At 41.0% G+C, this 71292-nt stretch overlaps 4 protein-coding genes across 4 annotated transcripts in view; 2 read left to right on the top strand and 2 right to left on the bottom strand.

Annotated features, from left to right (window-relative positions):
- The window catches only part of RNF19A (ring finger protein 19A, RBR E3 ubiquitin protein ligase), a 28948-nt gene extending 9128 nt beyond the window's left edge, over positions 1-19820 (top strand). The window contains exons 3-10 of the mRNA XM_081116603.1: positions 3502-3710; positions 8121-8265; positions 8950-9112; positions 12316-12430; positions 12942-13103; positions 15466-15679; positions 16965-17108; positions 17639-19820. Of these exons, the coding sequence (XP_080972729.1) occupies positions 3502-3710; positions 8121-8265; positions 8950-9112; positions 12316-12430; positions 12942-13103; positions 15466-15679; positions 16965-17108; positions 17639-18329 (1843 nt within the window). The 3' untranslated portion in view covers positions 18330-19820. The remainder of the gene's footprint in view (positions 1-3501; positions 3711-8120; positions 8266-8949; positions 9113-12315; positions 12431-12941; positions 13104-15465; positions 15680-16964; positions 17109-17638) is intronic.
- Positions 19821-23580: 3760 nt separating this feature from the next.
- On the bottom strand, positions 23581-51900 carry SPAG1 (sperm associated antigen 1). Its single transcript, XM_081116328.1, has 19 exons — positions 51794-51900; positions 48633-48774; positions 47490-47649; positions 47050-47175; positions 46486-46550; positions 45427-45536; positions 44719-44824; positions 42372-42502; positions 41361-41467; positions 39828-39984; positions 38245-38658; positions 37899-37998; positions 34356-34508; positions 30134-30300; positions 29634-29766; positions 27999-28125; positions 25834-25998; positions 24378-24746; positions 23581-24275 (listed from the first exon to the last, which is right to left on the bottom strand). Exons 2-19 carry the CDS (start codon positions 48770-48772, stop codon positions 24144-24146), a joined length of 2862 nt encoding a protein of 953 aa, XP_080972454.1. The 5' UTR covers positions 48773-48774; positions 51794-51900; the 3' UTR covers positions 23581-24143.
- A 2124-nt stretch (positions 51901-54024) lies between these two features.
- On the bottom strand, positions 54025-56263 carry POLR2K (RNA polymerase II, I and III subunit K). Its single transcript, XM_081116762.1, has 4 exons — positions 56180-56263; positions 55491-55560; positions 54882-54974; positions 54025-54228 (listed from the first exon to the last, which is right to left on the bottom strand). Exons 2-4 carry the CDS (start codon positions 55549-55551, stop codon positions 54206-54208), a joined length of 177 nt encoding a protein of 58 aa, XP_080972888.1. The 5' UTR covers positions 55552-55560; positions 56180-56263; the 3' UTR covers positions 54025-54205.
- A 2467-nt stretch (positions 56264-58730) lies between these two features.
- Positions 58731-71061, top strand: FBXO43 (F-box protein 43). The gene is given in 6 exon segments (XM_081116327.1): positions 58731-59545; positions 61314-61317; positions 61319-62800; positions 65703-65805; positions 70050-70253; positions 70351-71061. Coding segments are annotated over 6 exon segments (2124 nt in total). The 5' UTR covers positions 58731-59463; the 3' UTR covers positions 70600-71061.
- The last annotated feature ends 231 nt before the right edge of the window (positions 71062-71292 follow it).

Below are 71292 nucleotides of genomic sequence, written 5' to 3'. Positions count from 1 at the left end.
CATTTGGAGAAGCATGTCAAACCAACTGGGAAAGGATTGATTATTCAACATGTAGAATTGTGAAAATTATCTATTTGAAGGGAAAAAATTAGATTTTCACCACACATAACACATTAAAACAAAATCAAAATAGATAACAGAGGTAAGTTACAAATAAAAGGAAAAACACAGAAAACGTAAATGAATATAGCTTATCTACTGCCATATTTATTAAAATCGAACACACATTTACCCTGTAACTTAGATGATCCATTCCCAGTCATATACCTTAGAGAAACTCGTTACTTGTGTGCCAGGAAATATCTAGTTAGGAGACACGTTTAAGAATGTTCATAATAGCACACAAGAGAAACATCACTGTGATAGCGAAACATCAGTTGGTTGCCTTCCATATACACCCTGACTAGGGATCAAACCCAAAACCTAGGTTATGTGCCTTGACCAGGAATCGAACCCGTGACCCTTTGGTGCACAACCAGCTGAGCAGCACTGGCCAGGGCTGGTGTAATTCTTAATAGCATTACCTTTCTTTCTCAAGTATTCCAGTTTAGGTTGTGAATTATGATCACCCTATTGATACTGTTCTTAACTTGTGGGGCAGATATAGGGATATTGGTTTTATTATTTATAAATCCTTTTGCATGTATGATTAAAATTTTAAAAATTTTTATAAACTCCTAGTTTGGGATATTTTTATATTTTACCCCCTTGAGCCACACTGGCCGGGCAATGTTAGGTACATTTAATTCCTTGATATATTATAGAATGTGCCTAACCAGTTATTATTGAGATTGAATGAGATCAACACAGAACACTTACATAGTAAGCACTTAATAATTCTTAGCATTAGAAAAACTGTTAGGCAAACTATCCTTTTACAGTCATCAAAATATACATTCACTGAAATATTTGGTTAGTATTATTAAAGATAATCCTAGATTGAATGGGATGGGAATGTGTAGTTCTAGGGTAGAGCATTTTACTTTTCCATTAAAAAAAAATACAAGTAGCATAAAACAAGATTGATGTACTTTATCTCTAACACTTGAATATGTATGAAATGCTGTGAACTAATTCTCTCCTCCCTACTTTCCCTACTTCTCTTCCTACCACTTTGAATAATTAATATCTGAATATAAATTTTAAATCTAAATGGTATACATTATTGGCATATGTACTGATGTAGAAATGATAGTAACTCATATGATCACATTGTCATAAATCAAGCACAAGTTCAGAGGTACTAGAAATGTCCCTGAAGCAGTCATTTGTTTATTTGGCCTTCTCATGGTCAGGGCCGAAGCTGAAGTTGATTTGGGCTGAATAAACTTCAGTGAATCCCTGTTTTATGTTAGGGAAAACTTAGTTGTAGGGAGATTATGTAAGTTTCATAAAACTATACAGGAATAAGTGGTGGAACTTGAATTTGGACCAAGAAGCCTAAACTTTTCTTCCACCTTAATAAACTGTTACTGACTTAAAAAAAATGGTTGGTCTTAGCATTGTCCCCTGCACACACACAGTTCCCTGTGCTGTCCTTTTCTCTCCTCCCTTCAAGAAAAGGTAGGATAGAGAAGAGGTTTGAAAAGAATGCCCTTTCCTTTTCACTGATACTACTATTTTGAAGGCTGCTTTAGATTATAACTTGATAGAAGAAAAAGTGGAGAGTCTTCGACATTTTTTTCTTTTTATTAAGAGTGCAATGAATAAGCCTTTGGGGAAATCTTAAAACTCAGGGAAATGAAACATTGCTAAGTTACCCCACGTTGATTTAAATTGCCCTTAATTCATTCGTGTTTGAACATATTTATGATAGTGGTAATTATAAAAATGGTCTTTCAGAAGTAAAGTGGAATTTAAGATGTAAAATTTAAGTTTAAAAGGTGAGATAATAAGACAGCAACAGGTCTAAAAATGGAACTTTCTGGCTCTTTACATAATTTTATAGATTATGAAATTTTAATAACTTTAATAAAAATCTCAGTTACAATTATTTAAATGTTATTGCTAATAACAAGAGCAGCCCTGAAAGGTTCCCTGGATTTCCAGGCAAAAGGAAATGGTTGGTATTTATAACTTATATATAGATACCTGTATGTTTACCTTTAAAACCCTAGACATTTTTTAATTGAAAGTTTTATTAAGATAATTGTCAATTCATGTGTAGTTGTAAGAAATATTACCGAGAAATATTTTTGCCCAATGGCACCATTTGGCAAAGCTGTAAAACAGTATCACAACCAGGATATTGGCATTGATAAAACCCACCAATCTTACTCAGATTTCCCCAGTTTTACTTATACTTATTTTGTGTGTGTGTATTTAGTTATATACTATTTTATCACCTGTAGGTTCATGTATTCACCACCATAGTCAAGGTACTAAACAGTTCTATGACAACAAAGATCCTTCATGTTGCTCTTTTATAAACATACTTATCTACCTCTCTCCTTTCCCATCTCCCCACTCCATCCCTAACCTCTGGCAGCCATTAATCTGTTTTCCATTTCTAAAATGTCATCACTTCAAAATGCTATATAAATAGAATTATACAGTATGTAACTTCAGATTAATTTTTTCACTCTAATTCCCGAGATTCATCTTGGGTGTTAAGTGTGCAGTAGTTGATTTCCTTCTGCTCTTGAGTAGTATTCCATGGTGTATATGTAGCACAATTTGTTTAACCATTTACTTCTTGAAGAAGGACATCTGGGCTATTTTCAGTTTGGAGCTCTTACAAATAAAGCTGTTGTAAATATTTGTGTACAGGTTTTTGTGTGAACATAAGTTTTCATTTCTCTGGGATAAATGCCTAGTAGTGCCCAGAATTTATTTTAACTCAGAAATTTTTAAAGTGCCAAAAATATTAAGTCAGATAGTAGGTATTAGGGCTAGTCACAGATCTACTCTCAGTCTTTTATCTGACGCAAAAGAAAAAACCCATCAAACTTTCTGATTGAGAAATTCAAGTGTGTGTACTTTCTTGTAGGAGATTGGCACCAAAGACCACTTTTACCATGCATCTTAGAAGCAAAATATGAGAATTTATGCATAGATACAAGATAATTACCAAATGTATGAATTGGCACAGTTTGTCATTAACTTACAGGTGTAGCTAGTCCATAGTTATTATGGAAAAGTAACAAGTAATTGTAAAACTCAGAAATATATAAAGAAGGAAATTAAAACCCTTTTGGTATATTTCCTTCTGGTCTTTTCTATGTGCACACAGTACTAATTTAATAGAATTTTTATAAAATTCGTACTATATATACAGTTTAGGCTGTGTATATATTTTGGTATCGTACTTAAAATTGAAAGTTAAAAGTTAAGAATGATTTTTAGCCATTTAAATGCCATTTGTGAACTGTTTCCCCCCCCCATTTTTATATTGATGAGAAAACTTTTTTAGGAATAGCATTTAAGTTGGATAATATTTTTCCTTAATGAATATCTCTTGTCTTATGTCACATTTTAAATTGTTTTTCTTGTTCTTTCAAGATATGCTGTGATAGCATTTGGATGTGCTAGCTGTCCAAAATTAACTTGTGGGCGAGAAGGCTGTGGAACAGAGTTTTGCTACCACTGTAAACAGATTTGGCACCCCAATCAGACCTGTGATGCTGCTCGACAAGAGAGAGCCCAGAGTTTACGTCTGAGAACCATACGTTCTTCATCCATTAGTTATAGTCAGGAGTCTGGAGCAGCAGGTACTTATGTCTAACTTTTTCGATAAAATAACTGACACGTACAGAACACTAGTTATTTTAAGTAAAATACAATATTTCTGTTATCACCTGTTGTCCTTTTATTTTTCAAAAGTACTTTCATGTGTTAGCATTTCTGTTCCAGAAGCACTCATTCTTTCCTGTGGAAGGAGGTGGTATTGAGATTGGGAAGATTTTATAACAAAACAAAAAAGGAAAAAAGGAGGTGTTATGATGATTTATGTTAACTTACAGCTAAAGGTGGCCCAAAACTATTGTTTATAAAGGTGTTTTATGCAAAGCTTAGCAAATATTTTTAATAAAATATTAATTTTGAGTATATTATGTGTAGATTATTTCTATTATTAACTATCACAAAGTTACAGATTTAAAAACAGTATTATATTTTGTGAAATACATTTTTTATTTACAGATGTCGCATTCAATTCAGGACCAAGGATTCAAAGGCATATCTTAAGTGGGGATGACACTAGGAACTTTGGGTCTTTGGCCAGCAGTTTAGAAGTTATCTGGGGATCTATTTATATATGAGTAATGTATGCATCTTATTAATATCAAAAATTAAAAACAATTTTTTGAACATATTAATGTTTTTTTAAAATTCCAAAACATTATTTTACATTCATGGAATTTTCATTGTTTATTGGATTTTCAATCATTTTTAGAGAAATTCTTATTTTTCTTACTGATTATAATAGGAAAAAACTTAGAAAATATAGAAATTTATCAAGAAATTAATTTATATTCCTACCAGCAGTGTATTGAGATAGTTATATACTTTGTTACTAAAAAAGTCTTATTCAGCATTTAAAGTTGAATTTAAAATTTAACATTTAAAATTAAATAAACTTTAAATTCAACGTAATACTTTATATAACGTACATGGGTTTTCATGCTTGTTTGCAGATTGACTTGTTTCTATTTCTTTTCCTCAAGATTTGGAGTGGAACTCAAACATTATTAGTAATAATTTGTAGGTATGGGTCCAGAAATAATTCAGAGAAGGGCTGAATATACCTAAACTGTCCCCTGTAGAGTCAGCTGTAGCCATTGAGTGGCCCACTTGGAAATGGTACCCCTCTTGTCTAAGTGGGAATGAGTATTTATTGGTTACAGGACACATAGACATACAGAGTAAGAGAATAGACTCTGGAATTAGACTGTCTGGATTGAAATCCCAGCTTCTCCTCAGTCTCTGTGTGGCCCTGAACAAGTTGCTTGCCTAATCTGTAAAATGAAGATACTAATGATACTTACGTCTGTAAATTTGAAACATTTCCTGGCTATATGAGGTAGGGAAACTTAGGGGGGGGAAACGTAGTCACTTGCTAGAGGTTTACATATGTCTGGATCATCATTAAGGAAAAAAAATGACTTAAGAGATGACTTTTGTTATTAATTTTAAAATAAACTGTGATTCAGTCATCCAGATGAATGTTGGTCTTTCTCACAGTAGTCACCATAAGGGAGTTTATGTTCATTTCAGCAGTGTTATCCTGGAATGCCTTATTGATCATAGCCTATAGGTCCTGATACCTTCACTTAAATTATCTCCTTATTGTCAATTAGACTTCTAAGTATGACCAAAAGTTCCTTTGGAATTAAGACTAGCAACTAGAATATCCTATTAAGTTGAATCACTGGTTTGAGGTGGATTCAAATTCAAAGTAAGATGTAACTATATTTATGATCATGAGACTGATTTTTTTTTTTTTTCAGTATACATAAAGTAGCTTTGAAAGTAATTATGAAAGAAAAACTTTTACAAATGATTTGAGCTAAGTAGTGGCATTGTTGGAATAAATATGGCCTCTCAAGGTGATCATTTAAAAAAACAAAACTTCTGACCTAGCCGGTATGCTCAGTGGTTAGTGCATTGGCCCTCGCACTGAAGGGTCTCGGGTTCGATTTCTGGTCAAGGGCATGAACCTGGGTTGCAGGTTGGATCCCTGGTCCCAGTCAGGGCATGTAAGGGAGGCAACCAGTTGATGTGTGTCTCCTACATTGAAGTGTCTCTCTCTCCCTTCCTCTTTCCTTCCCTCCCTCCCCCCTGCCTCCTTTCTACTCTAAAAACAAAAATCAATGGAAAAAATATCCTTGGGTAAAGATTAAAAAATAATAAACAAGCAACCATCAAACAAAAAATTTTTTTAAAAACTTCATTTGAAATTTTTCCGTTTGTTTAAAAATCTTACCTTGTAGTTCTAAAAATTTAAAGTATGTGTATTTTTACCTATAATGCTCCAAAAATCAAAGCTCTCAGAACAAATGTTTATATGATAGTTTCTTTTGATGTAATCTATAGAAACATTCAAAACTAACTTCTCACTGACTTGTGGAAAGAAAATAATATAGGCATGTACCTCTAAAATGGTTTTATTAATGCCTAATATTCCAGGTATCTTGGTATTTTTTGTCTCCCATTGTCAAGATACACTGAAAAATCTGGCTACACCTTTAATAATAATTGATTGGTATAATAGTAATTAGGTGGCTGTTTCTTTCTAATGGGTCGCCTAGAGATAAATAAGTGTGCTTAATCATAATTTATATTATGATATTTGCGTTTAAACTGTGACAGTATTGCATGTACATGAGACTCTTATAGCTACTAGGGTGTTTATGCACCTTGGAGTTAAAGGAACCACTTTTTTTTTTTTCCCCTTCATAAAAATATATTTAGTTGTCTCCCTATCCCCACCTCTATCCCCTACTACTACCACCTCAAGAGATAACCACCACTGTTAACATTTTATTATAAGTTCTTACAGGTAATGTGGTGGGGGCAGGGGAAGTTTAAAGCTAATTTTGAGAACATAGTGTTTTGTAATCTGTTGGGTTTTTTCTTACTGTAACAATGGCTCATATTTTAATAGTAAATAGAAATATAGTAATCAAAAAAGACAAAAGCTTTGCCAAACACTTTAAATAGAAATAGGAATAGGAAACCTTTTTAAATGTAAAGAACTTGTGGGTTAATTGATGCTTTGGGAATGGGGCATCGTGATCATCTAATCAGTAAAACTGTTTCATTTAGGATATTTGCATTTTGAGAATATTTTGAGAAATATATATATAATGTGCACAGTGAAAATTTTAATACAGACTATGCTCTTTGGATCATTTAAATCATGACTTTGGATACTTTTAATTTTGTTACTCTATTATCATTTGTCTTGATCTGGCTCCATAGAGTTGTCAGTTTGCTCAAAATTGCTTGAATCATTAAAACACTAATTGTGAGCATTGACCAATTCTTAAGTTAAAAAAAGTTTTGGCCCTAAAAGGAACACTAAGAAAACCTGAATTCACTGATAAAGCACAGAAAATAGAGTCTAGCTTAACGCTTACCTTTAAGAAGTTAGAACAGATACTTGAATTCAGTGGCTAGCACTATACAGATGTTTAACTATGTGTAGTTAGAAAATAGAGCTGGCTACTACTAACAGTGAAATATTACTGGTTGCTATTTAAATAGATGCTAAAGTTTAAAATAGTTGTATAATTCGAGATACTCTTACTGTGTGTCAGTGATTCCTAAAGTTAGGCACCCACTTGATTCTAACCTGGCACCTTGGTGTGTCGTAACCATATTACTACACAAGGAGCATACAGCAGCAGCATTTAAATCAATGAAAAGGGCAAAGATACCAAATGAAAAACAGTCTGAGCGTAACCAACAAATGGTGGCTGTAGTTCTGAAACCTTTTCCATTGTTTAAGTATTTATGTATAACTTTTCCTTAACCTCTTACCTTCTCCCCTTTATTCCGATTTCTGATTCTTTGCAAGGTCCATCTGTGTGAACTAAAATATAAGAAAAAGACTGTTTTTCTAAAGACGTATTATTTTTACAGTGCTTATAGTTGATGTTACTCAGAAAAGTAAACTCTTAGTGCTTTATATATAGTACTGCTTCAGATTAATATCAAATTGTCACCTATTAGTGTTCATTCTCTAAAGGAATAGTATCTAGAATATCTAACATTTTAATTAAGTGGATATGGTTGGGAAAGTTGTAGACATAAGTATCACTCAAGAGTAGACTACGCTGTGGGGTAGGGGAAAGATAAAATTTATGTAGTTCATAGTTTGCCTAAGGCTGTCCTTAGTTTTCCTCTCTCTTTTTATCATTTTGTTATTCTTTGTTCTTATTGTACTGCTTCTGTGTTTGAAAATGTTTACAGTTTGAAATTTTAATATAAAATATGTTCCTTTTCTCAGAAGGGAAGAAAAAATACTTTACATACTAAAAATAGTGGGCTAAAGCCATGAGTTAACAAACTATACATAATAAGATATTTTTTGGCAGTGCTACAGTTGATTATTCAATAGAAATTATTTTTTTAGACCAATTTTGTATACTAAGCGCGTCTATTTATTTTCCGAATAGCCGATGATATAAAGCCATGTCCACGATGTGCTGCTTACATAATAAAGATGAATGATGGGAGCTGTAATCACATGACATGTGCTGTCTGTGGTTGTGAGTTTTGTTGGTTGTGTATGAAAGAAATCTCAGATTTACATTATCTAAGGTAAGTATATAGAAGAAGCTATTTCTATCAATATAATTTTACATTATAAGACAGAAGGACTTTTTTTTTTTTAAGTGTTCTAAGCATTTTTAAACTTGGGATTTATGAGATACTTAAAGGGCTCTTTTTTATTCTAGTCACATAAATTTAAAAGAAACCAAACTATTATGTTAGTCATTTGGGATTAATAACTAGTCAAAAACAGGAAACATACTTCTTTCTCTCTCTTTTTTTTTTTTTGTTAAACTAGAAAGCTAGTATTTAATACCCCATGTAATTATTGCTAGGTCATAAATATTTCCATTTAATTTTCATGTATAAATTTCCTCATTTGGGCCGAATATGAGTTTATGATATAATCAGATAACTTTATACCCAAAACAGGGATAAAATAAACATGTTTTGCATTAATAGACTCTTCAGACATTAACCTGAGGTTTTGAGGCTAATGGAGGTCTAGGGATAGATATTTAAACTGAATCCCATTTATTAATATCTTTTTAATATAATTTATGGTGGTTCTTGCCATGATTTTTTGACTTTTAATAAACTCAATTGAAAGAAAGGGAAAATCTCATTTTTAAGTTTGAGAAGTCTTTTATAGTTATTGCATTATTATGTTCTCGTAATTTGTTGTCGTGATGTTTTGCAGCTGTTACTTAACATTACAGTTTTTTCCATTAGTCCATCAGGGTGTACTTTTTGGGGGAAGAAACCCTGGAGCCGAAAGAAAAAAATATTGTGGCAGCTGGGAACACTCGTTGGTGCTCCTGTAGGAATTGCTTTAATAGCTGGCATTGCCATCCCTGCAATGATTATCGGCATTCCTGTATATGTGGGCCGCAAGGTAAATGCGTAATTCCTTCGTAGTTCATTATCTTATTCTGAATCACTAGGCTTAAGGTTGATGATTTTTGCTTTGTTTTTTATTTTTGTTTTGAATGACTAAGGTTATTTTTAGTATCTTCAGTATAAAACAATTATTTTTCATAAGGTAATAAATTTTTAGTCTTTTACAAGCTCGTGTGGATGCATAAAAAGTAGAATTGCTTTATCATTACCTGAATCTGGAAACTCCAAGTGCATTTGCATTGTAAACCGACTTTTAGTATAAAGTACTAATGAACACACACCTGACATTTTTCTCATGGGTATATCCTTGTGTAGTCAGGTCTATAAAAAGTTAAAATAGCTAAATAACACATGCTCTCCAGCAAAGGATAATAAGCCAGTTTTTTAATTATTTTCAACTTCAGTTCAAGGCTTTTTCTCCCCATTTGCTGCTACTAATAAATACGCTTTTTGTAGAGTGTTAATTTTTCAAAAGTCAAAACACCAATACTTACCACTTGTTATGAGTGATGAATTAAACTTGATTAGCTAAGCAAATAATTCTTTTTTGAAAGCTTAAAGGGGTAATTTATGAAGTGGCGAAGAAGTCTGCAGCTATCTAAATTAATAAAATCTCAGAGTTGAGAAGGAACTTTAGAAATTATCTAATCCTAAACAGAACAAAATAAGGATTTTTAAAAAGGGGCCTGGGAGAGACTAGCATTTGTTGAGTCCTTACTGTGTGGTAGGTGTTTTATGTACTTCAACTCATTTTAACCTCACAGCAATTTATGTGTTAGAATATTGAGGTTTAAGAAAGTTTATGTAATTTATCTTGAGTCACACTGAAAGAAGCAGAACTGGGATTTAAACCCAGATGCGTAAATTCTATGTGTAAGGTCCCTGATAAATTTCAGTCTGGCCATTTGGGTGCCTTGGTGATGGGGAAACCACCAGCTCATGAGGCAGCCCATTCTGTTGCCAGGTGGCTATAATTGTTAGAACATTCTTAGGAAACAGGATCTGTTTCTCTTTAAATTGTTTCATTTAATTCTAGTTCTGACTGTTGGGACCAAACTCAAGGCAAGGCTGGGCCTCTTCCATATAACAGCCAATTTTTTTATATTAAACATATATTACTTTAATAACCAGAAAAATAATAACAATACATACTATTTTTAATTAGCTTTGGGTCAAAGGGGAAACATATTTATGAGCCAAATGTCTATTTTAGAAGTTTGATTTAACTTAAATTGTCCCATAGTAGCTGATTGTAATAATTTTTTTTTTATGTAGTTACACAAAGCAAGGTTTTGCTGAAAACAAAACTGTTTATTTGATACTTTGAAGCAGAAGGGAAATAGAGACTGTCGTACTGCACACATCTACAAATAATTTATAGAGGAGAGATTATTTACCTCATTGTCCAAGTCTGAGGTGCAGTTACAAGTCCTTTTTTCAAACATGTACTCAAAGGGTTGCAAGGTGATGAATTAGTTTCCCAGTGAAACAATGTTCTCTGGTGTTCAGGGACACAAACCAGCCCAGGAAAACCTATTAAGGTGATAAAGTACCTAAAAGCTGAGCCTTTATAAATGTGGCACAAAATAGTAAAACAAAAAATTAATTTGGACCAGAACTAGCGGCATGGTATGATCACTGTAATTGAACATTGATGCTTGAGGATGCGACATTTTCTGGGAGCCTCCTTTCCCCTGGCAGCCTGCCTTTCCGCGTCTGCTCTGTCAGACCAGTTTTTAGCTTTGGCTTTTCCCTGCCTCAGTCTGAGTTTTGCAGGAATAGGAGTGAGGAGGAGCAGGAGTTAGCTGCAGAACTGAAGGACGCTGAAAGGTACCTGGGAAGGTCTGCAGTCTCTGTGTACAGGGACTGTTCAGGAAAATGTAGAGACCCCTTCCCTGGGAACGTAGTCAGTGCTGGGGAATAGGATTCTGACTAGGAAATGTAAATATTCTTTGTCCTTTGCATGCTTTGCCCACCTCCCCACCCAGCTTTATCACTGTTTAATATAACTTATGAGACTCATTGTACTTGTAGAGCCTTTAAAATAACCACATAATAGATTTTTTAAAGCTTCATCTGTAACGTTGTTTAGAAGTCAGATTTTATTTTAGAGACTACCTGTACACTTTTGAGGCTGTTTTGAATCTCTTGAAACAAGAGAAAATGTACTTTATTAGCTTTAGCCCTTGTAAACCATGAGAATAAAGATACTGAGCTATTTCCTGAAGTACATATACTATCTCACAAGCCACTTCCATAGTGATATTAAATTCTGTTTATTAATACCTGTACAGTACAAAGATGCTAAGTAGATCCAACACCTGTGTTCTGACAGCATAGTTTAATTGTCTTTTTTTCTCTCTCTACCCTTTACTTTGAGCTATAAATGAAAACCCAGGACCCTGAGTCATTTGGTAATATTTTTCTTCATAAAAAGGGATCTGAGGAAAAATTGATTCTATTTAGTGATGTTTGCTTATTAGTGCTGCTTTTTAAGGTCAATTTTAAAAAAGACTGTTATTATTATTATTATTTTAAGAATTTTATTATTTAGAGATGCTTAATTTTTAAATACATCTTTACTGATTTTAGAGAGAGGAAGGGAGAGGGAGAGAGAAATAGAAACATCAATGATGAGTCATTGATCAGCTGCCTCCTGCATGCCACGCACTGGGGCTCAAGCCCAAAACCCGGGCATGTGCCCTGACCAGGAATCAAACCTTGGTCTCCTGGATCATAGTCGATGCTCAGCCTCTGAGCCACGCCGGCTGAGCTAGGGATGCTTGTTTAGAAGGAAACCTGTGGAATGCTAAATTTCTTAGAAGTAATCCTGTTAGTCAAACATCCAACTCATAGCTATGTTAGAAATAATACTTTTTAATTTCTTCTTTGCTCAAAACATGGTTGTACTGTTCTTGAATAAAATTGTAAAGACTGCTTTTACTTAAGACTGTTTAAAAGTAAACACAAAGTATAAAATCTATCAAATCACTCTTATGTAAGCAAATTAATAAGGAGCAAGTTATGTGTAAGAATATGGTCTAAGAAAAATAATTTTACCTTGAATTGGGACACTTAACTATGATTGCAAGAGATAGCATTTTAAACTTCTAGCAAATGTAGATCTATTTCATTTAAATATGTATGTAATGTATTTTCTCTTTAATCTCCCACCCCCGTATTTATTTTTAATTCAAGATTCACAATCGATATGAAGGCAAAGACATTTCAAAGCACAAACGGAATTTGGCTATAGCAGGTGGTGTAACATTGTCCGTAATCGTATCTCCAGTTGTAGCTGCAGTAACTGTAGGTAAGAAAATGCTTAAAAATACTAATGACCTCAGATTTTATAAAATTAAAGTTTTGTGGAAGGATGTTAAAAACCAAAACATTATATTGTTGAATTTAAAAGAAGTTAGTTTTTTATTTATATTGAGACAGTGTAAGCTGAACCTACCGAGAGCCTCTCATTTATTAACTATGTTTGTTGGTTAAGGTATTATAGACTCAAGAGTCAAGCCTTGGGATACTTGGTAAATTACTAATGGCAGGTACCGCTTCCTCACTCCCTCCAAATACAGTGTAGAACCCTGGCACTTGAAAAGGTGTACATCTCTTTGTTTTTTCCTCATGTGTGTCACCTGAAATGCTAGAACCTTTGAATTTGCTGTGTTCCTCAACAGCTGGGTAAATGCACTTTGGGCAAGGATTGCAGACCCTAGTACTTTCCTCCTGTACACCGTCTCGAAAAGACTTTCTGAAACTCAGCGTTTCTGTGATTTAGTTTTTGCTTCATAATAACTAATATAATTCCTCTTTAGGTATTGGTGTTCCCATCATGTTAGCTTATGTCTACGGCGTTGTTCCAATTTCTCTCTGTCGAAGTGGAGGTTGTGGGGTCTCAGCAGGCAATGGAAAAGGAGTCAGAATTGAATTTGATGATGAAAATGATATAAATGTCGGTGGCAATAACACAGCTGTAGGTAAGTCCTTTAAGGAAAGGAAATTAATGTACTTACTAATAATTTAAGTAGGGGGAGACTGTAGACAACATGCAAGTCAGAATTCCCATTACCCTCCCTTCCCTAGGCCTAGTAGTGTCCATCTAGAAGTACATCATGAAATGAACTGCCAGAGAAAGGTGAGTGGATGAAGGAAGGTGGAATAGCTCTGGATACCTAACCTCTAGTGGAAATAAAATGTTGTAGATATCTTAGAATTTTAATCTTAAATTTTGCCTAAAACATTGCAAATCATTAAGAAGGGTATGAAGAGTAATACAGTTTTCATAAAAGAAGAAATACAGACAGCAGATGAGTATCAACCTATTGTTATTCAACAAACTGTGAATTAGAAGGCCCTTGTGGACTGCCAGTAGGAGCATCAGTTAATGACCCTTAAAGCAGGTGCACATTTTATATTCTAGCAGCTCTCGGTGGAGAAATTTGTTTTAGGGGAATGACCAGACAAACATGCAGAGACAGCGGCCACTTTCTCACCTCCCACTCTCTCGATCTCACTCCGACCAGATTTTAGCCCCTCCCACTCCAGAATTTGATCTCTGCCACTCCACCAAAGCAGAGTCACCACTGGCCTCCATGTGACCAAGGATAGTGGTCAGCTCCTGGTTTTCATCTTGACATAAGATTACACCTCACTTGGGAGACTGTGCCCTCCTTTTCAAAACATTTTTACTTGTCTTCGAAAACCCTTTATCTCATCATATCTTAGCCGCCTTTGCTGGTTCAGTTTTCTCTCCCAACCTCTAAATTTTGGAGTTTCCCAAGACTCGGTTCTCAGACTTCTTTATCCACACTCACTCCCTAGGCATTCTCTTTTAAATAATATGTAGACCGACTGCTCTTAAACTTATGTCTAGGCTAGATCTTGTACATCTCACTCTTCTTTAATCTGCACTTGAATGTTTAATGAGAATTTTAAACTTAAATTGTCTATAATGAAACTCTTTCCTTTAAACCTGTTCGTTCCATTGCCCTCACCTCATTAAGTGGCTTCTCCATTCTTGCTGTTGCTTGGGCTGAAAACTTTCACTTATGATGACTTTTCCCTCCTTACACTGCATCTGATCCGTCAGCAAATTCTGCTACTTCAGTATTGAGCCATAATCCAACCATTCTCACCCTCTCCATTGCTATTCTGTTTGACTAAGCTACTATCCTGTTTCCTGGACTATCGTAATAGCCTCTTAACTGATCCATCAGCTTCTCAGTTTCCACTTAACTATTCCGCAATGCAGTCATAGTGATACTTCTAAAACATAACTCAGATCACGTCTTTCTTATGCTCAGTACGGTTATGCTAACTCCACTGGGAGGAAAAAAATCCCAGGACCTTACTGTGACCCAGAAGACCCCATGGGCTCCGTCCCGGGCTATCGCTCTGAACTCACCTTTCCAGTCTCCTTTTCATACCAGTGCCCTTGATGTTTTCTAGGGCATCCAGCACACTTCCACTTCTAGGCTTTAAAACTTGCAGCTGCCATTTCCTGGCCTACTTGTCCCAAAGACAGTTTTGTGACTCCTTCACTTTCTTTGGGTCTCTCCAAGTGTTACTTGATCAGAGAGGCCTTCTCTGATCACACCATATACAGTAGCACACAGGCATGCACATACACACCTCATCACTCTTGCTGCCTTTTGTTCACTCCCCTTTACTTGGCTTTATTTTTTCTCGTAGCATTTATAATTATATAATTTTATTTATTGCTTTCCCCAACTACTAGACTATAAAATTCTTAAGGGCAGAATGTTTGTCTCTTTGATATCCACTATGTCCCCAGTGCTTAGAACAGTGCTGGGTATGTGTAATAAGAACCCAGATTGGAGCAAATAAATGAATCCTTCAATACAAAGTATGTGAAAAGTACTTTAAGATTGGAATGTAGTGGTATCTGATCTCGTAATACCTTGTAGACAATTGGAACCATGGACTATATCTAGAAATCAACTTTGGCCCTTCTTACTGATCTAGAGAATAGTAAATTCATTATATGACACCCTTATTGAAAACTGCTACATAATTTTCCTCCAAAGTCAGCTAAATTTTTCAGCAGTCAGGTTTTTTATAGAATTCCTAAATCATCTGGATTTTTAAAAAAAAGTGACCATCTAAAACTGAGGGCCAGTCCTTAATTCAGCTTTACTCTCTGAGATATTTCCCTTTACTCTTACCCATAGTTATGTATCCATACCTCAGACATTTTTTTTCTATTCCTGTGTATGTTTTATAATTTATATGATAAAATGCCCTATCTGAAATCCTGGAAGAATTTAAGAAGAGGGACATTAATAATGATACTTAGTTCTTTGAAATATTTGCATTTAGACACAACTTCAGTAGCAGAAGCAAGACACAACCCCAGTATAGGGGAGGGAAGTGTTGGTGGCCTGACTGGCAGTCTGAGTGCAAGTGGAAGCCACATGGATCGAATAGGAGCCATTCGAGACAACCTGAGCGAAACCGCCAGCACCATGGCACTCGCTGGCGCCAGTATCACAGGGAGCCTGTCGGGAAGTGCCATGGTGAACTGCTTCAACAGGTAAGAAAGGGTTTTTGTTCTGCTGTCTGCTTGCCTTCTGTTAACGACAGATTATTTGTTGAGAAGGTTGAACATGATTACATATTGCTCTACTGTGTCAGGGTTGAAAAAAGTAATGTTAAAACAATGAGATTATTGCCCAGCAGACGTGGCTCGGCGGTTGAGCTGACCCAGGAGCCAGGAGACTGCCCGGGCTGCGGGCTTGATCCCTGGTGCAGGGCATGCAGGAGGCAGCTGATCAATGACTCGTTTTCATCATTGATGTTTCTCTCTCCCTCTCCCTCTCTCTGAAATCAATCAAACTTTTTTTAATGAAATTATTGGTAAACAGTGAATGAGATTTCTACTTGTTTGGATTTTATGTGACAATATACCTATGATGAGGTAAAAGCCAAGTCTAAGACAAATTTTGACCTTTTTTTTCACTACATTTGTCAGATTTTACTTTTGAATCAGTGCTTGAGCTTGGGCCTTCCCTCTGGAGGTGGCAGCAGCTGGATGTTAGGAAATGAGACACTGGTTGAGTGCTGGGGAGCGGTAGAGTCAGGGTATCTGGGGATGCTTGAACCGAGGCCAAGGTCATCTTGAGTCCTTTCATTTAATGGTTATTTCATTCTCACCAAGTCTTTTACCAGCAGCCATATAGATAAGTAGGACAGATTAAAGCATTTATATCTTCCCTTGTTTCTTCTTTATTCACTATTCTTTATCTTTGTTTATTAGCTTTTTTTAATATGGGGAGAGTACATGAATTAAAAGACAAATTGGTCATACTTATTTTTAGGTAGTTTGCTTTTAAACACAAACTCAAGTTACAGTGATCTATATTATGTCTTTTTTAAAGACTCGGGTGTTAAATTTATAGAACTATTTTTAATATATAGATGCCCAGGATTTTTTGATTCACTGATCTGTTATGAAGAATGGTTTTTAATGTATTTGGATTTTGTGTTTTGCACTGAACATGCCAAGCAAAGTGCCACATCCTGAGTGAAAATAATAGAGCATATTTCAGTTAAACCCCTTATGTCTTTGTGTTATCCTGTTGCTGCTTTACTTGACACACAGCTGATTTGCTCATTGCATTGGAATGGCTGGTACTCTTCAGTGCACTGCAGTAGAATCTGAATAATCAAATAAAAAGAAACTTTAAAAATGATGTTTATAGTTGTTTCTAAAATAGCTTATTGTTACAAGGGCTCTTAACTGAATTATTTAAAGATACGTTATAGTAGTGCTGATATTATATGTGTTTTCAGGTTTTATCTGATATTTCCCTTTTAAGGTTGGAAGTACAAGCAGATGTACAGAAAGAGCGGTACAGTCTAAGTGGAGAATCTGGCACAGTCAGCTTGGGAACAGTTAGTGACAATGCCAGCACCAAAGCAATGGCAGGATCTATTCTGAATTCCTACATCCCATTGGACAAGTAAGGACAAGTTGTTATAAAATCAGAAGTATTTTTAAAGTTAATTTTAAAAGAAGAATTCCTATCATTAGGCAGAATAATGGTGAATAATGGTTATCAGCTATTAGGTTCTTTGGCAAAAGAAAAGGGTGAGATGTCCAGAGCAGGCTGATCCACAGAGACAGGAAGCGGGTCCGGGGTCGCGGGCTGGGGCAGTGTGGGAGCGCTGCTCGTGGTTAAGGGTTTCTCTGGGGAGTGATGGAAGCATTTGCAGGCAGGGCAGTGGTGGTGGTTGCACAGACCTGAATGTACTGAAATCGCTGCGTTTATGTAACTGCTTCCGTTTTGTTTTTTCTTTTCATTGAAACAGTATTATAGTCCTTTTATTTCAAAGTTTTTTTAGTAGAACGTATCCTGTGTTCATTCTTTCTGACGGCTTTTATGTAGTCTTTGAATTTTTCACACAGAAACCCATCCCCCTTTGATGTTATCTGAGTAAAAATAGAAAGGAAGTTAGAAATTTATTTGTATTTGTTACTCTTATGTTCCAGAGAAGGCAGCAGTATGGAGGTGCAAGTAGACATTGAGTCGAAGCCATCCAAGTTCAGGCACAACAGTGGAAGCAGCAGTGTGGAGGATGGCAGTGCCCCCCGGAGTCATCCTGGTGGTTCATCCAGTGGCTTGTCTGAGGGTAAATCCAGCGCCACCAAGTGGTCCAAAGAAGCAACAACAGGAAAGAAATCCAAAAGTGGTAAATTGAGGAAAAAGAGTAACATGAAGATAAATGAGACCAGAGAAGACATGGATGCACAGTTGTTGGAACAACAAAGCACGAACTCAAGTGAGTTTGAGGCTCCATCCCTCAGTGACAGTATGCCATCTGTAGCGGATTCCCACTCCAGTCATTTTTCTGAATTTAGTTGTTCTGACCTAGAAAGCATGAAAACTTCTTGTAGTCATGGTTCCAATGAGTATCACGCTCGTTTTGCTACTGTTAACATTCTTCCTGAGGTAGAAAACGACCGTTTGGAAAATTCCCCACATCAGTGTAGTATTTCTGTGCTTACCCAAACTGCTTCATGTTCAGAAGTTCCACAGCTGATTCATATTGCTGAAGAACATAGCAACAGCGGAATAAAGCCCAGTGTTGATTTATATTTTGATGATGCACTAAAAGAAACAAATAACAACCACTCACATCAGACAATGGAATTAAAAGTTGCGATTCAGACTGAAATTTAGGCCTATAAATGCTGCAAAATAATTACCACTGAACAACCTTGTTTGGAGCTGGTTGAACTACACGTGACTACTTTAAGTTTCAGGTTACCAGCAAAAGCCAGGTTACATAATCATAATGCAGATATTTTCTGTGTTCAGCAAAGCGTTGTGTTTCATGTGGATCTTAATTACCAAACTATGAAATGAAGGCTTTAAAAGTGCATTATTGTAAGGACAATAATCCTTCAGAGAAGTATGTTTTGTGCATTTGCCACAAAATATTGCTTGAAGCACATACTTGTGTACTTAGAAATTTGGCTTAATTTATAGTCAATATAAAATACTAATGCAGTTCTACAGCATTCTTATGAAGAAAACTTGAGGCTTGGGGTTAAGTGGTTAGTGACATTTTATTGAAACCACTAAGGGATACTGTTTAAAGAACCTTGCAGGTTACTCTCAGTATATGATACTCTTTGTAACATTTCTATTCATAACTGGGCATAAATTTTTTTTCATATGCAATGTGGATATGTAAAGCTTAATGCAGCCCATTTGCTACCATTTGGATACTTAGACACTCTGACCAAGATTGTGGCAGTTTTTTGCACAACTTTGAAATAGAAATACCTGGCACTCTATATATCTTGTATATTGTTGATATGCCATCATAGAAGAAAAGTATAAAGGCAGGTAATTAAGTATACTGACAGCACCAAATAAGATATAAAAAACTGCAAAACAAAATTCCATTAGTTTATAAGTATTACAAAAAAGTCACCTTTCACTAAGTGGGAGTTTATACCCCATTGATTTTTGGTGCCATTGGTATGGACTGGATTTTAAGGGTCTAGTTAGTTGAAGATTTTTCTGTATTATTTTCCATAATGTCCTCTCTAGCCACCTTGGATTGTGTAGAAAAATACAGGCTAGATAAACATAAATATGATTAATAATAACAATGCTGAAAAAGTATTAGCCTACCAAAGACACACTCAGGCTTCACATAACCTCAAGTTTTTAACACATGCGTATCTTTTCCATTCACGAAATCCAGGTACGGTACAGAGCTTGTACCAAGTACTAAGGAGGGATCCACATACGGCTGGCTTTAGTTTTCTTTGCTTTTGCTTTTGTTTATGGAAGATGTTCAGCTGACATAAACAGAAGTTGGCCAAAATACTGCCTCTACTGTTAAATTTCTGTTTAATTCACTTAAATAAAACAGGTTAACCTCAATGATAGCAGTTAAAATGTTCCATCTTATGTGTTTCTTTTAAGTATTACCATTATGGTGCTACTGAGCATTTTCTTTTGATAAAAAGAAAAATGCCGTGGGCTGCAGTCTTCTTACATCACTTTTTCTCACAGGTCCATTAATATGCTTATAACACTAGCGCCAGTTATTTTATTTGATGATGCTTATTATGGTATTTGTATATTTGTTTGCATTCCAATTTTGTTCAATAGTGTGTAAACTGCATACATGAAATAAATGTAAATACTGATGTATTGCTGCTGCCTTATGTTTTCTGCATAGGTGTTTTTATAAGAGTGGAAATATTGCCCTGGCTGGTTTGGCACAGTGGTCAGAGCGTCAGCCTGCGGACAGATGGGGCCGCAGTCGGGGCCGGTGCGGGAGGCAGTCAGTGTGCTGCTCTCACATCGGTGTCTCTCTCCCTCCCTTCTCCTCTCTGAAAGGGAATGGAGAGAATATTCTCAGATGAGGATTTTAAAAAGACAGGAAAATATTTACTTGCGTGTGGCTGTTATTCATAAATACTGCAAACTGTTAATTTAACTGTTCTGGTCTCAGCCCAAAGGGAAGCATTTACTGAACTTCTCAGCAAATGATTGTTAGAAATCTTTCTTCATGTCTAATACCTGCCTTTCTTTCAGAAAGGAGTTGTTTAATTCTTCAAAATAATTTCACTTTTTAAAGTAAACTGGTTGGGCCCGGCTGGTATGGCACAGTGGTTGAGTGTTGACCCATGAACCAAGAGGTCTCGGGTCCATTCCGGGTCAGGGCACAGGCCCGGGTTGTGGGCTCGATCCCGCAGCAGGGGGCGCGCAGGAGGCAGCCGGTCAGTGACTCTCTCATCATCGATGTTTCTCTCCCCCTCTCCCTTCCTCTCTCTGAAATCAGTTTTAAAAATTAATTCAGTCACTCTGTCTTCTGGAGAATTAAGTCCATTTACACTTAGAGTAATTATGGCTATGTAAAGACTTCTTTGCCATCTTGATTGCTGCTTGTTTTATTTCCATTGTTTCCTGATTTCTGTTTTTCCCATTCCTTCTTCCTCCTGTTGGTTTCACCTGTGTAAATTGGTGATTTTCCACAGTGGTATGTGCTCTGTCTGCCCTTTAAAAAAAGTGTTTTGTGAATCTGCTCTAGATTTTTGCTTTGTGGTTACCATGAAGCTTACATTAAACATCTCGATAAAAGTCCATTTTATTCTGACACTTCCTCTTCATTTGCCAATAAAGGCTCCATTCACCCTTTTACTCCCGTCACAATTTACCTCTTCTATGTTGTGTATTTGTTATCAAATTACAGTAGCTATATACTCTTCATTTAAACTTTATACTGTAGTTCAGTGGCTAAGACACCATCCTATTACAGAATTACTTTTCTAAATTTGAGTAGTTTCTCACCTTTGCCAGTGTAAAGGTGTTTTCATGTCACTGATTAGCACCTTTTCATCTTGAACTTTCAGTATTTCTTGCAAGTCAGGTGATAAACTGCCTCAGCTTTTGTCTGGAACAGTCTTTGTCTCCTTCATATATCTGAAGGATAACTGTGCTGGAGAGTATTCTTGGCTGGCAGTTTTTATCTTTTATCACTTTGAATATGTAATTTCACCCTCCTGGCCTGTAGAGTTTTAGCTGAGAAATCTGCTGATGGGCTAATGGGGGTTCCTTTGTATGTTACGCACGCGCGTGCACACTTTTGCTAGTTCCATTATAATGTATCCTGGAAAAGGTGTTTTTGCATTCAGGAAAAAAGGGAAATCTATTAGCTTTGTGAATTTGGATGTCCAGGTCTTTCCCCAGCGCTGAGAAGTTTTCATCTATTGTTTCTTTAAATAAGCTGCCTGCCTTCTCCCTCTTCTCTGGATTCCTAATTATTCTAGTGTTTGTTCTTCTGAGTCCCACAGATCACGCAGACTCTCATTTCTCCTCCTCTAACTGTATTAGGTATTTCAAAATTCCTGTTCTCTAAGTCGTTTATTCTGTCTTCCGCCTGCTCTACTCTAATACCGATGCTCTATATTGTACTCTTAACCTCACTGACTTCTTCTGCTCCAGAATTTGCTTGGTTCTTTTACATGACTTCCCTTTAGTGCATGAACAAAAGGAACTCTTTACTTTTTTCCTTCCTAATATCTGAACTGTCTTGAACAGTCCCTCCTTAAAAGCAGGGTATACATTCCATGACTCCCAGTGGATGCCTGAAGCTGTGGATAATCAAACCCCATACATACCATGTTTTTTTTCCTTATATATACTACCTACAATAAATTGGGCACAGTAAGAGATATGAAATAAAACAATTACAACAATGAACTGTAATAAAGTTACATGAAGGGCTCTGGGACCATTATGAAGTAATAAGGGTTACTTGAACACAGGCACAGCAATGTTACTGGTCTGACAACCATACAGCATGGATGCGTGACCTGGGATGGTTCAGAGCCCCAGGCAGCAGGACGGAGGGATGGCACGAGGTTTCATCGTACTACTCAGAACTGTGAGCAACTGAAAACATATCAATTGGTTATTTCTGGAATTTTCCACTTAATATTTTGTAACTAAAAATGCAAACGGAAACTGGATGGGGGAATACTGTGTTCTGAACTCATCAGCTGGGTTAGTGTTCTGTGGCTTTGGGCTTGGTTGTTGAGTTACCACCTTTTGGGTGACATTTTCTTGACTCGTGCTCCTTGTGTCTTGGTGTTGCTGCTCTCATTTGAGGTGGCAGCGATGGTGCTGCTGCTGTATGAAGGTTCCCTCAGCTCTTGAATGGGAAGACTTGTTGCACTCTGATTGCGCCCTCTTGTGGCAGAATTCCTAATCTTTTATATCTTATAACTCACCAGGCTGGCTCCTAGAAACTCGTTTTCCAGAAAGGGGTGCTGTAGCCCGTTTGTGGTTTCTCTCTTGCCCACAGACCCTGGTCCCTTTTTCTGAGACCACTCTGATTACTAGACCTGCCTTTGCTACCGCACTCAGGAGCATGCACAGAGATCCTGCCCCAGTGTGGGAGGGGGTGTGGGTGGAGCACTCGGGGCTTTGGGGGTACCCAGGGCCCCAGTGGGGAAATTGAGTGGGATTTCCTGATGAAGTCCTGAAAAGGAACCGTGTTCCTCGAATGCGCTTTGGTACTCCGATCTGCATCCTTCACTCCCTCTTCCCTCCCCTTAGTCACGGAAGTGCCACCTCTGCTCCAGGCACTGCTGGAGAGAAAAGGGACCCACAGGCGTAGACGGGGTGGCTCCCTGTCTCCACCCCTGCGGGAGGGTGCCGGCAGTGAGGTGCTGGGTGCGTACAGTCAGTGAGAGGGTGTTTCCTTGCTGCGTCTGCTCTAAAGTTACCAGCACACTCCACCGTTGACTACAAAAATGTAGTGGCATTGAAAAGTAGAACACTATTTGCTCACCTGAAGACTAGAATTAAATAAATACTGTTACAGTAGATTTTCATGTGTGAACAGGGAAACAGTTTAAAAGGAAAAGGGCATGGTTTTAAAGATACCATGTACCCACAGTGGCATTTAAAATACTCTGTAATTATGAAAAATTAGATACAACAAAAGTAACATTCACTTTCATCTTTACTTCTGACGCGCACGGGGAAATGCTCCCGAAAAGAGCGCCGACTACAGACGAGGAGCAGCGGCGGGGCGGCGGGCGGGATACTGGCAGGTGTTCTGTTTCGAGAAACGGCCTTGCTCTGCCTGCCAGCAGAAGAGCCTCCAGGAGAGGAGTTCCTCGCCTTCCCGTTTACTTTAAGGGGGTAAATACGGTCATGCTTAACAGGGATAAAAGGGGGGAAGGCATTTAGAAGCTGGGGAAACATGGGGGTGACAATTCCAACAGAAGTGAAGGCTTAGTTTGCTTCTATATATTTGTTGTTTTGTTACGGCTTATACAAGCAATTTATGAGGGAAGGGAGCTTTTTAAAGTCTAGTATAAAGTGGTAGAAATTTTTGGCAATTTTCTTAATTATTAGGCAGAGCTTCCATATCAGAAAAAAACGTTGCTCTTATAGCTCTAAATTGATAATCACAATTTATTTAATAATCATTTCATATTACGGATTTAAGTATTGCATTTATCTTAGCACACTGTAATATGCAAGTAGTATAAAATGGGACCTAAAATATTTATGTGTGTTAGCAGGAAATAAAGGTGATGTACTAATCACTGGTAATGATTTTCACTTTTAAAAATGCATTTTAAAGAAATGCATTTCTGTCAAACTTAAGGAGTCTGTGGACTCCACAGCCCAAGGAAATATAATTTAACTCAAGTTTTTAACAAGTTATTAAAAGAAAATGTATGATATAAATTAAAATGCATCTGAGTAAGTTCCAAGTATACTTACTATTAAATATAAAGATGTTAGCTCTGGTACATAAGAAAATATTTACAACTAATAAAAAGCAGATTGTAGAATATACATGTTCTACGTATAAAAATAAGTAAAATATTTTATAATCCAGACCCAGGGATCTCTCGTAAGCAAGGTCTTCTCCATGCAACTGTATGACCCCACCACCTCAGTGGTACCGGACGCGTGCATGCGAGGGAGGAATCTAACCGTCGTCTTGATCTAAAGCTCATACTGCCTCTTCAGGGCCTGCACGTCTTCTAAAGTAAAATGTTTGTTTGGTGTGTCTGAGAGGTCATCAAAAAGCTGTTCAATTTGCTCCTTTTGGCCCTTGCTAATTAGTGTCAACATCATCTGAAAAAAGGAGAAACGTTTTATTAGCATAAAAAGGTTAACATGTTGAAGCTGCAGAAAGCCTGGGGAAAGTCTCTTCCAGTAAGAGGCTTGGCCGCTCACCTTAAACCGCTCGGCTCTGCTCAGATGTAAGAGATGCTGATAGACCAGGGAGGGGTCCTGGCGCAGGGGCTCCGTCCCCAGGGCCTGCAGGAGGAGGACGAACAGGTCGCCCTCGAGTTTGTTGCTCAGCAGCGCCGGCAGGGCCCGCGGCTCGGTGCCCGCCAGCAGGCGCGCGCAGGCTGCTGCGTCCTTCCTGGCGCTGATCGCGCTCACCGCCTGCCCGAACTCGTAGGCGTTGCTGGGCTTGGGGGTCGGGAGTTGCTCGGGGTCTTCTGGGGGCCCACGGCGCGTGTCCCCCTGCTCAGAAGCAGGGCAGCCAGTGCAGATGTCCTCGGGGGTCCTGGCGGGCTCTTCGTGGCCGTCGTTCACCTTTGCGAGGAAAAGAAATGACCCGTGACACAGGGCCGCTGCACACGTCCCAAGTTACGGTCATTAGAATGGGAAGGAAGGAAAAACCAGCTGTGCTTTAGTCAGCTTCTCCGTGAAAAATGTGTCATTTGTAATAAATGATAAAATCTGCTTTTTTAGGAAGACAAGCTTTAAAGTATTAGTATTCATAAAAGTATTTTTTGAAGTTTAAAATACTTTTAACGTTGAAAATCAAAATTTTTATAATTTTCTTTTAAAAAAAATAGCTGACTGATTTTTAGAGGGAGAAGGAGAGAGAGAAACATCGATCCGCTGCCTCCTGCTCGCCCCTGACCGGGGATCGAACCCACAACCCGGCACGTGCCCTGACAGGGGATCGAACCGGTGACCTCCTGGTGCACAGGACGACACCCAACCTACTGGGCTACACCAGCCAGGGCTCTTTTCATAATTTTCCATGAAGGACCTATAACAACTTTGTTTCTTTTCATAACTTCTACATTTACCTATTTCTTTACATTTAACAGAGAAGTAAACTTGTATTTTTCAATTATCTTAAAACCGTTTTCTCCCTCCTGGGAGGGAAAACCCCTCTGGGCTCCGCCCTCTCCCTGGGAGCGCGCTGTGACCAGCGAGTGCCCGGGATCTGGCATCCACACGATCCACTCCACTGAAGACAGCCGGAGTCTCAGAGGCGGCCAGTCGATTCCGAGAGCTAACAGGGTCCGAGTCAACCCAGGAAATCCTGGGGGGTGGCTTGTGGGGCCACTGGAACAAAATCGGTCCCGACAGGACTACCCTGAGGCAAAGCTCAGTGGCCAGAGGCCCCAGAGAATCTGGGGAGGAAGCAAAACACGTCACAGGCCAGGGGGGTGCAGAGTGGAAGCCCCTAAAGCAGACTCCCAGGGCCATCCGGGCAGTAGGCGGGCTAATTACCACAGCACGGGAAAAGTCTGTCTACAGCTGGCTAAAATCTCTTCTTCGAGCATCAGAAAAAGTTAAAAACATTTTTTGTAGAACTCATAGGAATATGACCTTAGAATCCGATCCCCAGAAAGTACTTTCAAAGACAGTCAGATACAAATACCTCCTGAATCTCAATTCTCCTCCTCTCCTTTTCTCTGCTGACTGACGCTGCTCCCTCCTTCACGTTAAGGATTCTGGTTACCTCTTCCAGTTCCACCTTTGCCTCAACGATACTTGAGTCTAGTAGGAGAACTTCGTTGAGATCACTTAAACTCTTCTGATAATCCTGAAAGTAGAAAGGCAGAGAAAATAACTGTCATAGGTAACAGGACAAGGTCGCAGGTTGGCCCCGGGGGAGTGACAGCCATGAGCCAAGCAGGGCACAGTGAGCAGTGGGCTCCCGGCAGCACCACGGCTAGAAAGCTGGGCCTTTGGGGGAAAACCTGGACTAAATTATTATAACCCAGAACACAGCCAGCATCCTCTATAAAAGGCAGGAGTGAGAAGAAGACTCGAGTTAAATTCTGTCCCCATGACCTTCACAGTCCCCAACACATGGTGGGCATTTGTCATCTGCTAAGTAAGTGAAAGAGCGAACATCATCCTATTGGCACCTACTAGCAGAGGAACTTGAACAAGATCCTAAACCTTTCTGAGCTTCAGTCGTAATTATGTTTAAAATAAGAGCAACAGAATGGCATCTGGCAGCAGAGACACACACCACAGTCTGTGTGGCTCTACTGCGATCCGAGTGGATCTCGGGTCTGGAATAGCCCAATGACTCAGTGCTCAAAGACTGTTTGATATTCTCTGCAAAAACATAACCACCCTTTCCCAATAAAACCTAGGTTTTACAGAAAGTACTTTCAGATGTTTCCCTGTCAGTGATGTATACATGAAACTACTATTGTATGTCAATTTAAAAAAACCTTTGCTGAGGAGGAAAAAAAATCCAAGACCTACACACTTACAATGTGTGAATTTCATTGTATTAGACCTTAATCAAATTGACTTTTAAAAAATACCATTTCAGAAAATGTCATTTTGTTCTGTATGTTTTGACTTTCCCTTGCGATGCTATTTCATACAAACGTGAATATTCGTTCACATTTTCCATGCAGAAGAATCAGCATAAACAAAAGCCGTCCTGGCCAGGGAGGTCAGGTGGTTAGAGCGTCATCCCAATACACCAAGATTGCAAGGTCAGTCCCCGGTCAGGACACGCAGGAAGCAACCAATGAATGCATAAATGAATGGAAAAAAGTCAGTGTTTTTCTCTCTCTCAACAAATTAAAAAAAATTAGGCCCTGGCTGCTGTGGCTCAGTGGCTGAGCACTGTTCCATGCAGAGAGGTCACCGGTTCAAATCCCAGTCAGGGCACATGCCAGGGTTGCCGGCTAGATCCCCAGGAGCGGGCCTGTAGGAGGCAGCCGATCAATGTTTCTCTATCGCTGATGTTTCTCTCCCTCTCCCTACCTCTCTCTAAAAAATCAATAAAAACATATGGCTCTGGCTGGTGTGGCTCAGTGGTGAGAGTGTCGGCCCAGGCAGCCACCCGAGGGTCTCAGGTTTGATTCCCGGTCAAGGGCATGTACCTGGGTTGTAGGTTCGCTCCCCACCCCAGTCGGGGCGCATTTGGGGGGCAACCAATCCATGTGTTTCTCTCCCATCAATTTTTCCCTCCCTCCCTCTCACTCTCCAAAAAGCAATGGAAAAAAGGTAGGGATTAACAACAACAACAAAAAAATTAAAAAACCGCCAAAACCCCAAACACAATTATACAATACTTTCTTTGAAAGTGTGGTTTTTCTTAGAGAAGAATGCCATTCTATAGTCTCATACTGACCACCAGCCAGCTGAAGACCCGAATCACCACGAGCTTCCCAGGTTCTGATGTCTCTACCATCTTCCATTCTGGTACCTTCCACCCCCCACACAACCCCAAACCTCTGCTGGAGAAACCCAATGGCACTGCTGGCGGCCTTGAGTAAGTCAGTAAAAAACATTCCTGTCCCTTAAAGTCGACTTTTTGTAACTAACAACGCTCCTTGGAAAATCAGGAAATAAATCACAGTGTTTGAGCTGGAAGAGCCTGATAAATTATCTAGCTCCACATTATAATTAGGGGAAAGCCGAGGCCTTGTCCGAGGTTTCAGGGCCGGCGAGCCCAGAACTAGGATTAAATCCCAGGATAATCTCGCTCCCGTTCCTGGATCCCGAGGCGATGTTCATGAAGACCGCCCGACCTGCCGAGCGCTAACCGCACACGAACGCGCCGTGTCCCACCTGGAGCCCCTTGTGAGCGAGAGCCCGCCTGTAGCGCGCCTTCACGTTCCCGGTGTCCAGCCGCAGCGCCCGGTCACAGTCCTGCTTTGCCTCTTCAAACTGGCACAGCTTCAGGTGACAGAGGGCTCTGGCGGGACAAAACGGAACTCGGTATCATGAAAGGGAAGGACAACATACCGACAAGCAGCTAAGAAAAATCAGAAAATGGCTCATTAAGCAGGTTTCTAACCCACAGCTGTTTCTCAAAGGAGGCCTAACGCTTAAGTCCGGTTATGGCATTTTCTTGCAATACACGTAATTACGGCACTGAGGACACAACTGCAAACAAAATACAGCCCCGGCCCTCGAGGAAATGACAGACAATTGAAACAAGCAAACACAATAAAATCTGTACAGGATGCTCGGGACACAGCTGAGAACTTCATCGGATGTGGTGGGGCTGAGAGGAGGGGAAGAGCAGTCAGAAAAGACTTCCTGGAAGAAGTGACACTTCGGTTGCAGCCCAGAGTATGAAGTGAGAATTATCCAAAGCAAAGGCACTGGGGCGAGAGTTAAGAGGTAGGGAGGGGGGAGTGGAGGCGAAGGGCACAGTATCCATCATTTGCCTCCCATACGGAAACCGACCAGGGATGGAACCCGCAATCCGGGCATGTGCCCTGACCAGGACCTGAGCCGCTGAGCCTTCGGTGCGTGGGGCCATGCTCAACCAACGGAGCCACACTGGCCAGGGCAGTGTGTGCAGTTCTACAGTGACGGAGAACATGATGTTCCCGACGGAGTAAGAGAAGTGCCACACGGCGTAGGGCAGATCACCAGGGGCCTTGCCAATCGTGGCAAGGAAGCTGGGCTGTATCCTGAACTTAATGGGTTTCTAAATAGGGGCCCACGTGTTCACCACGCTTAGCAATTTCCCTCTAGCTGCAGCCTGGAGAGGGAGGGAGGAGGGAACGAGACCGCAGGCCACCGCCAAGGGTGACACAGACAACAGGAAGGGACGCTGGTCATCCAGAGCAGGGAGGCATCAGCAGGGTGCAGAGGGAGGGGAGTGCCCAGGGCTGAAACTCGGGTGGCTTTAGAGGCCGTAACTGGGAGGCGGTCAGAGAACCTGCAGAGACTGAGACCCTGTTCTTCAGGAACTACACCTTATTGTTTCTTGTCACCCCAGATCTACCTACTCCCTAAAATTCCCCAAATCACCGTATTCCAGGTAACTATCTTTTACCATAATGTGGTGAAGATGGCCCCTGAGCAGCATTCTAGAACAATCGGCCCACCGGTACTGAGCACGAAAAGATGCTGATCCCTTCCCTTAGCGTTTCAAGAGAAAAGGGGCACTTCAGACACGAATTTGAAAGGCAGGTTCCGACGCTTACCACGGAGGACGACACTCAGGCCTCCAGCTGCAGCAGGACCAGAGGTCAGATGGGGTCAGAGCAGCACCAGTCAGGGCCCGGAGGGCAGCCACGCCAGGCCTCGCGGCCCGCCACACCCCATGCCTTCAATCTCTCCAGCACTCCTGAGGCCCCCCACCTCTTAGACAATTTTCTATATAAATCATCAGAACCATGGAAAAAACTCTGACAATTAATTTGTCTGTAGTTTTAAATCAGAAACACACAGTCACAAAAAACTTGCCTGTTTGTATAAATGGCACACTCCTTGCTGTTAATCTTCAGGCACTCGCTGTACTTACTAAGAGCACCTCTATAGTTTTTGTCCTTAACACACTGATTTCCTTCTTCCTTAAGGGTTGTAAACCTTTTTTCATCTACAGAACCCAAAGAATAAAAAAAAAGAGAAAGTTTTTATGTAAGCACCTCTGCAAAGTTCTAAGTACATCTGTAAGTAAATCTAATGCAGATTAACTTGACCCCATACGTGCAGAGCTAGTCGAAAAGGAACAAAACTTTGTATACGAATTAAAAAGATAAATTGGCTATACATAAAAGCGACTATACAATTATGACACTTTTCAAATTAAAAAACACGTAAAATACAAGTAATTCTGTAGTTAGAGCAAACAGGGCCTCAATCCCATGTTGGGCGCCTAAGTTCATGCTCTTATCTACTGCTTTACTGCGAAAATGTGCACAGCTCAAAACCACCCCTGGAAGAAGTGAGTCGGGCTGCCCCACCTGCGCTGCCAGGTTGGTGATGGCTGCAGGAATCTCCCACTTGGTCTGAGGGCACCTCTGCTGTAGGCCGCCAAGCTCGCAACTGTGCAGAAGCGGGCACAGTCGGTATGGGTGCCAGCTTCTCCCGCCAGCGTGGTCCATCCAGATCCATTAGAATTCTTGTTATTCTAAAAAGAACAGGAGTTTTCTCCGTTGATCATGCAATTCGCATTTTACATTACCAAAGGTCATATCAAGAGTTAAGATTTACAAATGCTATGCATTTGTGTACTTTCCTGTAGAAAACACGTAATCTGGAGATTTTTGCTGCCCACGTAAACTGTTTTCAAAAGGACTTTTAAAAAGTTGCCAAAAATTAAGTAACTTTAGATCTTTTTTATCAAAAGAAAAAAAAAATTAAGACATTTCTAATAAGTTTAAATTTTTAAAAATGTACATGCAATAAAATTCTAATTTTTGAAAAGGTGAAATATAAAAATAAAATTGAGGCCTAGAAGAAATGTCCCACATAACATTTAATAGAACTACTAAATTGATAATGTATTATTCCTGATAATACTCAAAAGCACTTGGGTAGCTCAGTTAGTTAGAGCACCATCCTGATACACCAAGGTTGTGGGTTTGATCCCAGTTAGGGCACATACAAGAACCAACCAGTGACGCATAAATAAGTGGAGCAGCAAACCGATATTTCTCTCTCTCAAATTAATACATAAAAAATTAAGAAGAAAAAAGACTGGCTAAAACTAGCTGTCATGTGAAATACTGCTTTTTCTTAAAATATTTACATGTAGTTAAGATACTCTTACTTTGTATTTTTTTTCCCATCTCTAAAATTATCCACTTATTTTGTTTTCATGTGCATAAAGAAAAAAGAATAGGGTACTGGAGTCTACTATAAGGGCCCTTGTATTAATGACATTTACTAACAGCCATCATAAAATTCAGATTAATTTCCCCGATTATCACTTTATCATCATTTTAAACATGCAAAGTATTATACTTTTATTTAAAAACAAAGTAGAATTATGTCTTTGGAATAACCAGGTTCTAAAAAGGTGCTCTTCAAGACTGAGGGTTGACTGCTAACTGGTAGAATGTATTCAGTAAGTTAACTCAGTAGTACTTTTTGTGTGAAAAATTTTTATATTTATATAGACAAATATAATAAACATAATTTCCCTATAGTTTCTTTAACTGAAGTTTCAATAGTGATCTTTGGTTATGATAACCAAATATCATATATTTTAGTGTAAAAAAATAAATTTGAAAAATAATGTATAACCACCCACAACTGCAAAAGAAAAAGCAGCTTTAGAAAAAAAGAATCTTCAAGCAAAACTTCTATTACCAGCAGGGAGGAAGGAAGAAGCAGCTGAAAAGAGATGATGTGTTGCCAGGGAGTAAATAAGTATATGCAGGGAAATTTAACAACAAGATTCCTGGGGAGGAAGAGAGGGATATGATTAATGGAAGACATAAACAAAATCAGCACAAATGTTTAAATTTAAAAAATTACTGTTGCTTAGATGGAAAAGCAAGCACAAATGTGGGATTCATGAAAAAGAATAATAAAAATTTTAAACTGGATATTTTACAGAAAAATATATGCAATAGCAGACAAAGCCTCCTCATCTTATAGAACGATATACCAGCAGTAACCATTCAATTTAAAAAACAGATGAGTCTTCAAAGTCAACATGTATAAAAGAACCTTCTTGAGCACATATAAAAAGTATAATGCAATCCTCAAAAAATTAAACAGAATTACCATATCACCCAGCAATTCCACTCGTAGGTATACATCAACAGGAACTGAAAACAAGTATGCAAACACAAACGTGTACTTGAATGCTCATGCAGCACTATTCACAATAGCCAAAAGGCGGAAACAACCCAAATGTCCACTGATGGATGAACAAAATGTGATAGATCCATAAAATGGAATATTATTCAGCCATAAAGGAAGTACAGATATATGCTACATCATGGATGAACCTTAAAAACATGTACTAAGTGAAAGAAGCCAAACACAAAAGGTTCATATCCTAGATTCCATTTAATTGAACTATCCATAGAGCCAGGAGGCAAATTCGTGGCTCTCAGAGGATGGGGGAAGGGAGAACAAGGAATGACTCCTTAATGGGGAGCTTCCTTTCGGAGTGATGAACTAGGCAGAGACAGCACAGCACTGTGAAGATACTGTAAAGGCCACTAAATTGCATACTTTATAACAGTTAATTTTATGTTATGTGAATTATACTTCAATTTTTTAAAGAAGTATAAATCAACCCTAGCTGGTTTGGCTCAGTGGTTAGACTGTCAGCTGGTGGACTGAAGGGTTCGATTCCGGTCAAGAGCACATACCTCGGTTGCAGGCTCGATCCCTGGCCCAGTCAGGGCATGTGCAGGAGGCAACTAATCGATGTGTCTCTCTCACATCAATGTCAATGTCTCTCTCTCTCCGCCCCCTCCCTTCCACTCTCTCTGAAAAGCAATGGAAAAAATATCCTCGGGTGAGGATTGAAAAAAGGAGAAAAAGAAAAAGAATAGAGGAACATAGGCATAAAGAATAAAAACGGCAATAAATAAGTACCTATGAATAACCTTAAATGTAAGTGGATCAAACTCTCCAATCAAAAAACACAGGGAAGCTGACTGGATAAGAGAGCATGACGTATATATATATATGCTGCCTACAAGAGACCCACAGAGGACGAGAGGGAAGGGATGGGAAAGGTTTTCCATGAGCATGGAAACTGAAGAACAGCGGGGTGGCAATACTTACATCTGACAAAACAGACTTCAAAACAAAGGCCATAACAAGAGACAATAAAGGTCATGACGTAATAACAAAGGGATCGATCCAACAAGAGGATATAACCCTGGTAAACATGTGTGCACCCAATATAGGAGCACCTAAATATATAAAAAAACAAAACTCTTGGAGGACTTTAAGGGAGAGATCGCCAGCAATGCAGTCATAGTAGGGGACTTTAACACCCCACTGACATCACTGGATAGATCTTTCAGACAAAAAAAAATCAACAAGGAAACGGAGACCTTAAATGACACACTAGATCAGATGGCTTTAACTGACATTTAAATATCATTTCATCCCAAAGTGGTAGGATGCACATTCTTCACAAGTGCACATAGGACTTGAGAAGACAGACCACATGTTAGGACACAAAATAAGTCTCTACAAGTTCAAGAAGAGTGAAATCATATCAAGCGTCAAGATGGCAAAAAACTAGAAACCAGCTACAACAAAAACACTCAAAACCATTCAAACACATGGAGGTTAAATTGCATGCTATTATAGAATGAATGGGTTACCAATGAAGTCAAGGAAGAAATACAACTTCCTATAAACAAATGAAAATGGACACACAACCACCCAAAATCTATGGGACACAGTGGAAGCAGTCATCAGAGAGAACTTCATAGCATTACAGGCCTACCTCAAGAAACAAGAAAAATTTTAAACAAATGATCTAACCCTACAACTAAAAGAACTAGAAAGAGAACAAGAGAAGTCCTCAGATGAGGATTTAAAAAAAAAAAAAAAAAGCTGTGGGACATTTACACCGTGGAATACTACGCAGCTGTAAAGAAGGATCTCTTACCCTTTGCGACAGCATGGAGGGACCTGGAGAGTATTAGGCTAATTGAAATAAGCCAGGCAGGGAAAGGCAAATATTACATGATCTCACTCAAAATAAACTGACAAACAAAATACGTCCAGACACACAGAAGCATGGAACAGACTGACAGATCTCAGAGGGGGTGACAGGAAGAGATTGACCAAAGAATTTATATGAATATATGCATAACCCTCAGACACAGATAGTAGTGTGGTGACGGGCCTGGGGTGGGGCAGGGGCTGGGTGGAGGGCGGGAAAGGGGGGGAAATGGGGGACATCCGTAATATAGTACTGTTAACAATTTTTAAAAGAACTTTAAAAAAAGAATAGAATATTCACTGAACAGTAATAAATGGACCAGGAAACAAATGTAAAGGTATTAGAGGACAACTCAGAATGTATTGCGGGATAGTTAGAAATTAAGTTAGAAAGAGAGAATCATTTGGTTTGGATGGAGTGAAAGTAAATGAAAACACACGTACACTTTGACTCCGTTCTCGAAGAAGGGAAAGAAAAAATCTAATTCCAGTATAAAACATCCAGGCCCCAGAGGCGGCTGCCGCAGATCAGGTTACCTGTTAATGCTGTCATTTGCTATCTGGATTCCGCAGTCTATTTGCAACACCGTTTTATAATCCACATAAGCTTTCTGGTACTGCTCTAAAGTTTCATAGGCCATAGCTCGTCGAAGAAGGGGTTTCACTGAGAATGGATGCAGTTCCAGAGCCCTAAGGAAGACAAAAGCATTACATGTCATTTGTTTTGAAAATTACTCTTTAACTTATACTAACTGAATGTACACTGTAGTACTGGACTCAAATACATACCTACCTGGTATTTCATCTTGAGGACCTGGCAACATACCAGAAAGGCAAACCCTGAGTAGCAGAGCAATCAAATCTGTGGTTACTTCCTTTCTTTTAAACCAGTACCAAAGCCCTTCGGCATTTATTTATCTTTCCCCCACTGACACTGAGCTCCCCCTGGCAGCAGGCAGTGTGCCTCACCCCACCCCCATGTCCTCTCGCCCCTCACCCCACTATACCCTCACCCCCATCCTCCCACCCTTACCCCAAAAAACCCTCCCCCCACCGCCCTAATAGAGTCCATCATGGCACCAGGCACAGAGTAGGCTTTCAAGAGATTCTTGTTTTTGAGGGATTAAAAGAGAAATTTTTCTTTGCACCTACGTATTTAATAAGGCATCTTAGCACACAACCACAAAAACATGCATTATTGTTTGAAAATCAGCTCTTTAAAACAGTTCATTATGATTCACCTGCTTCCAAAGGGCTTTAAAAATAGACCAGAGGCAATCAAGGGAGCATGCAATGATTTGAGTCATGAATTTTCATCTTGCACTTGTCTATGAAGTATTTCCAATATCACTAGAGATGTATTTCAAGGTTATGTTCCTTGGTTCAGTTTGAAGTAGCTGTTTAAAGCTACTTCTCTACTTAACGTACTTCATTATGTTCTGAAATAAAGCTACAAGCAAGATTGCATTTATGAATGAAAACTACTGTACTTAGTTTTAATAAAATTAACGGAAACTGAGAAGTACTCCGTGCAGAGATCCTATGAAAAGCCTACTTTCTATACAGTGACTGCATTATTGAGGATGCCCCAGGCTGTCCACACTGGGGCTTGCACGACTGCTCTTCTGGTTAACTCTTAGGCGAGGAGCAATTTATATGTCAGATAGTAAGCTTGCTTCGGGGAGGCATGAGCCAGGGCTGCTTTACTTTTTCCCCAGTGGTCTTAGAGATCTGCTGTCTATTCCTGTCTACAGCGAGCTGGCAAGGGGGCAGCTCTGGGCGAACGCCTGCTGCACGCTAATCACTGCGCTTTCTCACCTGCTCTCACAAGGCCGCAAGGCAAACGTCAGTATGTTCACTTTGCAGGTGAGGAAATGAAGAGACACGTGGAGCCATCTGCCCACGCCAGTTCTTTTGAATTTAAGCTTCAGGGAGGCAAGGGCATTCCCAGTCCTAGAGCAACACCAGGGCCACAAGCCGCGCTCTTCGGAGCCTACACTCTTTCTACCACGAGCACATACAAAAACACTACAAATAAAAGAACTCAAAGTCATCTACCACGCGGACTCCTTCACAATCCTCCACAGTGTGGACCCTCGACTGAACGTGTGGGTGTGCTCCTCGACTCTGGACCACAGTTGTTCGAGAACAATAACCAATTTAGCTCTGCTTAGGTGTTAAGATTTGGGGTGGGAGGGGGAATTTTTATGATCCCCTTTGTGTTGTACTGGGTTTTACTTTTTTTTTTTTTCTGCAATAGGTATGTTACTTTTGTAACCTGTAAAAGTTATTTAGAAGTAAAATTAAAATCAAGTAAAAACACTTAAACACTAGAAAACAGACCTCGGGGCACCAGGATCTAGCACCTGTACCACTGCCTTAAATCTAGCCTAGTCCAATGCTTAGGGGATGTTGGCGACATGAACAGCCCCATGACTACCCCCATTTCACTAGACGTCCAAAACCCAAGGCACCATTTATCCACTCACGATAAACCTCAGGCCGGCTTGGAATCTAAAGTTGAGTAAGATGAGGTTACCTTTTAGCACTCCCCAGCCTAGTAAATTCAAAGTTTTTTCTCTTTAACCACAATCCTGAAAATAATTATAAGCTTATAAATGGAAACTCCACAAAGGAGAAAAAAAAAGCATCCATTCATAAAAATAAACACAGAGAACTTTTAAACCAGAGCTTATACAAAAGCTCAACCGTTCAAGTTCACACCGTTAAGACCCTAGAGAGTCATCTAACTTCAAGCCTGTCGGAGATCAGCAAAGATGAACAAAAGCAGAGAATTACTAGACATCGCTCATTTGTACTGAGTCTGTCACAATATCCTCAATGGAAAGCCACTGAAGGATTTTTGGTGTGGTTCAGGTAACCCCAAAGTTTCCCTGGAGGATGGGAAAAGTGAAGGTTTGTTGTTGTTTTTTTAAACTGATAAACAATTATGAGAATAAAAAGTAATTTCTGGAATAAGGGTTTTCAACCCCTGCTTAGGCATCACAATCCTGTTCCGTTTCACCTGGAAGCCTAGACCAGAATCGGGGAGATGCCCAGGAGAGAGGGGCGCGGAGCCCGGAGCTGCTCTCTCGGACACGCCCCCGGGAGACCGCTCCCTCCGAGGGCGGGCGCGCGCGTGGGCCCCAGGAGTTCAGACACCTAGAAGCCAATACTTTTCCCCCCAAAATGCATAAAACGGTACTTTTATAAGTAAGTCTATGAAAGTTATTTCACAGATTTCCCCCTGCCCTTTACTTAAATGTTGCCCCCGTGTTTTCATTTTCCCACGTTTGGCTCCTGCTACCGCTGGTCTTGGACTAAGGGCTCACGGGACACAAAACCCTCCAAGGAGCACAGATAATTAACTGGGGGAAAAACAACAACAAACAGGCTTCCTTTAAAATGGATGCATTTCTCGAGTGGAAATAGTCGCCTTTGGGCCCCTGTGACTCCTACATCACACAAATTTAAGCACCTCCGTCTCTCAACGCGTTCGCAGCAGCAGCAAATCACCGGCCCCCCCCCCCCCCCCCGGCGTCGGAGCGAGTTTGAGAACCGAAGCCCTGGAGGAAACCACCCCGAGCCCCTCGGGCGGGCACCCGCGTGCCAGGCACCGGAGAGCGCGTCCCAGTCGGGGGTCCCCACGGAGGTCAGTCTGACCAACAGAGCAGGGCTCCCGGGCCGCGGAGACGAGCTCGCCCGAGGGCGCGGGGTGCCGCGGGGCGGGGGCGCGTGCGGGGCGCGCGGGAAGGGGCGCGTGCGGGGCGCGCGGGGGGGGGGCGCGTGCGGGGCGCGCGGTGGCTCCGGCGCGTGCGCTCAGGCGCGGCGGGCAACCGGCCGCTTCCGCAGCGCGCCGGCAGCACAGCTAAGATGGCAGCAGTGAAAAAGGGGAAAAAAAATTATTGCACAACCGTCTATAACTATCTTCCTACGCGCGACGGAGAATGTATGTGTGCGCATTAGCCAACTGACATGCCTTAAACCCGAGTCACACGGGAAGCACGGGCGGCGACGACTGCGCCCGCCGCCCGCCGCCCGCCAACGACAAGCATCCGGACAAACCGGAGCGCGGATTACCTGTCACAGTCCCGGACGCAGCCGCCGCAGTTTCCTTCCTTCAGGTGACACGCGGCCCTGTTTGAGTACAGGACGCTGAGGTCACCTGCGCCTCCGCCTCCTGCAACCAAGGTAGTTGGATACAGTCAAAATCCGGGAGCGAGACCAAGGTCCGCAGAAGGACAAGCCGGCGGGGCGCGGGGCGGGGCGGGGGCGGGGGCGGGGGCCGCGCGGGGCCGGGGGAGCCCCGCCCGCCCGCCCGCAGCCGAAGCGTCCCCCGCACAGACCGCGCCGGGGGTCGGCCGCGGGGGAGGAACGGCCGGCGCCCGAGGTCCGGGAGGGGCCCTCAGGCCGGGCGCGGCGCTACCTGCCGCCTCCAGCTGCGCGATCGCCGCCGAGTACTTGAGCGCCGCCTCGGCGAACTGCCCGGCGCGGAACAGCTCGTTGCCCTGGCTCTTGAGGCCCGGGGCGCCGGCGGGGGCGGCGGGCGGCGCGCAGGGCCCCGGGGACGCGGCGGCCGCGCCGGGGTCCCGGGCGCCCGTCCCGCCGCGCGGGTGCCCGTTGGCGCGGCCGTCCGGGGCGGGGCCCGGGGCCCGCAGGCGGCCCCGCTTGTCCGCCGCGGCCCCCGGGGTGCGCCCCCGCCGCGGCGCGCCCCTCTCCGGCCGCCCGGCCGCGTCGCCTTTGCCCGCCGTCTTCCTCTGGATGTTGCCCATGGCGCGCGGCTGCGCGGCCTCTGTGGGGAGAGGAGGCGAGAGGCGAGCGTTTGCATCATCGGGAGAAACTACCGCGGGCCGCGGGGGCAGGGGCGGGTCGCGGGGAGCCCGGCGGGCGCCGCCCCGCGGGCGGAGTCGGGCGGCTCGGGCCCCTCCCGGCCGCGCCGCCTGGGGGTTCCCGCGGCCCGGCGCCCGCATCCCCCGGCCCCCCGGGCGCGGGGCGGAAACCAGCCCGCATTTAACTCTTTAGACGCCCGAGGGCTCGCGGCTCGGACACCCGCGTTTCGGAGTCGCCGGGCCCTCGGCCCGCAGGCGGAGGGAGAGGGACTGAGCGCCCCCGACGGACGCGCGCCGCGCGCCCCCCTCGCGTCCGGGGGTGCGGGGAACGCGCGGGGCTGCGGGAGGCTGAGCGCGGGCACCGCAGCCACGCCGGGGCACCTCCCGACCTTAGAGGGCTGGGGCGGGAAGACCCGCGGACGGGAGACGAAGTCCAAGGGGCTTTTCAGTCTCTTGAAAGTGAATTTACAAAGAAGTCCCATTGAAAAAGCGCCGAGCTTTTCACGTGAGCCCCCAGGGAACTACGTTTGGGGCCCTGGTCGGCGGCTCAGCTGGTTAGAGCGCCCCCCACAGCCCAGGTGGTGGGTTCCCCCCCCCCCCCCCCGCACACGCGGGACGCGGCCCCGGGCGCCCCGGGGGCTGCTCGGGAGGCGGGGGGTGGGGCGCATCTGGAGGCGCCGGCGTGGGAGCTGCTGGCACCGCAAGAGCCTCTGAAGCGTGGGCGTGGAACAGGTCACGCAGATCGGTTCTCGAAAGACGATCGCGGTAAGGATCGCCAGTGGAGAGGGAGGGGTACCTGCAAGTGGGGGGCACGCAGCCTTGGGGACCACGGAGAAGGCGCATTTCAGGGGGGGAGGGGCCAGCGGGAGCCGGCGTAAAGGAAGCGACGGCCAGCAGGGTCCTGGGCACAAGGACTGGCAAGAGCCCCAGACCTGAGGACGACGGGACGCCGGTGCCCGGAGGGCGGGGCGGGTGGTTGGCGGGCGCAAAACGCCTCCACGCAGCGCGAGCAAACCCACCCCAACCGCGTGTTCCAAAGGAAAACGAGCTATACTAAGAGAAAGATTAAGGAAAGACGTGCTCGTGGACTCACAAGGTAAAGCTGTGAAACGCTGGCTAGGCTACGTCGTCGTATAGGAGGCAGCCCTTTACGTAACCAAAGGGGAAGCGTCCGTCTTACCCTGGCCGCCGCCGTCCTCGCGGTCCCCCCGGCCGTCGGGTGCGCTTCCATCCTCGGCGCTCTCCACCTCCCGAATAACCATCCTCCTCGCCCCGCTGGGAGCCTTCGGTGCAGGTGCAGACTTTTTCAGGTCTCTTTCAACCTCCGACAGGGTTTTCTGCAATAGAATCGCCATGTGCAATAAGATGTCTTCCTTAAATAAAAAAATATAACTATTCCTTCAGCTTAAGAGTAGGAAGCTGTTAAAAAGTAAATAACAATAACTAAAACAAGGCGTTTTATGGTGGTCTCTTGTCTGATTACAGTCATACATGGCTGTTGTAAAAAACATAGAGCCATAACATGTATAAAAAAGAGAGAGAAAACTATCTGATAACACTTGATATTCTCATGATCTTCTTCCTAGATAGGTGCCTATGCAGGCATATGTGCACACACACCCCCCATTATAAAAGGGAAATGCTAGGGGGGAAAGATGTGTTCCTAAACTGGGCCTTAAATCCAGCCCACCCACTGAAATGCTGACTTGACAGCCGCAGCTGCTGCACTGGGGCCTTCAGCTGCTATTCAGAGATAGATAACCCAGCAGGTATTTGCGGAAACACTGGAACTTACTGCAGGGACATAGTTCTCCGTGGGCTTCTCATCTCTCAATATATTGTGAGCAGAGGCACTAAGCAGCCTTTGTTCTAGACTCTCTTTTTAAGGATGTATGTAGTGAGAACAGCCTTGGGAAATCGGATAGTTCTCTTCGGAGGAAAGAGCAGGTTTGCTCTCCAGGAAAATAAAGGTAATGTTTCCCTCTTACATTGGCTGGGCAGGCTTGCTTGTATTCCGCGAGAGGTGGGGGTTCCTCAGCTGTGACACATCCACTGAGTGTGCGGCATCTATCTGGGCCATTCTGGGCCGCTCCCATGAGACTCGGGAGCCGGGGGAACGGACATGAGCTTGAAGCTCATCGGCTGGCTGTGCTGCCACCAAGTCCTTTGTGTCTCACCCAGGAGTCTTATCTGTTCCTCTTGGCCACCTTGTTAATTTGCAAGTAGGGTGAAATCTCAGACCCTTCACAGTTCTCAACACTTACTCTACTCTCCAGGCCTTAGCACAGACGCCTCGAGTGCTCGCTGAGTCAGCCTGCTATCAGTGATCCACGCTTACCATGCAAGTTACAGAGAGAGACGCTTTTTTATGGCCACCAAACTCAGGCCTGATCCCACACAGGAAACTTACACACTGCTCTGCACAATAAATTGGAATTAGCTCAAAGAAAATCACTGCCTACAACATTGCAGGAAAGAAAACAATTAAGTATTTGTCCTTCAGAAGTAGATTTACAGTTTTGAACAATTTAAGAGCTTGCTTTCTTCCACTTCAAATCAATGTTAATACCTTGGGGGGGTCTGGGATATGCCTACTTTTTAAAGCTGTAACCTAATCCTCAACATCACGCGTCCAGCAAGATTGATGTCACTTCACATAAATACAGAAATAGCAAACTATAGAATTCAGTGAGGAATCACTTTCTGTACTTACTTTGGCCATCTCATTATCAGGTTCAATATCCAGGACTTTGCTCAAATCTTCTATCGCTTCCTGGAGCTTGTTTTGATGCTTATATGTAGTGGCACGGCGCAGAAGAGCTAAAAATTTACCGAAGTAGGTTATATATTTTTTAACACATGGCATTATTTTATTATTAAATATCAGAAAAATCTATTAAATTATACTTAAATATTTTTGGATAAAAATCTTCAGTTCAATACGCCAGTCATAAAAAGATAAACATTGTATGATTCCACTTACATGAGATACATAATATAGTGAAATGACAGAGAGAGAAAGTAGAATGGTTGCCAGAGGCTGGGGAGAGGGAAGAATAAAGTTATTGTTTATGAGGTATAAAGTCTCAGTTTTACAAGATGAAAGTGTTCTAGAGATGGATGGTAGTGATTGATGACTGCACAACACCATTGAACTGTACTCATAAAAATGATTAAGATTGTAAATTTTATGTTATGTATTTTACAAAATAAAAAAATTGAAAGAAAAAACCCCACAGTTAAATGCAAGCTTGAGATGTTTCTTTAAAAACATGTATTTTATTGAATCTTCTGAAATTATTGGCCATTTCAATGCAAATAATCAGGGACTTAAATTCCAAGTTAAGCCTTAGCCAGTTTGGCTCAGTGGTTAGAGCGTCGGCCTGCAGGCTGAAGGGTCCTGGGTTCGATTCCAGCCAAAAGCACGGACTTTGGTTGTAGGCTTGATCCCCGGCCCTGATCAGAGTCCAAGCAGGAGGCTACCAATTGATGTCTCTCTCTCTCTCCCTCTCTTTCTGAAAAGCAATGGAAAAAAATACCTTTGGGTGTGGATTAAAAAAAGAAAATTCCAAGTTAAACTTGAAATTAAAAGTAACTTTATGAAGGTAATGATTCCATTTAGAAATGTGAGTTTATTTGAAATTTTTTAGTATAAATATAATGCATGTGTACAGTCTTTAATGGATCCTGCTGTAAATTTAAAAGTACTATGAATATTTGTTACCCTTTACGTTTCCAGGTTCTAACTCCAAGACCTTTTCACAATCCTGAAAAGCGCTGTTCCAGTTCTGTAGCTTGAGTTCTGCTTGAGCGCGATTGTTATAGGCCACAACGGTGGGAAGCACCGACAGGCTCCTATAAAAGAAACACTCATTGGCAACAAGCACGCCAGTGCTAAATACAAGACAGAGAAACGCAGCTAAAGTTGTAAATAAAACAGTTATAGCCAGTGTTTGGGCAGAAGTGTGGCCCCCCCACCCAACCAAACTTACATGTTGAAGTCCTAACCCCAGTACCTCATAATGTAACTTAGAATTGGCGATAGTCTTTAAAGATTTGATTAAGTTAACATGCGGTCATGAAAGTGGACCCTAATTCAATATGACTATTGTCCTTACAAGAGGAGCAGATCAGAATACAGATACACACAGAGGAAAGACCACTTAAAGACACAGAGAAAACAACCAAGAAGAGCGGCCTCAAAAGAAACCAACCCTGCCAACACCTCAATATCAGACTTCTAGCCTCCAGAACTGGGGAAAAATAAAGCTCCGGGTTGTTTAAGCAACCCAGTCTGTGGTCTTTGTTATGGCAGCCCTAGCAAACTAATATAGCTGCACCATCAAAATGAATAAAATATAATTCTATAAACATACTAAATCAATATTTAGATGCTTAAATATCCAGTTAAGAGGTTTAAAGTTGACTCAAGCTTTAGAGGTGACATGGGAATGTATGTAACCATAGCTCTCCTAAAAAAACAATTTAGCCCGCCTGGCGTGGCTCAGTGGTTGAGCATCAACCTATGATCCAGGAGATTGAGGTTTGATTCCCGATCAGGGCACATGCCCAGGTTTCGGGCTCAATTCCCAGTAGGAGGCAGCCGATCAATGAGTCTCTCTCATCACTGATGTTTCTCTCTCTCCCTTTCCTTTCCTATCTCTGAAATCAACAAAAATATATTTTTAAGAAAACAAAACAAAACAAAAACCCAATTTAGTTAACATCAAACATTTATTTTTTACTCTTTGGGGACAATTTCCTAGCACAAAAATATGGAGCAACCAACCACAACTAATATCCTTTATTTTTAAGTTGTTATTGTGTTAACTGGCAAAAATTAGTTTGCAATATAAAAGTAGATTTAACTCTAAGAAAATTATTGCAATTTAATCAAATGAATTAAATCGAGGGAAACAGAGGCATCAGTGAAATGAGGGATACAGACTTGAAGAGAGCAAATGCTGCTAGATTAAGGGAATGAGCACAAAATAATAGAATTTAAAACCTACCCGACTTGCTTAAAAAAACTGATTTGGAAAGACTGATTTCCTACTTATAGGAAAGGTAAGGGGATTGGTGCACTGAATTTTTTTAATACAGAGAGGAACAGAAAATGAAAATGAAAAGTCACAAAAGTGTCAGTTCACTAATCAGCTCATCAGAGATGAATATAAAGACAGTTCCACTTTTAATGTTTTGAGACAGTGGCTCCACATCTGGGATTTTATCCCAAGAAACCCAAAACACTAATTGGAAAGAATATATGCGCCCCTATGTTTATTGCAGTGTGATTTACAATACCAAGATATGGTAGCAGCCCAAGTGCCCATCAGTAGACAAGTGGATTAAAAAGCTGTGATAAATGAAATATTGCTCATCCATAAAAAAGAATGACATCTTCCCCTTTTCGACAGCATGGATGGACCTAAAGGGTATTATGCTGAGTAAAATAAGTCAGTCAGAGCTTACAGTCCAGTTAGTATCAAATCACACAAACTTAAATTGTACTTCTAGCAAGTACTACAAAGAAGAGATAAGATTGCTATAAAAGACTATAAATTGGGGGAGGGAGGGTGATAGTGGGGGATGGATTAGGGTAAAGATTTAACCTAGTCTGGGAGGTCAGGGAAGATTTCTCCAAAGAAATGAGGCATGAGCTGAAATATGAAGGATAAGTTAGAATTAATTAGATAATGAGAGGAGGGAAGAGTATTTTTAGACAGAGGGCCCAGCATATGTAAAGGCCCTGTGGTGAGAGGCAGTGCCACAAGTACTAGGATCAGGTATATGCTATTTGGACTTTCTGTTGAGTTCCTTTTAGATGGCTTCTATTTTCTCTATAAAATGGGAAAGTTAGGATCTCTGTCAAAAGTAGGGGTGGGTGGGAGCTCTGAGAAAAGTATTGAAAAAAACAAGGCAAACAAGTGAGTTTAAGATAAACCACAAATACAGTATCTTGAGTGATTCTGACATAGACCATTTAGCTTATTTGTGTCATTTCAACAATTAAATTTAAACACTGTCATTTTTGTCATAGCCAGTTTAAACCACAACAAAAATCTCCTCGCCTTGTGTAATATTTCACGGCCTCTTCATAATCTCCAGAGTTGAAAGCTTCATTTCCTTTTTCTCTTTCACGAGTAGCAAGAAAATCCGTTTCTTTCTTAGTCAGGCCTAAAACAAATGTTAGCTGCTTTAAGTAACAATACAACTTAACAGAATATTTAAAAATTTTTAAATCCAAGGATGCTTATTTTAACAGAAGCAGAAGTTTGTAAAATAGTTAAAAGAAAATAAAAGATTCCCTATGTTTAGTAATGTTTCTTTCCTTTTTAAAAAATCATTCACAATTTTTGAGGTTTTAGATCTTTTATAATTGGTTTTGTTTCTCTTTAAAGCAGCTATAAGCCTATGGACTTCAAATGAAAACAAACTGCTCCATCATTTTGTTTTGAGGCAAAAAGAAAGTAAATTTGAGGGATTTGAAGTAAAAAGAGGATTTGAAAAAATAAGTGAAAAACAAATGAATTACAGTAAAAAAAATAGGTTTGTATTTTTAAGTCTTACTAAGTTTAAGAAGTATAACTGTTATTCCTACAAAATTAAGTAAAGGATAGATCTGAACTTGTTAGAAGTGGTCAACTTTAGGAGAAAATGTATAAACTTCTAATGAAAATCTGCAGCACTTAAAGAGAAAGTCTTCTAGTTTGACAGCTTTTATTATGATTTTAAAAACTTAAAAGATTACTAAATTGTTCTTCCATCTCTCCAGTTACCTGCTGTGTCTAATCTTGTCTCAATTTTAGACAAATGGGACTTGTTGTTTATTAGAGTTTTTTCTTTGTAATCTTCGTCAATTTTTGAACATTCCTTTTCCACGTCAAACCTTAAAAGAAAGAATAAAAACTGGAAAAAAGTACAATACAATAAAATATATTATTGATATCCTTGTATTTATATCATTGTGCCTTTAAAGGAGGGGTGGGGAATCTTTTTTCTGCCAAGGGCCATTTGGATATTTATAACATCATTGGCAGGCCATGCAAAATCATCAGTTTAAAAATTAGCTTGTTGTATTTGGTCAAACATTTAATTAACTCACTCCTGTGTGATGGCTGGAATGCCTTCTCTTTGGCGAGGCCTCAGCAGGGCCAGACCAGACGATTTTGCAGGCCTTATACAGCCCGCAGGCCAGCCGCTTCCCACCCCTGCCACACAGTCCAAAAATGCATGACAGTTAGTATTACAAGTCTTCTGTATTCTTTCTTAGAAACCATGTAATTTAGTGAGAACTTAAAACTTCAATCAGATCTAAACTGTTCAGAACTTTGTAATTAAAATTGTGACAAATTTCTCTGAATTAAAAATTGTTGTTCTTTTTTAATTTTGGATAGGTATAAGGATTATATTAGTTATTCTCAGTTGCTCTTCTAAACAAAAGGATGCAGAAGATTTTTATTTAGTGAGAAACAAGATCAAGACTGCTTAGACCGCCCTGGCTGGGGTGGCTCAGTGGGTTGGGCATCTTCCTGTGCACCGAAAGGTTGCTCGTTCAATTCCTGGTCAGGGCACACGCCTGGGTTGCGGGCTCCATCCCCCTGGTAGCGGGTGTGCGGGAGGCTGCCAACCGATGTTTCTCTCTCTCCCTCTCTCTTTCTCTAAAAATCAATAAACGATTTTAAAAAAATGCTTAGACCATACATTCTGAGTACTCTACTGAAGTACCGTGCTATTCTTGACATGTTCAGATTTATAATAATTAAGAACTTATTACAGTATTTTGTGATAGAGAATTTTTCAGTGACAAGTTTTACATAAAGAAATAGAAGACATACTTATCCCACTCTGCATAATCCCTTGGAATTTTCTTTTTAGCTGGACTACTTTTAGAATATTTTTCCTAAAAGAATAAAAACATACTGTATGAGATATATTTAATATTAGATTAACAGGTTTTACTATAGATGCAATGTGAAGTATTGGAGTAAGATACACAAATTGAATGAATAAGAAAATAGGTACTTTTGAAGTTATAACAACTCCAGTATTAAAGTGATTAACATAATAATATATAGCAGGCTTAAAAAGGATTTTAAAGTTGTAGTTAATTCTCGGAGAAATCTACGGGACTTTAAGTACGTACATAAAATTTAAAAACTCACCTGTGTGAAAAGTGATTATTAGTGATTTCCCCGTAATAAAAAGATACTAAACTATCACTGATTCTTTTAAAACCTAGGCATTGGGGAGTCCTCCTGAAGGTAGTAGCACAGAGCAGCTGAAAAGCACGCCCCGCGGGCCGGGAGGATGTCACTCTCCGGCTACACTGATGAAAGCGGGACAGCTGTCCCACCACACGCCCTTCGCCCCGCCAGCCGCACCCGCACCCAAAGGCCTACCTTGGCAGCTTGAGGACAACTGTTGGAGCCACGGACTGGAGGCAGATTTTCTTCCTTTGCCACAAATGTTCCAGGTTCATGAAAATGCATTTCATTTTCTTCTTTTTTAATTTCTGATACCCAACTCTGAGAGGAAGCGAGCAAATGAAGGAAAACACACAACTGGAAGTCAGTAACCGGGCATTAGGGAGACTGCACCTCATCCACGTTCCCTATGGGCCGGGCGCTTTCTTCAGGGGATCACTGATGGGCCGTTCTCTCTGCCTGCACGCACACACACACATTCACAATATTCTCCGGGGTGCAGAAGCGACCAGTACTTCCTAAGTAATTACCATTAAAAAGCCCTTCACTGACAAAAGAACCTACGATTTCAGATAAGTGACACAGACATACATGCAACATGACAGTGTCACAGAAACTGGTGTTACTTTATGTACCTTGATATCGCCATCAATTTTTTCCCACTCTCCTGCTGTGAAACTGGACGCTGTTGCTGCAGGCTTGTCTTTCCTCAGAGCCCTACTTGCGGGAGCCAGTCCTTGAAGGCGCTTTTCACAAAACCCTGTAAGTTCGGGATAGTATCCTTCCTCACCAGACCTTTAAAATATTTCAGAATTTCACAGTTACCACTTTGCTTAGAGATCATACAGACCAGTGGTTTGCAAACTGGGTTCCATGGGGCCCAGGAGTTCTGCGGAGATCTCAGGGTTGCCCCGCAGGAGGTGGCAGGAGGGGCAAGCAGGGAGTTTAGGGAGCACATGACACTAAAGGTAATGAGAGAGGAAAAGCAAAGGCCACAGTGGTAAGATAAGTGGTCAGAGAAGCAAGGAGAGCCACCGCAGAGCAAAAAGGAATAGTACTGATGTGACCCTCCATAAGTGCTTCTGCAACATCGGGCTACTCTCCAAGGGAGAGGCCCTCAAGAAACCCGAAACAGGTGACACAGGACAGTGTTTCTTGAAGTGGGTTCCCTTGACCACCTGCATGTCAATCAGCCAGGTGCTTGTTAAAAACACAGATTCCTGGGCTCCACCCCAGATTTCCCAAAGCAGAATTTCTGGGAAAGGGACCCTCAAATTTGAATTTTTAGCAACCAGGTGTATATTCAAGTTTAAGAATCACCACCATGGAGTTCTTAACCAGAGAAGGCCCTGATTCCCTGCCTTCGATTCCTACCTCCTGGCTTCCCCACCGTCCTCCAAAAGACCAGCTCGAAGTGAGCCAGTCACCCAGATGGGATTAACCAAATACCCTTATCAGTGTAGGTTGGTGAGCTAACCTTACCTCCTACTGGCTACTCTCACAGCTACTTTTTCCTCGACAATGTGGAAGAAGCTAGAAAAATGCCCAGTACTAATTAGCCTAAGTTGCATGCTGGAAGTAGACCCAGCCAGAACACGCCAAACTAACCACAGGATCAAAACCACTATTTTGGAATCTAATACAGAAAAATACAATAGACAATCTCAATATTTGAAGACTTCCTCCAATGTTTCTAATGCAGCGTCGACTTTTAGAAGGCAAGAACAACAAAATTAAAATTGACAAACTGAAACATGAAATGATTTTTAAATGCTTACCTAAGCACACAAAGAATTTTTTCCAAGTGTTTGACGTCTGAACATTTTTCAATATACTTGAAATCCAAGTGTTCAACGGGAATGTTGAATGTTTTTGTTGTTCCAAAGCCGAACAATGATGGACAACCTTTGGCAGTCATGTCTGAAATATAGTATAGGAAAACAGTTATGAATCCAATGTATATAATACTCAATTTGTGTGTGTTTTTTGTTTTTTAAAAAATATATATCTTTATTGATTTCAGAGAGAGGAAGGGAGAAGGGAAGAGAGAGATAGAAACATCAATGATGAGAGAGTCGTCGTTGATCAGCTGCCTCCGACTGGGGATCGAGGCCGCAACCCGGGCATGTGCCCTGACCAGGAATTGAACTCGATCTCCTGGATCCTAGGTCGATGCTCAACCACTGAGCCACGCCGGGCCGGGCTATAATACTCAATTTGGATAGCAGCAGCCATCTAGGTACTTCTATAATAATTATTTTCCATTTCTAGAGAAAAGGAGATGGAGTGATTTTTCCGAGGAAGGCTACTGATTTTAAACTCTCGCTCCCTCATAACAACAGCTAACATTCACGGAGCTAAATTATTATGTACCATTATGGATTATCTCACTTAGTCTTCACTTAAGCAATGTTGAAATTCAATGACTAAGCAGGTTTTGGTGCCATAGAGAAGGTAAAAAACAACACTTTTCCTCTACCTAGTGAAGTTCAGTAACTGAGGCCCTGTGAATTAAACTGACAGAATACACATTAACAGAAGAAAAGGTTTATTTTATATGCATGTGGACGAAAGGGGCCACATGCTAACCCGACTAGCTCAGGGAAGGCCTTGCAAACTCAGAGACCTAAAGTAACCACAAAGGATGGTCTAAAATTAAAACATTTTTTAACTAAAAGTTTATGGTAGGTAGTGATGTCCTAGGCCGCTATCTCCCCTGACAAAGGTCAATCTTTACCTTAATTAAGCCATCTATTGTCTTTTGCATCTACCCTAACATTCCTTTGGAATGTAAGCGTAAAATCCCCTTTTTCCAGACCTCTCAGGGCCCAACCGTTGCACTAGAGAGGGGACCATAAATCTTCTCACTGTTGTGTTAATTGTGACTGTTTACTATACTGTACCCACCTACGTAAAATCTTTCTACTTCTTATTCAATGTCCCTGGTTTCCCTGATTTACCTGGTGCAAAATTGCCATTCTCCGGAGCATTATCTCAATCCCTAGAGAATCTGCTTCCCAGCATTTGTCCACAGTTTGGCTCAAGTAAAGTCATAAAAATTCTTCACAGGTCTGAATGTTTCTTACGTTAACATGCACATGGGGGCTTCCCAAAAAAGTGAAAACCCAAAGAAACTATTCTGCATGAGGGCCTATATACCATTTTAACAAAGGGTGATAAATTGTGGAGGAGTAATTAGACAAAGGAAAAGGGGTTTTGGCTTCTAGAAGAAAGTATATATGAGAGAAACTAATGAAAGTGTTATTTTATTTTTGAATCCTCACCCAAGGATATTTTTTCCATTGCTTTTCAGAGAGAATGGAAGGGAGAAAGAGAGAGAACCACTGATGCAAGAGAGACACATTAGTTGGTTGAGTGTCCTACTGTGCACCAAAAGGTCACCAGTTCAAATCTGAATCAGGGCACATACCCAGGTTGTGGGCCTGATCCCCGGTCAGGGTGTGTGCGTGTGGGAGGCAACCGATGTATGTTTCTCACATCGACTTTTCTTTCTCCCTTTTCCTTTCTCTCTGAGATCAATTAAAAATATATATATATATTTTAACAAGATGTGTACATATAAGTGCACATGTTGGAAAGAAAAATATATTTATTGTGAGTCATTGTCAGTGTTTGTTTGTTTGTTTTTAAATCACAGCCCTAAAACATAGAGTGATAAATTTTAAAATAAGTAGCAGCAATGGGTCTAATTCATTTGAAGTATTTCCTTCATGCCTGCCCTCTAGGCATCTGGTCATGTATCGACCTCTGCAGAAAAAGAGGGTGCTCTGTCAGCCTCACCTCCATATCCTGCTGGCTTTAACTTGGGTATAGAATATAGGTAACAGTGTGTCAGCCTTTGGATGAGATACAGCCAAGAAGTGAGATTGTGGCTGTCACACCGTACCGGCAGGGTCCAGTGTGATGAATGTCTCCCATCACAAGGATAACTTTAGGGGTGGAAGTTACAGGAAAGCAACATAGAGAATTTTTAAATTATTGATGTTGCCCAGAACAGAATGGGTTGCCTTAGGATAATTTCCCAAAGATCTGGAGGATCTTTGATGGGAGAGGTTTAAACATCTAATGAGATTAAAGTAGATTACCTTAAATTGAAGGTATTTGGCAACCCCTGAGATTTTATGATTTGAATAAAATATAGTGGGAAACATTTGAAGTGATAGACATCTCTTACATTCTGAACAGTGTTTCAACATTTCTCTGAGAATTCTTTTTGAAAACTACCAGTTTTGGTCGGATACCCTTGTAAGACCACAAAACATTACTCCCCAAGTTCTAAAATACAAGTTATACTTTATTTGCTCTCTTTAGAACGCAAAGATGCATGTCTGAATTTTTGTCTCTGATTAGGAAAACCTCTGGTCGTGGTTGGATTTAACGTCTTCTCCATCATCCTGATCCCCATGCACTTACTGTATTTCCGACTCGGCGTCCTTTACTACCTCCAGGGGGAACTGGGATGAGCAGGAGCGCGGACACCCCGTTTTCTGCCCCCCCCCCCACGTCGTCCCCCTGAGCATTCTTTCGCGCATCCTCAGGGCAGAGCGCCCCCTGCAGCCGGAGGCGGGGAGGAAACGGCATCCTCCAGCCCTAGCAACGGTTTCTATGTACAGCGCGGCCCGAGAGGGTGGAGGGACCGGCGGCGATCCGCGAGCTCTCCCGCAACGGTCGGGGGGCCCTTTAGGACTCTATGAGATTGTCCCCCACTCCCTGGCTTTGGTCACCAGGAACCCCCGTGCTGCGACCCCGCCCCGACTTCCTCGGAAACAAAAGGCCCCCCGGGTTTGTTTCCCCCGACCGGGAAGGATGCTCCCCACTCTCGCTCGCCCCTCGAGCCGCACGGGGCTTCGCTCCTCCGCGTCCGCCGTCCACCCGGCGCGGAGGCTGATACCTGACCCCGGGGCAGGCACTGGCTCACCTGCCGCTCAGACCCCGCGCCGAGCGATCGAGACCCGCTGCGCCCGCCGCGGCGCCGAGCCAGGGGCGCGCGCAACGCCCGCGGGAGCGCCGGGGCTGCTGCCGAGCGCCGGGGGCGGGACTAGGGCCCCCGCGGGACGATCGCCCCGCCCCGCCCCGCCCCGCCCCGCGGTCCCGCTGATTGGAAGGCGCCGGCTTCCCGGACCATCCGCGGAGAAAGCGGGCGGGAGCGGTGCGAGCTCCCTCCCTTTCACACCGAGGTGAAACACTGCTCTTTCGGATTGTACGTCGATAGCCGCTCCTGCTGAGTCACAGAAACGCGGTGAAACGCCAGGACCCCGCGCTGCAGCCCAGATCGGCTGCCGCCCCCTGCAGAGCGCCCGCAGGCCGGGTCCCCGCTTCCCCGGGGCGTCCGACCCGTCCCGGGCTGGGCGAGTCAGACGCCGGCCTGCGCTGCACGCGAAGGATACACTGCAATTCAGGTAAGACAAAACTGAACGTCATTGGTGGGGACATTTATTTCCTTTTATAACTTCAGTCTAGTTCAAATAGGTAACATGTGAAACACCTACTACAGTGCGTGGCGCGTAATAGGCGTTCAAGAGATGTATTTCTCTTCCCCCCTCGCACTCAAATTACTGACCTACAGTCTGTGAGCAGGCACTGATGATGGTAAAAATCCTAATGCTCAAAATATGACTATATATATATATATATATATATATATATACACACACACACACAATTATTTCCATTGCTGGCACTGGAGATGAAATTTGCGTGTAATCCTTAGGAGGTTTACTAAATTCTTGGTTGGAGAACGGGCAACGGAGATCACCTGCCCCGAGGTACCTAAGGCCACTTCACACCTCACTCCAGTCATTCAAAATTGTGTCCTAAGTCTAAGACACTCCGCCTACTATAGCTTCATATTTTACTCCCAGCATAAGAAATCCTTTAAATGTTCAGGGAAAGAGCTGTAATTCCATATGCCCTGTAATTTTCTTTTCACTCTTAATCCTCTGTGGTCTTCATTGAGAGAGGGCATTGTATCCAAGAAACAAGGAGATGTATATGCAAAAAAAAATAAGCTTAGAAATTCAAAATATTATACCAGAAGTGAAAAACCCAATAGATGAATTAGGAAGTAGTGATAAATCTTTACAGAGCAGAGAATAAAACAAACAAAAATAAAACAAAAGATGAGAAAGATTAAGTTCAATGTTAGATTTTTATTTTTTAAATTTATCTTTATTGTTGAAAGTATTACAGATATTTCCCCTTTTTTCCCCCATTGATCCTCTCCATCCTGCATCCACCTCCCTACACCCTCCCCCCCCAGGCCTTCACCACACCATTGTCTGTGTCCAGGGGTTATGTATATATGTACATAAATTCTTTGATTAATCTCTCCCCACCCACTCCCCCACCCCGCCTTCCCACTGAGATTCATCAGTCTGTTCCAGGCTTCTATGTCTCTGGATCTATTTTGTTCCTCAGTCTATTTTGTTTATTAGATTCCACATATGAGCAAAACCATGTAAAACTGAATCAGGAAGAATCAGAAAACCTGAATAGGCGGATTACAACTGATGAAATCGAAGCAGTAATAAAGAAACTCCCAGCGAACAAAAGCCCTGGTCTGGGCAGCTTCACACTGCCAACTAACAAGAGACATTTATTATTCCTTAGGACTGGTCATTTCTGATTTCATATACTATTTTTGAATTTTTCATACCTTAAATCTCTTAAGATAGCTTCAGAGTCTCAAAAGCACTGTAATGACCATCATTTAATTCTTCCACTTTGACAGTGAAGCTGAAGTTAAAAGAAATGTTAGCTCAGCCAGCGTGGCTCAGCAGTTGAGCACTGACCTATGATCCAGAAAATCATGGTTCAATTCTGGTCAGTGGCATTAAAAAAGAAAAGAAAAAAAAATACAGGAAGGCCTACTTCAAGCAACAAATGAAAAACGATGTATGCACACTGACAGTAAGTGCAGTGCTATACTCCATACAAAATGAGGCAGGAGACTTTACAAACAGTTGATAATATAAAACAGTGGTTTCCAAGGAATGGACTTAATCAGACCTATAGAGAGCCCCAGAGAACTTTATTTTAAACAAGGACCCCAATAACTCTAGGTTTTAATTAAAAGTGTGGTTTGGGGAAGCAGTTTTAACCTTCATCATGTCAGATGACGTATACAATAAAATTATATCACATATCATGTAATTGAACAAAAAATAATTTATTTATATAAACTATTAATATATACCTAAATACATTATTGTTTTTAAGCTGAAACTGTGTTTATAGTTGCATTAATAAAGATAAGTACACTAATCAAAAGCTATACAACATTAACAGCAAATCCAAATGTGAACAAAGATATTCTTCTGAATTCCATGTTTCATCGAGCATCAAAAACCACCACTGTATTAAACTGAGTTAAGGACAAAAAGTATTTAAAAGTTATATAAAAGACTTAATACTTCCAAGTCACTTTCTCTTTACAATAAGCTAGCTTGTTATTTAATCTAAAATGAACAAAAGTATGGAATTCATCATTATGACAACTAGAAATAAATTTTTTTTAAAAACCATTTCAGTTTTTATTAGCTGTTTTTCCATGATACAAAAGACTAATGCACCAAAAAACACTTTAGCAATGTTATAGGTGATAACTTACTGATTTTAAAAATATTGTCAGTTATTATACAATTTCTTCAGTCTTTCAACTAATTTGGAAGCCTCACTTTTTCACTTGGTAGCATACATACATAATGCTTGTATTTCTCCTTTTATAATTTAGTTTATCCATAAACTCAGGGTCACGAATGAGTAGTTAAATATAGAATCCCTGAAAATTAGACTTATGAGAACCAAAATCAAGTAGTATTAAGATTATATAGTATACGACTATATAATGGCATACTGGTCCATGAAAATGCTGAACATGTATTTTTGTTGTAAGTAATCCAAAAGTTACTACCATTTTTACCAGAAATTAGTCTTTGACTATCGACCTAAGCATTATTCTTAACTTCCCCCTCCCTCTTATTAAGAAAGCATAGTTAAAAGGATACATCTTTTGGTCCTTTTCTTGTACATTATTCTGTATCCACATTCTCTGCATCTGATTGGATCCCTGGATTTTATTTCATTTTCTGTGTGACATTCTAGAAAAGAAAATACATTAATTATCTAAAAGGGAAATATTACAGATAAGCGAATTATCTGAACAATACTTTTCATCCAAATCACTAAAATACACTCTACCTCAAGGCTATGTTTTTATTACCAACATGTATTTTTTTTGTTAATCCTCACTGGAGGATATTTTTTCCCCATTGATTTTTAGAGGGGAAGGGAGGAAGAAAGGAAGGGTGAACAGAGAGAGAGGGAGAGAAGAGGGAGAGAAACATGGATGCCCCCGGAATCCAATCTGAGACCCTTTGGCCGCAGGCAACGCTCTAACCGCTGAGCCACACCAGCCAGGGCTTATTACCAATATATTAAGAGGGAAAGAACAGAGTTTGGGCAAGCACTTTTTCTGGAGAGAAAATTAAATCTTGAGAGCATTTTTATGGTTGCTAAAGTGTTCTGCTTTATAACTTTAAAGATGAGTGACTCATTTAAGCCAAATAATTTTAAAAACTGAAAGAAAATAGTCTTTATGTAAGTGCTACTCTTACCTCCACAGATATATATCATCGGCTGCTGCTTTGGGGGCTGGACGTCCTTTTGGGTGTCCATTGTTAGTCCCTGAAACCAGATTGAAATACTGAGTATCACAAATCCAAACACCCTCATTTTTCTCAGGGAAAGCTAAAAGGTTTTCAATTCCTAATCTGTACTTTTTCAAACACTATGCATAGGCCTAAAGGACGAAATAAACAACAAAACCCCCCACAACATATGGCGCACTTACCCCCCAAACTGGACACGATAATAAAAACTTCACACGTTACTTCATTTATACCTGTTACTTTATTATAACCTTTGCAACAACCCTAGGAAGTATTACTTACTCTTATTTTACAGATGAAGAAACCCGAGCCGGGAGAAATTAATACGCGCAGGATTATGAGCAGGCAGAGGAATTCAAAACTGACTGCAAAGCTCGCGTTCTCAGCACAAAAGTTCCATTTCTCCAAACTTTAGCAGGAGATAGCCAAAAAAATGATCTCTCTCAACAGGGAAACATGCGACCCGAAGATATGGGAAAAATAATGAAATAACTCCCAATAGGTAAACAACTAAGCTGAAAGAAACCAGGCAATGGGCTAACAGCATCGACTCTATTCCCAGCCTCTCCCAACTCAAACCCCACACCGGACCTTTAATCCCCGAGTGTCTTTCCAGTTTCGGCCTAAATACCCACCGCAAAATTGCAACCAGGCAATCTCCGGACTTCCGTAGCACCCACTAACTCCTCAACGCTGAGACTCCAAAAGGCTATGGCGCTTCGAGGTGGCGCAGCCAACTTCCGTCACAGTCAACTTCCGGCGCTAGCCTGTGACGCAAGCGGAGTCTCCGCCCTCCTCCCTTCAGGCCTTGGGCGGGGCCGAGGTACCCGGATGGAGCGGTGGCGGAAAAGCCGGGGTTTTTTGCCTGCTGTGCTGCGGACAGGAATTCCTGTTTCGCCCTCAGCTGTTTCCATTTTTCAGGAACACAAAGCACATTTACAGTTCCTCGAAGTTTCACGAGGTTTGTCTTTCTGGTTAATGAAGACGGTGGAAAGGAACACGTCTCCCCGGGGTCAGAGGGTTGGAGAGAAACCGAAATGGCAGGTGCCCGCGGGATCCCAGGCGAACCGTTCCTCCGGGAGCGCAGAAGATCGTCTCCATCGCTGGTTTTGACGTAGAAAAGCACTTCTCAGTTTACGTGTTTCAGATCATTTGATGTCTGTGCTGGGGCAGTGCAACAGCCGCCCCCTCTCCGTCACATAATTTTGTTTTCGCCTTTTGGCCCTTTCTCAGACCCCTGCCTTCCCTCCCACCCTTTCCTTTTCTCGTTTTCCCGCAAAGCCTGGCCCGAGGGCAGCGACATCAGTCACTCCCACTTCAGCGAGGGGATGGGGTGGCGGCCGCTGTCCCTCGGGCCCGTGTATTCCTCCCCGGAGCAAAAACCCACCTGCCCGGTACCGGTGTTTTCTCAAAGACTGACATTTCAGTTGGGTTTACAACGTTTACATTTGTTGGATTCTTTCACAGCAGGTATTTTACTTAGGAGAAAATGCAGTTACTAAAATTTATTTCAAAACTTAACCAGTTGTTAGTAACATTTAATTAGCCGGAGAAGCAGGTTTCTTCTTCCCTCGGTTCACCGCGTCTTCCGCGCAGGCCGCCCTGCTTTCCCACCTTCACCCCGCCGCGGGGGCCTTCGGCTGCACCTCTCATTCCCCGCCCCAGCCGCTCGCCCTCCACAGACCAGTTTGAGAGATTTAACTTCATCTTCCCAGTTAATTTTTAATTTTTCCAGGGAAACACAGCGGAGTTTCCTGCTTTTTCCTCCACAGGCAGGCTAAACTAGAGCATAAATATTTTGGCCATCAGCAGTCAATGTGCCTTACTCATCTTGGGATTTCCGGTACCCAGACCAGTGACTGGCACATAGTCGGAGCTTAATCATTGTCAGTGAATTTGAGTTTATGTCATATCCTGTGTATATCTGTACTTCTAACCCAAAAAGGGCCATTATGTTTGTAGCCTGCTTTTTGGACTTATCTCTGGAAACATTTTTAAGTGAATATTCCCCTACATTATTTTTACTTTTTTAACTGCAATATTTAAAAATATATATATATATCTTTATTGATTTCATAGAGAGGAAAGGAGAGGGAGAGAGAAACATCAATGATGAGAGTCATTGATCGGCTGCCTCCTGTCCTGCCTCCCCCCCCCCCCCATGGAGCCCACAGCCCGGCATGTGTCCTGACCAGGAATCAGCTGCCATCTCCTGGATCATAGGTCGATGCTCAACCACTGAGCCACGCCCGGCCGGGCTGCAATAGGGTTTTATTTTTGCTTTATATCTATCACAGTATTTGAGACCTAAAGAAATCCATTTTCTCTTCAAATTTGGACCTGTGTATATCGTTTCTCTGGACTCAGCACACTCGGCGCCAGGGTTTCCTAACCTACCTCTGCTCTGAAATCAAGCTATGTTGTCTACCCGGGGGCCCTGAGAACATAGAAAATAGCCACAGTTTATGGTTCTTGGAAAACTAAAAGCAAATGAATTTGGAAAGAAAAGCCAGTGAGAAAAAAACGGTTCGATTCACCTTTGCAGGGGGTCTGCAGCTGGAAACCCAAGCTGCTTTTGAGGGACATCTGGATTGTCTTGGTTCACTGGGTCCCCTGCTTTATTTTAATCCTTACCTGAGGATATTTTTTTCCCCATTGCTTTTCTGAGAGAGTGCAAGGGAGAGAGAGAGAGAGAAACATCAATGTGAGAGAGACGCATGGATTGCTCGCCTCCTGCACGCGCGGCCCGGCCGGGGACTGAGCTTGCAACGAACCCAGACGGCCTGGGCCAGAGTCCAACCCCGGACGCTCAGTCCGCGGGCCGCGCTCTGGGCGCTGAGCCGAAGCGCTAGGGCCCCTACATGGCTTCCAGGGGCACCCGCCGCGGGACCTACGCGCCTTTCTGTAGAATGCTCCCCACAGTGAGAGTGAGGAGGGTAAGAGCCTCTCAGGTTGGGAGGCCCTGGCCGTGCTTGGGGGGGTAGGGGGGGATGGCAGGGAGGGCGGAGAAGACGAGACCCCTCGGGCGAAGGCTGCGGCGGGGCCTGCGGGGCGCACGGCAGCTGGTGGGGGCGCTTCCGGGCCGGAGGAAGGGGCGGGGCTGGCGGGCGGAAGGGGCGGGGCGGTTACTGGGGCGGGGCTGGCAGGGCGGTTACTGGGGGCGGGGCGGTTGCTCCCGGCGGGCAGTTCAAACTGCAGGAGGGAAGGGCGGCGGCCCCACGCGAACTTGGCGTGGGGGTTGCCATAGCGGATCTCCCCGGGGGCGAGGCCGTGGCTCCTCCCAGGTGCACTCGGCGGAGCTGCTTCTCTCCCTCCCGCCGGTCGGTCCCGGCGCCCCGCCCAGCCCCGCGGCCCCGTCGGTGCGGGGTCCCTTGGTTCTCCGTGGGTGGCAGCGGGGCCCAGGTGTGGGGGTAGCGGGCCTTTGGGCGGCCCCGGCCCCGCGCCCCACTTTGCTTTCCAGGTGTTGGGACTAGAGAGGCTCCTCGAAGCCGCGCCCTTCACTCGCTCGGCTCCAGGTGACAGCCGCCCACCCTCGGCCCGTCGCGGGCTCTCGGGCGCGGAGCCCTGGCCGCCGCCGAGCCGCCGCTGCGGGCCTGGCCCTGGGAGGGTCGGGGGGACGCGGCGGCGAGACCGTTACCCACCCTCCCCCGCGCGCGGGCGGCTCCGGGGGGCGACACTGCGTCTCCAGAAGCCCGAGTTCGGGAGCTTTCCTCAGTCCTAACACTAGCTGTGAAGGTGCCTGTTGTCTGGAAAAGCTGAGGGAAATTCAGCGGGATTTAGGCCTTTTCAAGTGTTAGAAATAATCCCCGCAACGGGTACGTTCCGTCCCCTCAAATGTTAGCAGGCTCCGCGCTGCCTACTGCACGTTTCAGTTAACTGTTCGCACTGAACTTTTCTCTTTAAGTGGTATTTCTCCGACATGGATTTTAAACGCAAAGTGAGATTTTCTTGCTTGGAAACCTGCATAACTTTGACATCTGAGAGCTCAAGGTTGACTCCTGGTAAGATTTTCCACTTTAACAGATGAAGGGGATTTGGTTTTAATATAGCTAAGTAATAAGTATTTCTTTATCCGATTTGACAAGTGCTTTAAAAATTTATTTGTTTGTCTATTTATTAATTAAGAGTACTGTAGAGATAATTGTTCTCAACCTGTTATCAGGAGCCTGGTGTTAAAAACTGAATATTCGGGAGGCTGGTTTGATTCATCAGAGAACTGCTGAGTCAATAAAAGTAAGTCGGTGGGCATTCCATCCATGGTTTGGCATGAATACTTTTAAATAATTTAAAAATTAGCTTTGAAGAGCCACGTTTTGTTCCAGACCAATGTCTTAGGGTAGTGGAAAGATGAACATGTTGATAACAGAGGCAGCACGTTTGAGGCAACTTCAAACGTGTACGCGGACAGGAGAAAATTAGCAAGTGTTGCTTGTGTGTCTGTAGCAAGCAGCCTGTGGTTTTTAGCGGAGAGGATGATCCCTGCATCCCCACTTGGTTTCTAACAATTTCCCTCTGTTTCCCAAAGTCTAGCTCGGTGAGACACCTAGTGGTGAAGCAGTGGAGCCGTTACATTTGTTTTAACTTTTTTAAAAGGATTCCTTGACCTAATTTTGCCAAATGACATGAGTGAAAACTTACTTAATAGAATGATTCTCAGAGAGGGGGAAACATTCGTGGTTGGAGGTGATTTTTTTTTTTTTTTTTTAAATATGGAACACTTCACGAATTTGTGTGCCATCCTTGGCGGGGAGCCATGCTAATCTTATCTGTATCCGTCCAATTTTAGTATATGTGCTGCCAAGTGAGCACTGGAGGTGAAAGTTTAAAACACATTCTATCTTATTAATATATTGAAAACAAAAATTGTTTTAAAATATAGTACAAATTATGGAATGCAAAAGTTGATAGCTGGTAAGCATGTGCAGAAGATAGCAGTGATTCCCAGGATCTAAGGGAATCTAGGTCAGACGGAAGTGTGGGAAATTTACCAGAAAGGAATATAGGTTGAGAAGCACTTAGATACTTTGCCCAGTAATGATGCTCTTCTAATAATCATTATAAAGAAACCATTTCATTTTGTGGTTAGAGTAGCAATTAAAAAACACACACACACAAAACTTCATGCATTCAAATATTTAACTGATATAACTTAGGCATAAATGTCTTTCCCATGATAGCCAAAATATATCTTCCCAAGATCTTTTAATAGAGAAAAATCATATTTGGTCTGGAGAAAACTTCGAAAGATTGACAGTTGTCTCAGTATCCTCTGAATAATCTGGAGAAATATCAGAAACAATAACTGTTTTACCTTCCTTTGAGTTAAGATTTACTTTGAGTTTCTAAAAAGAAGGAATGTGATGATGATACTGTTGAAAAAATTAAGGAGTAAAGTATTTGTTAGTGTCATTCCTTACAAATATAATTACTGAGTCACATTTCTTCTTTAAGTAATTTACTTGAATTCTTTATTTGGAATTTCAAAAACATTATAAAGGGTGGGTTTCCCACAAGTAGTTGTATTTTAGTGCTGTCAAAATTATAATAAAATAATGTAAAAATGATGCTGCCAGATTTTTTCTCCTCAAGTATAGTTCAAGAAAACATTTGTGCATGATGCTTAGACTGTGCTTAGTCAAGCAAAAAAGTAACTTTTTATTGTCATAAAATTTCTGTTATTATCTGTACTCATCACAAGTAGTATATTTTGGTGTAAGCTCTCAGGCTACTCATTTCAAAGGAAGAATAAAATTTGTTTTCACGTTTTAGAAACACATTTTGAAGATGTCAGAAAGGCATTCAGGCCAGGTTGGAACTGGAGCAGGAAATGAGATGGACACTCCTACTGTCAATTTCAAGTACTCCAGCTTCAGAGATTTTTGTTCTACATCTTCATTTCAAGATAGTGGCTACAGTGAGTTGTTAAAATCTTGCAGCTTTGATAATACAGATAAAGACTTTTTTGGAAAGGAGGAAAAAGGCCCAGCATTAAATTATGAACATTCTGAAACTTCAAGTCTAGGCTTAACACATCATTTAGAGACCCCTAAGCAAAAAAAGAGATTTGTCTTCCCTAGGAAAGAAATGAACAAAACCCCAGAACTTTGGGAAACTCCTAAACTCAATGGAAAAAGATGTTTACGGCGCAGAAGGCTGGATATGTCTTTCTCTCCTCTAAAGCGAGGCTTTGAATCACAAAATAGTTCTATAGAAAGTAGTATAAGCCGAGTTCTCAACTTTGAAAAAAATATTCCGAGCAGTGCTTCAGGTTTTCCAAGGCAAAATAATTTTAGTGCTTTAATTAGTAGTACTTTGAAAACAGAAGAGGCAACTTCAAGCAGTCAAAAACTGAGACTTAATTTTTCTCAACAGACGACTTCTACAGTTGATGACTCCAAAGATGACTGTAGCCTGTTTGAAGTTGAATGCATATCTCCAATTCAGGGCAATAATTTTAAAGACTCTCTCACCCATGACTTTAGTGATAGTAGTCTTTGTGTTAGTGATGAGAACACATGTCCTGAACTTCTGGGCTCCTCTGGTAGTGGAACAACTTGTGAAACAGATGAGGACATATTTGTGACTCCAGTAAATAACCTTGTTGCAAACATTAAATTTAAGGTAAATCAAAGGCTTTTTCCTTCAACTGAAGTGAGAGGCAATATTTCAACACCTGAAGACAGTGGTTTTAACTCACTTTGCCTGGATAGATCAGAAGAGTCCCCCTCTGACCAGGAGAGTTTTTTTCAAGAACTACCTCAGAAACGTAAGGGGACTCTCAAAGCGGGGGCCACCGTAAGAAGGTCAAGGCGTCTTGGAAGGTTGAGAAGACTGTCCACCCTCCGGGAGCAAGGCTCACAGTCTGAGACGGAGGAGGAAAGCCACAGCATCCACTCTGACTCGGAAACAACCCCAGCAGCTGCTTCAGACTTCTCAGAGAGCCAGCCCGGCAGTGACAGTCAGAGTGGGGACTTGATTTTGGGCTTTACAGATTTATCCAACACCCCAGCCTTGCAATTAGTGCATGAGCTCTTCATGAAAAACAGAAGGAAAAGATTCCAGCAAAAGGGGGCACTCGAATTCTTAGAAGAAAGAGATGAGGGGAAAATAGCTGTGCTGCAGTGTGTGCTTGCAGGACTGATTGGCAAGAAAATGGGCATAGAAAAACTGGACATCTTAACCGAATTGAAATACAGAAATTTAAAGCATATTCTTGCAGTTGTTTTAGATTCCTTGACTGCAGAAAGCCTATGCAGGTAAGAAAAAAAAAAAAAATTTCTGAAATAAAACAGACTTTTATCAATTTTTAAATTAATTATTATTTAAATCTAAAGATTAAAAAAAAAATTTTTTTTAAATCCTCACCCGAGGATATTTTTTCCATTGCTTTTCAGAGAGAGTGAGAGAGAAACTTCGATGTCAGAGAGACACATTGATTGGTTGCCTCCTGCAGGGGATCGAGCCTGCAACAGAAACATTGGCCCTTGGCCAGAATCAAACCTGGGAACTTTCAGTCCCTGGCCCAATGCTCTAACCACTGAGCTAAACTGGCTAGGGCTTTTACCACTTTTTTTAAAGTTGGAAAGCTTTTCTATGAGTAGTCCTGTTTTTTATTTGTTTTGTCATCTCTATCTGGTTGTCTTACACCTTATCAAAGGTGGTTTAGTAAACTTCCTGATAGAGCTCACTAGTACAGTTTCTTCTGTTTAAAAGCCTGCTTTAGAAGTGACAATATAGTCCTCTTTGGAATAAAGTTCATGTCCCTGTCATTTGGAAGGAGAATTTATAAAAGTTGTACTTCAGATTTTCAAAATGGTAAGCTTTATTCCACAAAAGTTATTTAACGATTTATTTAATAGTTCACATCCTGTTGTCAAATTGCAAATTGTAGTCAAGTTATGGTACTTGGTCAGAAATAATGTAAAGCATTATGGCAACTGAGAAATGGCAATATACAAAGGATAGCATTTAGTTATTTAAGTTCTAGAATCCAAAAACAATGGTTAGCTTTTATTTTAGGGTTTGGTCTTTCCAGAGACCAAGGGAATATAGATTATTTCATTTTAATTGCTAACACAGCAGTGGAAATTAATGACTTTTGGGAATTTCAAGGAATTAGAAATTGAAGAATTTGTAATCCCAGAGATTTCAGTGTTACAGAACTAAAGAGAAACTAAGACATTTAGGAGTATTAAGGGTGGGAACTAGGGTTACTAAGACTAAAGTGAGACTCTGTTCATACCGGCAATTTTGGGGAGTCACAGGGCTAAAAGAAGACAAAACCCTTAGGAATGCCATAACTAGGAAGGAAGGAAGCCATGTGGAACAGGATTTCTGCAAGGTCATGGTTGGGGGAGGACACGCAGGAGAGTTAAGTGAACCTCTTTTTCCATAGGGATACGCCAAGAATCCTTGCTGTTTTATGGCCACACAACTTCTATTAGAGCCCTTCTCCCCCTTTCTCCCATAAATTACTTGTAGGCAATCATAGAAAATTGTAGAATTTCATAGCTGGAAGTCTGAGATATCTAGTCCAATCCTATATTTTGAAGATGAGAAAACAGCTCTAGAGAAGTTAAGTGATTGGTTAATAGTCATTCAAGGAGATAAGAATAGATGCAGATCTACAACTGAGTCCTCTGATTTCTAATCTAGAATTTTTCCACAAACTTATTAAGGTGTAAAGCCTTTGTGAATAGACTTGATCAGGAATGTACTTGGTTTAACCCAAGCAGGATAGTAAACAGATTACTGCACTTATATGTGTACACCTTGTAAAAATGTTCAAATGAGATAATTTGTTTAAAAAGTAAGAGATGGCTGAGATATAGGAATTTTATTTTTACATGCTGGAGTATTTGGATACCGACCAGTTAAAATAAAAACTTAGGTGATGCTTTAGGGTGCTCATTTGTGAGAGTAGTTGATATTCACTCATATTTCAATAATTACCTCTCCTGCCCAGCCCTCCAAATTTATAGTATTTGCGCTGCAGAATGCATGTATAATGTTTGCAGTGTTCATTCTTGGTAATATGAGATTATAGTTAGTTGAAATATATAGTTCATTTCTTCCCAATTAATGGGTGACTTTCTCCCTGTTCCTTTTCATCAGTCTGCTATAAGATACATGTACCAGTTTGGGGAGAGGCAATGGCAACTGAAGCAGCCATGGTAGCTGGAAGAATAGTAGTATTGACAACTCCAGTATTAACCTGGGGCCTCTTTAATATGTGACTTTGTTTTTTAATTGTCTTTGAGTGATTAGAGTAATAAAAAGATCAGATTAACAGCTGTAGGATTACCTTTTCTTTAAAAATTAGTATAGTCAAAGTTATTAATAAATAAGCAATCACTGGACATAATTTTTTTCTTTAGGTACTTCATTCTCTTAAACTTTGATTTATAAGATATAAACTTTGTAGTGCTACCCATAATAATATTTATTATTTGATACATAGTACTTCCAATGAAGGATTGATTGTTATGTTTCATTAAAATGATAGATTTGTTAAATACATTTATAGGAGAAATTAATTTTTAAAAATCCCCACAAAACTCTTATACTGTAGATGACCATCATTTGCTGCAAGTCATGTTCCAAATTTTCAATCTTAATATCACATTTGAAGTTAAATCCTCTTAATTAGTCTCCGGTGGACTCATATTAGCTTTTTGTAAAACTGTGTTTTTTCTTTAACCATTTATAAGATGATAATCTATCAACATAATGCTGGCATATACTTAATAGGATTTCTTTCATACGGTGAAACAATATGAAACTGATACAGATTGTCATATATATATTTAAATATCTCTTTATTGATTTCAGAGAGAGAGAGGGAGAGAGAGAGAGAGAAACATCATTGATAAGAGAGTCATTGATCAGCTGCCTCCTGCACGCCCCCCACTGAGGACTGGGCCCGAAACCTGGGCACATGCCCTGACCGGGAATCAAACCTCAGTCTCCTGGATCATAGATCGATGCTCAACCATTTAGCCACGCCAGCCAGGCAGGTTGTCATATTTTTAATGTAAATTTTTAGGTTTAAATTTACTGTCCAAAATCTTTAAAAAGTTTTTCTTATTAATTGCCATGTTCAGAAAATGTTAATCTTGTGGGATATATGCTATATAAGGACTGACTTTTTTGTTACAGCGTTTGGAAAGTGAGCAGAAATTGGCGTCAAATTATTGTTCAAGATAAAAAAGCAAATCAGAGGAGGAAATTTTATATAACACGACTGAAAACAGATGCTGAGGTAATGTATCTACTACTTTTCTAAAACGGATTCTAAAATATAAACATCTGTTAATCCCATATTGGTTTTCCTGTCTTCTACCCTGTTCATTTTAGCAAACATTCGCTCTAAACTCTTGACTTTTCCAAACTCCATTTCCTTCTGGACTGTAAGTAGAGTAGACTACCTGGCATCAAGAACATCTCATTGGGTTTTGTAGTTAAGTGTATGTGCTGTTAGCAGTATTTGAATACCAGTGATATGCTGAAACCTATTCACAATTAGATATTCTTATAGCATTTTTTCAGTCTTTTTATTGGATATTATGTGCCAGTTACTTAGATTACAATGATGAACATTTCTGACATTGTTGCTGCTCTCTCGGAGCTCATGCCTTGTGGGTGATATAGGTAGGGGAGGCTAGAGTTAGTTCTATTGGAAGATTTAAAGGGAGTGTTCGATACTTGAGGATCAGGAGAAGGCTTTTCAGAAAAAGTGCATCTCAGCTGAGACCTGAATGATCAGTTAGCAGATAGCCAGGTGAAAACAGAGTAGTGTTTCAGCAGAGGGAATAACATATGAAGGCCTGGAGGTGAGTGAGCATGGCAGACTACGACTGGTAAAGCATCATAAACTTGTACTCCCTTGAAGATCTGAGTTCCAGCTTTAAAGTTACAAAAAAAGTCCTACTTGCTGTGATAGGCATCTGATGACTCTGGCACCCATATTTCTTTTATGTTCGACTTTTAGATCTTTCTGAGACCTTAATACCAAAAGAAACTGAGAGTTCATCCCTTTATTCTTGTCATAATAGAAAGTACTTAATAACATATTAAAGGAAATTTCCAATTTGATTAAATGTAATAATTGAGATGGACCATGGCATAAAACAAATAAGAACATCCAGATGCAGATTGGTGGGTTTCTCATTACAATGAAATATTAGGGACTGCTGTTAACTAAAACATTGACTTTTTATTTTACTTTGAAGAAAAGTTTTACTGTCTCGCTTGTAATGAGTTGTCTTACAACTCATTCACAGCTCCTGGCACCTTATGCTATAGCCGCTGGCTTTGGGAGCTTATAATAGTGAAGATATTTATTGCTTTCCTAATGTATCTTTTTAGGGTGCTGCCCTACATGCTAACAACAGACTTAAAATACAATTTTTTAAGCCAGCCCCTATTAATATTAAACTTTAAGCCCCAAGTACTCCTTATATCTTATAAGGAAGAAACCTGTGGTTGTGTTTGGCAACCTTTTAGGTAATTCTAAATAAAATATTCTTTCTTTATAGCCTAGCCACCACTTTTTTAAGACTTGATTTCTTAAAGGACTATACTTTTTCCCTTACTTGAACTCTTTTTCCTTATTTTGGTTTGCTTTTAAAAAATTTTATCAAAGTAAAAGAAATACATGGTTAAAGTCAAATTGGACAATGAGGCTTATAACAACACATCCTCCTGCCCTATGCCTTCCCACTCTTGGTTCTTGCCATGTCAAGGCAATCACTTTCAACTCTTTAGTTGTTCCTTCTGATATTTACATCCACATTTCTAAGTAGAATGCCTTTACTGCTATTTTTGGGCATTTTTTTTACAAAGATTGTCTGTTCTCTAACCTCTCACCACTACTAGCACTGCCTCTCTACCCACCTCTCTCTGAATGCCTTTCTCCCTTTTTCCTATCTTAATGAATTTAACCACATCATTTGGAAGTGAATCAGAATTAGGTGCTGACATTGTGAAGACTGTTGAGATTACTATGACTTTTTGACAGTTGTAATATGCAGTACACTATGATTAGATTTCTCTCTTATATAACTTTTTTTTTCCAGAGTTAATAATTGCCCAGTTTTTCTTTTTTGCTTAGTGTTTCTCTATACAGGTCCCTGATTCATCTCCTATTATCCACCAGAACTGGAAACCTCTCTGTAAGTCCAAACATATCAGGTATTCTACCTATTCCTTCTCTTCCTCAAACATCCTTTCTGATGTCCTTTGCCCTCTTATTCTAATGTGGACTGGTTGCTTTCTACCCAAACTGCCCTAATGTATCATTAACCAAAGCAAAAATTATGAAACAAAGTTGTTAGATGGTTTTTCTCACACTTGTATAGCGTCACTAAAAGCTCCTTATGTGTGCAAATTATAAAGCACAGACCAGCTACGTGTAATAGGATCTCAATTTTATGTTTGCTTTGCAGCAGTGAGAATGCACATTACAGTTGGAATACTACACCTGTTCCATTGCATTTCTAAATTTCCTGTATTTTGCACTGTTTTCTTATAATCATGGAAATGAACCATAAGGTGACTTTACTCTCACATTTAAATGTTTTCTGGTAACATGTTGATGACTGTTTCAGAAAATTTTGGTGTTCACAAACATGTGCCTTTCTTATCTGCTTTGCCTTGTATTGTTCAGAGATAGTTGCACACATTTTAAGCTCCAGAACAGGGATTGGACTGTTTAATTCACTTGGCACGTTAGGCATTCCACAAATATTTGTTAAATGAATGAATATTTCTTCTGTGGCTGAAATTTGCTTCAACAACATATCTCTATTCATTCTTTGGTGCATGTAGAATCACTCTGTTTACCAACTTCATAGAAATCCATTGAAATTTTAGTGTGCTGTTGTCATGTACTTGTGGCCTAAGCTGCAAATCATTTATACAATGTAATATAGAGATGTATTGAGTCCTTGAAAAAATTTCAACTGTATTTATTCTAATTTCTGAAAACCAATATTCATCCATTACACTTACGGATATGTTGTTAAACTATTAATCATGTAATGGATTATGACCAACTAACCTCATTTCCTATATTTATCCTACCGTAATTTCTCATGTTTTAGGTCTCCCCACTGCTAGGAGTCAATAGTGGCTAAGGGAGACTATCAAAGGAGAGGAAACACAATTATAGTTGGACACATGAGGAAATTTACCTGCAGTTCATTTTATTTTGATAATTGGTTAAGAATGCTAAGTCGCGTTTTAAAAAACTTATTTTTTTTTCCATTACCAACTTCAACAAAATAGAAGGCTGTAAGGATTACTCCTTGAAAATATTTCTTGGCTGAATTATTTTAGTGCTGTGGAAATCCAGTTCAGATAAGAGTGATTTCTTTTTCTCCTTTTAAAATATCGAAGTTGTTTAAAATTAACAGTAAAAATGAATCAAGTATTTACAAGTATTGCAAAAAATAGCCAAACAAATTGAGTCTCATAGTCTAACCAGTCCCATTATTCTTTTGATATGTGACAAAGGTAAGAGACCTTCAAATAATTTCATGATATCCCATAGCAGACTTTTAAAAGGATTCATCCCTTCTTAGACCCTGCCTTAAAACAAGTTGGCAAACTCCAGTCTATGGGCCAAATCCTGTCTACCACCGTAGAAGGGAGGGAGGGAGAGGGAGGAGGAGAGAGATAGAAACATCAATGTGCGAGAGACACATCATCTGGTTGCCTCCCAACTGGTTGCTCCTACACGCGCCCGACCAGGGGCAGGAAGCGAACCCCAGCCCAGGTACGTGCCCTAGACTGGAAATCAAACCTGCGACCCTTCAGTGATGCTCCAGCCACTGAACCACACTGGCCAGGGCCTGTCACCTGTATTTTTAAATTAAGTTTTATTGGAACTCAGCACTGCTCTTTCATTTACATATCTCTACAGCTGCTTTTGCTAAAAGGGCAGTTGAGTAGCTGCAACTATCTGGCCTGAGAAGTGTAAAATATACACAATCTCGTTCTTTTCAGAAAACTTCTACTAACCCATGCTGTGAACAGAAAAATAGCTAATCATGCAAACTTAAAGCTAACATTTATTTATTAATTTTTAAATATACATTTCAACTTTTAAATGTTAGGTAAGAGATAAAATTATTTATTTTTTTAAATCCTCCCCTGTGGATATTTTTCCATTGCTTTTCAGAGAGTGGAAGGGAGAGAGAGGGAGACATTGACATGAATTGATTGGTTGCCTCCCACAGGGGCTCAACTGGGGCCCGAGATCAAGCCTGCAACTGAGGTACGTGCCCTTAGCTGGAATTAAACCTGGGACCTTTTAGTACCAGGGCCGACACTCTAACCACTGAGCAAAACCAGTGAGGGCTAAGTTTTTTCTTAAAAGGAATGGGTTAGGGAGAAAATTCTAGTGGTGTGAAACTACATCTGATCATTTAAATACATGTGCATCAGAAAGCAGGCCTGAAACTTTTGATATTACAGTATTGACCCCTCTTATCTTTGCCACAGCGAGCTATATTAAATGTTCAGGATGCTGCCACTCGGCTTCATCTTTTAAATCGATCAGCCCTAAGATCTGTACAAGCTCAGGCTAGGACACCAAGTTCTCAGAAAGAACAAGTTTCAACATTCTCTCCTTGGGGAGAAGTTCTGACACCTATAGCAAGCTCTTCAATTTTCCACTCACACAGTAAACAGGAAGAGTATGTTAAGGTGAGTATTATGTTATTAGAAATAAATACTTAGAGTTTGAAATAAAGTGATTCTTTATATGAAACTAGAAGATTTAGTGTGTATGCTTTTACTGCAGGTTGCCAAAACACTTTTTATTGATGAAGCATTAAAACCTTGCCCGAGGTGCCAGTCCCCTGCTAAGTACCAGCCATATAAGAAAAGGGGGCTGTGTAGCCGCACAGCCTGTGGTTTTGACTTTTGTGTGTTATGTCTGTGTGCTTATCACGGGTCTGAAGAATGTGGTAGGGGAGCAGCAAATCCAAGAAGCAGAAGAGATGCTCTTCCAGGAAGTGCCGAGAGTAAGAGGAACTTAAAACGCCTCTGAAACACCTCTAAAGAAGCATTAAGTATAAAAGAAGCATTCCCCCAAGCAATGCTTAGTCTGACCTAAAATTATGGATAATTTGAAAGCATGCAAATTTTCCTATTAATGACAGATGATGATTTATTTCCTATTTTGTGTATATTATAATCCATGTCATTGAATGTTTTCTTTAAGGTGGTAAGTTTTGAAGCAATTTTACTTTACTGTGTCACTTTTATCCATTTTAATAACTTAGTGTTTTTAAATAAAGAATTTTCATTGTTATATATATGTATTTGTGTTTCATGTAATATTTAAAGATTGTGCATTTCATCACTATGTGTTGAAATGATCTTCAATCACTTTTAAAAAATAGTTTTCCAAATAATATTAAAATTTTGAACTTGAGATGGTCTTAAAGATTTGGAAAATGAGTATTTGACTGAAATGAAATATAAATGAAATAAAATGTTTTCAAAAGTTCTATTGAATTTATAATTTCAAGATTTCTCTTAATTTGGTGAGTGTCATATTTGGGCAGACTTCTGGTTAAATAAAATTTATTTAATATTGATAACTGAGAAGACATAAAAAGTAAATTATTAGACATGTATGGTTATTTGCAATGGGAATCTTAGTCAATTAATAAACCCCTATAAGTCACACATTTCATATAAGTACTTTTTAAAATTCCAAAACTGTAGTCACAGATTT

The sequence above is a fragment of the Miniopterus schreibersii genome (assembly GCF_964146895.1).
Source record: "Miniopterus schreibersii genome assembly, chromosome: 17".
Lineage (NCBI taxonomy): Eukaryota > Metazoa > Chordata > Mammalia > Chiroptera > Miniopteridae > Miniopterus > Miniopterus schreibersii.
The sequence above is the reverse complement of the archived record's forward strand: the minus strand, read 5'-3'. Positions and strand labels throughout refer to the sequence as shown.

Bases quoted from the DNA above. Each gene is read 5' to 3' on its own strand.
- SPAG1 (XM_081116328.1), bottom strand. From the start codon at position 48,772: ATGACTGCCAAAGGTTGTCCATCATTGTTCGGCTTTGGAACAACAAAA. The intron at 47,176-47,489 runs GTACATAAAGTA...GCTTCCTCTCAG, and splicing joins AAATTGATGGCGATATCAAG to AGTTGGGTATCAGAAATTAA. The intron at 37,999-38,244 runs GTAGCGCCGCGC...CCTTGGTTGCAG, and splicing joins CGCGCAGCTGGAGGCGGCAG to GAGGCGGAGGCGCAGGTGAC.
- POLR2K (XM_081116762.1), bottom strand. From the start codon at position 55,551: ATGGACACCCAAAAGGACGTCCAGCCCCCAAAGCAGCAGCCGATGATA. The intron at 54,975-55,490 runs GTAAGAGTAGCA...TTTCTTTTCTAG, and splicing joins GATGATATATATCTGTGGAG to AATGTCACACAGAAAATGAA. The intron at 54,229-54,881 runs GTATCCTTTTAA...AGTTTAATACAG, and splicing joins CAAGAAAAGGACCAAAAGAT to TGGTGGTTTTTGATGCTCGA.